General features: G+C 42.0%; 1 protein-coding gene across 1 annotated transcript; it reads right to left on the bottom strand.

Moving 5' to 3' along the window:
- Window positions 1-38,325: 38,325 nt before the first annotated feature.
- Cnrip1 (cannabinoid receptor interacting protein 1) lies at window positions 38,326-64,617 on the bottom strand. The gene is made up of 3 exons (XM_075944395.1): window positions 64,089-64,617; window positions 62,257-62,407; window positions 38,326-39,294 (listed from the first exon to the last, which is right to left on the bottom strand). The coding sequence occupies exons 1-3, from the start codon at window positions 64,265-64,267 to the stop codon at window positions 39,130-39,132; spliced, it is 495 nt and encodes a 164-aa protein (XP_075800510.1). The 5' UTR covers window positions 64,268-64,617; the 3' UTR covers window positions 38,326-39,129.
- Between the last annotated feature and the right edge of the window lie 7,472 nt (window positions 64,618-72,089).

Here is a 72,089-nt window from a genome sequence, read left to right as displayed (position 1 = left end):
AACCCTTCCCAGAACAGTTTGTTTTAAAAGAATAAAAGCCATTAGTAGATTAGATTCTGATTTTTGATGAGATTCTTTGGCACAGAAATAATGTCCTAGGCACAAACTGTTAGAGAAATAGGGATGTATGAGAACTTGAAATGTTTAAAATATTAATTTGGTGTGTTTTTGAATTTGATCCCCAGCACCGTGAAAGAAATAGAAAACATGCCAAAATGTCATGTAATCACTGGAGGCATTTAAAGGCTTTGTTGTCTTTATTTACTTAATGTACGCAGTCAAAAATAAATTTAAAAATCAAATATGCAGCCTAACTAACCAATCTGGAAACTAAGCTCTCTGTGATAGAATTAAATGTGTGTGTTTTTTAATTTTAGAATTATTCATTTCATCTTTATATGTATAATAATTTTGTCTGAATGTTTATATCCATGCTCTAAGAGGGTGCCTGGGGCCAGAGGAGTTCAGAAGACGTGTCTGACCTGCAGTTATGGGTGATTTTGAACCACCGTGTAGTTTCTGGGAACTGAACCTCGGGTCCTTTGCAAAAGCAACAAGTGCTCCTAACTGCCGAACGGTCTCTCCTGCCTTTAAATGCATTTTAATTGTGGGTAACTGATTAATCACTGTTAGAAATGAGTGTGGGGGTCTCAGGGAAATGGTCACACAATTCAAAGCAAAATTGCCTCTGCGGGAGGGTGCTGAGCCTCCTGCCTGGTTGTAAAGAGAGCCACACAAAGAAGCCCCAATGGGCGTTTATTCCTAAATGCACAGGGGATTCTGTTCCTTGTTCTGGGCTCTGAGGGCTCAGCCTTCCTTTCTCATGTTGTCTGCAAAAATGAACCTAAAACCCTTTCAAGTGGCGCGATTGTTAAGTAAGGGATCATTTCTGAGCACCAGATGAAGAGGTGAGCACAGTCTTGATTTTAGACGCATGTTAGTTTCTGAGCCTGTCCAGAGTTCACAGTCTCCTGAGGTGACAGTCACTTGCTAGACACTGTAAACTCGAGAAAGCAGAGGCAGACTGTGCCTGGCTCTTGAAACCCTAATTGCACATTTTTGAAAGCTTGAAGACAGAACGTCTTACACATGTTTCCCATAAACACCACTATAAAAAGTCTTCTGGTTCGCCAGCAGCCGAAGTAGTTGCTGCAGGACACCAGCAGAAGGTGGCATTGGCATCAACACATAGATGGGACTATTAACCTCACCCACGTTCTTTCTGCCTGCTACCCCGTTCTCCTCCCGAACTACACCCCCCTGTGTCCTGTGCATGCTGAGCTCTGTTGAAAACCAGGGCGGGTTCTGTGTGTGGGAAATCAGTTCCCTTGCATAGACAGCATATGGCTCGGAGTACAGAGGGTGCAGAGAAGTCATTACACGCCTGTATTCTCTTTATGGAGTGCTCAGCCAACAATAAGTCCTAGAACCTGCATCTGTGCTCACATATAGTTCCCTTCAATAGTTTTCAACCCACTCTTACCAATATATATATATTGAAGAAAAGAAAAGAAAAGAAAAGGAGGGATGACGAAGGAAGGAAGGAAGGCAGAGGGGCAGAGGGTTGGGGAAGAATAAACCACTATGAAAGCTTTTTTAGCCTCCACAGGGAAAAAACAGCACAAACCCACAGATCCAGAACTGTGGAGCAATAGACCTGTCTATTTATGAGTGACAGATCTAATTATGTAACCGGGTAAACTAAGGAAATCTAGTGATTTTATTCACAGTGGGAAAGCTATGCTTTTGAATTAGCCAAGAGGCTTCGACTCTGAAATAAGTTTATATAAATTGTTGGTTTATTTTCCGTTGTTATAAATTCAGTTCTTTATCTTAGCATGTCAAAAATAGTGTTTCAGGGTCTGTGACGAGACTTAGCAGGGAACGGCACTTGCTCCCAGGCCTGACAACCTGAACGATATCCCAGGCACTCGGATTCCCACAGGTTGTCCTTTGACCCTCACACATGTGGACCCGCCCACAAGTGCACACCCACATGAGGTTAAAGAAATTAAAAATAGTGTTTGCATGTAAATAATATTTCCTCTTTCTTTATTACTAACACTAGATAGCTTAAGATGCTATCTTATGACAGGCGCTATTCCATCAGCTTCCACTTAGATGGGGTACCTCTTTTGTCTGCCACCTGTAATTCCTCTGATTTAGCAGGGAAAGGTGTACTGTAAGCAATGGGTCAGTTCTAGCTCTCCTCCACATTTACCTTGCAAATCCTTATTTAATTGGTTTACTTAAAATTTTAAGCTCAGGGACTGCATTGTGTTTACAAAATAAAAAAATTAAAAGTATGTAAATTGAACATTTTGAAAGTTTTATTTTATTTCATGAAAGTGTGTGTGTGTGTGTGTGTGTGTGTGTGTGTGTGTGTGTGCGTGCGCGCTCCTGTACTTGTGCACCAAGGTGCTTGTGAGGAGGTCAGAGGACAACCTGATGAAGTCAATTTTCTCCATAAGGGTCCTGGGAATGGAACGCAGGTCATAGTTCTTTGAAGCAGAGGCCTGTCTTAGGGTTTCTGTGGCTGCAACAAAACACCATTATCGAAAGAAAGTTGGGGAGGAAAGAGTCTATTTCATGTTACAAATCTCAGCCCACAGTCCACCACTGAAGGAACTCAGGGCAGGAACTCAAGGCAGGAATTGAAGCAAGAGTTCCTAGAGGAGTGCTCCCTACTTACTGCCTTGTCTCTCATAGCTTGCTCAGCCCACTTTATTACACAGCCTAGGACCGCCTGCCAAGGGGTGGCCCCACCCACAGTGCTCTGGGCCCTCACACATCATCACTAGTTAAGTCACTGCCTTACAGACTTACCCACAGGCCAATCTGATGGGGGCATTTCGTCAACTTGGAGTCCCTCTTCCCAGATGTGCCGAGGTTTGTGTAAAGTTGACAGTAATCTCACTCCTGAGCCATCTCACTGGCCCATAGATTTTTTTTTTGATAGAATTAGTGTGAAACTTTCTACCCGAGGGGCTGGAAAGATGTCTCAGTGGTTAGGAACACTGGCTACTCTTAGGTAGGACCTGGGCTCAGTTCCCAGTAATCACATGGTGGCTCACAACTCTCTGTAACTGCAGTTCTAGGGGATCCTTTTCTGGCCTCTTCGGGCACCAGGCACAAATGTAGTATACAGACATGCATGCAACCAAAACCACCATACGCAATAAATAATTTTTAAAAATGTAAATGTTTACTCTAAAGGGAAAAGGCTGGAAAAATAAAATATTAATTCATAATTTGGATTCATAATTTAGCAAATTCCATAGATATTCAGCAAAACACTTAGCAGATGTTTTCTGATTTTTTACTACTTGCACTTATATTAATACTATCTAAATGCTTTTTCCTGAAATGTAAATTGTAATGAAGTCTGAAATAATAAGTAATCCATTTCTCTATTTTTTCATTACTTATTGCAGGTGGGGTGGGTCATATGTCACAGCACATGAGAATGGGGGAGGGTCACATGTCACAGCACATGAGAATGGGGGTGGGTCACATGTCACAGCACATGCGAATGGGGGTGGGGTGGGTCGCATGTCACAGCACATGAGAATGGGGGTAGGTCACATGTCACAGCACATGCGAATGGGGGTGGGGTGGGTCGCATGTCACAGCACATGAGAATGGGGGTAGGTCACATGTCACGGCACATGTGAACAGGGGTGGGGTGGGTCGCACATCACAGCATATGTGTATGCAGGCCAGGAGACAGGAGCCATTTCTTTTTTCCTACCCAGCAGGTCTCAGGGATCAAATTTAGGGCACTTGCCTCAATGGCAAGCATTCTTATTGGCCCAAATCCTTTTCTTTTTCCTTTTCCTTTTTTTACCTCCCTTGTCTCTTTTTCATTTGACTACTGAGTACTGAACTCAGTTTTCCACCCAGGGCCTTGTGCATGCTAAGGCAAACATTCTACCATTGGACCACATCCTATCCTGGGTTTTTACCTTTTTTTTTTTGACAGGACCTCATTAAGTTGACCTGGAGAACCATAAGCTTGAACTTTTCCTGCCACAGCTTCTCAAGCAGCAGGGAATAGTCACTTGCCTTAATCAATGTGCCAGGCCTGGGGCATTTAACTAACTTGATAACAAACTAAACCCGAACTGAAGTTGAAAAACCAGCAACTTCATGGGACTATCTTTTCCTTTGTCATCTGGTTACCTGTTATTCAATCGGGTTGGTTTGTGTTGTGTGTGATTCCCTAGGTGGTAATCCCAAGGGAACTGTGGGAGAATTATTATGTTTTTCAGCAGGCAGACAAAAGCTCTGAATTCAGTCCCCCGGGAAACTTCACAGGGTGTTTTCTGCTTATGGTGCAAGAGTCTCAAAAGCAGGAGCGAGCTTCCCAGCTGGGACAGACTCCCAGGGGCCTATTCGGTGCTTGTACCGGCCATGCCATAATTGACTCTGAGTACAGCGATTAAATTCCAAGTTACTCTTACAAGGCATGCAAAAAAATAAAAGCTTTTTGTTATTGCCATAAAGCAAGGATTTTGTGTTCTTTCTCCCTTCTACCAAGTTTAAGACAGGTTGAACTGATTCACTGTCTGGAGAAAAACGTGTTATAATCAAGTGCATTATAGCCCTGTACTTGGGGAGACAAAACTCAATTAATTGTGTATTTCCAGTCTAACAGCATCTTGTACCTCTATGTTGGAAGGTTTGATATTCACCAACATAGGTTAGTGTTATGAACTAGCTACATGGTCTTCACCACTGAGCAGTAAGTCAACGGTAAACAGAAGAAGATGAGTCGATATTAAGGACAAAGAGAGCTATCAGCTTGGGTTAGATTTGTTTGAATTTGCTATTCAAATCCTTGAGTCTCTTTATACTTTAAAGACAGACTGTTTCTAAAATAGGTAATTTATGTAAAGGTGACATGTGTGAACCAAATCTTATACATCTAGACTGTGAATTAAACCCATTATTAAAAAAGCAATAATTTCTAGGCATGGTAGTCCATGCCAGCCCCCGGAGGCAGAGAGAGGAGGCTTACCACAAGTTGGAGGCTACCCAGGTCTACATCATAAGTAATTGCAGGCTCGCTTTCCTTTATATTAAAAAAAAATAAAAAACATGGTTCGGGAATGTAGCTACATTAGAAATGTGCTTGCCAAGTATATGTGCATAAGGCCTAAGGTTCTATTGCTAACACTTGAAAAAAATGTAGTATAGTATAGAGCAATGCCTGGTTATAAAAATTTTAAATTGTCATTATGTTTCCTAACCAGTTGCCACAAGACGTAAGAAAGTATATCATCGTCATTTAAAGTGATAATCAGAATTGTAATAATCCTTTATCAATAATGTTTAACTTAAATATTAAGGTTACTAATTTGAGGTGTTCTTAAGTATATAACCTCGAACTCACTCTGTAAATCAGGCTGGCCTTGAACTCAGAGAGGAACTCAGACAGCCTATCGCCTCTGCCTACCTGTGCTGGGATTAGAAGCCTGGGTCACCACTGTCCCGTAGGAAAACATTCTTATATTCATAATACTTGAAATACAAAAACATTTGATATATATTTATTTCTTAAGTTGAAAAAAGCAAAAGGCTTCCATATATATTCCAAATTATATATCGCTTGAGGATCTTAATGGAACACACAATGCTAATTAATTTACCGACACCCCGTGGTAGAAGCCTTTTTATCCCTCCTCTCACTTTAATAGGCAAAGAGGCCAAGCAGAGCCCCCCTGGGGAAGCGTTAAAGAAATTGTGTAGCCTGAAACCTGGACCCAGGAGGTTGAAGCATGAAGTCTATATGATCTACAATCTGAAGAAGAGGCCATTCCTCAGGTGTGAACTTTCTGCTTTTCTTGACATGGTGGACTTGTGGAGGACATGAGCTGTCTGTATTTCTGAGACTCCTGCCAATGCCACCTGCCTCTCAGGCTGATGCCAGAGTCACAAACTTACTTTTAGAGGTAATACTTCAATCCCTCAGATCGGAACTCACTCAGTAAGCTTCAGATCGTTTCTAAAGGTGGATTAAAAATGGAACTCAATAACAATAAGGGCTGAAATCGACATGGAAAGATAAAACAGACTTGGCAGACAAGTCTTTACCTTTGACCTATTTATGATTTTACACACACGTTCACACTCACATACTACATGCAAACCTTTTCTAATGTTTTACTCTTTAGAAGTGTGTGTATGTGTGTGTGTGTGTGTGTGTGTGAGTGTGGTGTATGGTGTGTGTGTATGTGGTGTATGGTGTGTGTGATGTATGGTGTGTGTGTGTTGCCTGCAGAAGCTGTCTGGATCAGATCACCCTGAGGCTAGAGTTACAGTTGGTTGTGAGCAGATGGCCGTGGGTTCTGGGGACCAAACTTGGGTCCTCTACAAGCTAGATTCACACTCTTGCGTCATCTCTTTGCCACCCTCCCCTCTTTTTGTGGTGTCTTTTTGGTAACGGAATGCAGGGCCTCATGCAAACACTCTACTGCTGACATATAGTCCACATCCACACCATTATTTTGATTTATTTTTACTGTGTATATATGGTGTGGGTGTGTGGGCACCCACAAATCATGACATGTATATGGAGGTCAAAGGGCAGATTTGTGGAGCCGGCTCTCTTCTTCTATCATTATGTGGATTTTAAGGATTGGGTTTAGGTTGCCAGGTTTGCACAGCAAGCCACCGTATCTGCTAAGCAAGCTCCTGGTTCGACTTTTATTTTTCTGTCCTAACAGTTAGCTCTTATGGTAATCCAGAATCGCACTGTTTCAACCTTAGTATCTCTAGGCAGTACTCAGTACAGATGTGCTGCCTGAACATGGCACTCAGCCTGGTCACAGACTGACTGATGTCTCGTGCAGGAGAATGGAACATGGGTAGCATGATATAAAAAATCGTCACTCATTCAAGCCTTTGTTAACATTCATTTAAGCACACAAGTTGTGATTTGAAGAGTGGAGAAATGAACTAGAAGTAGCTGGGTTGATGTCAGTTCAGTTATTTTGGTAAATGAATACATAGTACTATTTTTTCTTCCAAAACTAAAGACTTACTGTTAGGTCTCAGGAAGTGCCTATGTCCAGAAATGACAGTCTTGACCCAGTCAAACTGTACTATAGAAGGATTTCTTGTGGTTAGATAAAAGCCAGTACCTCAGGAACTTGTGAAAGGGTTCCTAGCCACCAAAAGAAGTTATTTCCTTGCCTCTGGCAGAGGGGGCACACGGCTCTCCATTGACAAGCTCCTGTGTTTGTCTATGAAAGCCCATGCTGGCTTCCAGGCTCCAGTTCCCTCCCCTACTCATCCTCCTATAACCTGCATGGTTTTTCCTTGCCTGCTTCCCTTGCCCTGGCCATGGCCACTCTGCTTATTTTTCTCTCTGCTCTGGACTCTTCCAGATACATCTGGATATTTTCTCTCTCTTCTCCACAATAAAAACCTCCCCCCAAACCATGGAGTGGACATTTGTTGGTTTCTTTACAGTGTTCCTCACACACACACTTGCCAGGGCAGTGTAGCTTAGAGTTTAAAAGTCAGGTTATTTCAAGACCCAGCAAATCCACGTTTGTCTAAGTTTCATCAAAAAATAATTTGTTTTCTTAAAATTTACCCAAGGTTTCTAGCTTATTCTAGAGATGCTCCGAGGCTCCAGCTGCCTATCCCAGTACTCTTTCCCTCCACCCTCCCCCAACCTGATCTCACCTGTTCCCATACCCAACCTCTCATTCAGACACCACTTTGATGTCTGACAATGTTGGACATCCCGTCCAACAGCGATGTCTATTCTATTTCCCCTTCACAGTGAGATTCCTGCATCCCTGCCTCCTTGGGCTCTGCTTGTTACTTAGCCTCTCTGCGTCTGTGGATTGTAGCATGGTTATCCCTTACTTTACACTGGATATCCACTGTTAAGTGAGTACATACCGTATTTGTCTCTCTTGGTCTGGGTTACCTTACTCAGCATGATCTTTTCCAGTTCCATCCATTTCCCTGCAAATTCCATGATGTCATTGTTTTTGCATCTGAGTATTACTCCATTGTGTTAATGTACCACATTTTCTTTATCCGTTCTTCGCTTGATGGGCATCTAGGTTGTTTCCAGGTTCTAGTTATGACAAATAAAGTTGTCACAACAAAGTTCAGCAGATGCCCTTGCGGTGTGGTGGAGCATTCTTTGGGTATTATGTCCAGGAGTGGTATAGCTGGGTCTTGAGGTAGAGCTATTCACAGTTTTCTGAGAAACCGCCATACTGATTCCCAAAGCGGCTGTCCAAGTTTGCACTCCCACCGGCAATGGAGGAGTGTTCCCCTTGCTCCACACCTCCAGCATGAGCTGTCCCTTGTGTTTTTCATCTTAGCCATTCTGACAGGTGTAAGATGGACTTGGTGTTTTGATGTGCGTTTCCCTGATGGGCTAAGGATGTTGAAGATTTCTTTTAGTGATTCCCAATCATTTGAGATTCCTCTGTGGAGAATTCTTTGTTTAGATCTGTACACCATTTAAAATTGGATTGTTTGTTTGTTTATTGTGATGTTTAGTTTCTTGATTTCTGAATATATTTTGGAGATCAGTCCACTATCAGATGTGGGGTTGGTGACGATCTCTTCCTATCCTGTAGGCTGCTGTTTTGTCTTATTGACAGCGTCCTTTGCCTTACAAATGCTTTTCAGTTTCATGAGGTCCCATTTGTTAATTAGTGTCTGCTCAATTGGTGTTCTATTCAGGAAGTTGTCTCCTTTGCCAGTGCACTCAAGACTATTTCCCACTTCCTCTTCTATCAGGTTCAGAGTATCTGGTTTTATGTTGAGGTCTTTGGTCCACTTGTACTTGAGTTTTGTATAGGGTGATAGTTTTAGATATGGATCTATCTGCATTCTTCTACATGCAGACAACCAGTTAGACCAGCACCATTTGTTGAAGATGCTTTCTTTTTTTTCATTGTATAATTTTGGCTTCTTTGTCCTTAGGTGTATAGATTTACTTCTGGGTCTTCGATTTGATTCCAGTGATCAACCTGTTTTTATGCCAATACCATGTGGTTTTTATTACTATTGCTCTGTAGTAGAGCTTGAAATCAGGGATGATGATGCCTCTGAAAGTTCTTTTTTGTACTGGATTGCTGTAGCTGTTCTGGAATTTTTTTCCATATGAAGTTGAGTATTGTTCTTTCAAAGTCTTTAAAGAATTGTGTTGGAATTTTGATGGGGATTGTATTGCATCTGTAGATTGCTTTTGGTAAGAGGCCAAAATGTATTACTTTTTAAAACCAAGAATAAATGCTAGAAGCTGCTTGACTACTAGCATTAGGTAGGATGAAACAATACCATTGAGTAGTTTTTTTCCCATAAAAATTTCTGTATTGATTTAGTTGCACCCTTACAAGCTTCTACTATCACTTTTGGGTTATGATAAATAAAACAACATCCTGAAACTGTTGACTATGAGTCAGGAAAGCACGTTTGTGTTTGGTTTATGTCGTAAGTTTCACATTTGAGATTTTGCATCAGTACACCATTGAAAATAAGCTTTGCCAGGCCATTTCCAGCAGAATATTTATGGATAACTGAAGTGCCTCTCCCCAGAGCTGGGGATGCCATGCCAGCAGTAGAAAGATGAGGAGAAAATGGAAAGTTTGCAGCTTCCAGGAGAGAAACACACACACACACACACACACACACACACACACACACACACACACGCTATTTATTTATTTATTTATTAAAGATTTCTGTCTCTTCCCTGCCACCACCTCCCATTTCCCTCTCCCTCCCCCAATCAAGTCTCCCTCCCTCCTCAGCCCAAAGAGCAATCAGGGTTCCCTGCCCTGTGGGAAGTCCAAGGACCACCCACCTCCATCCAGGTCTAGTAAGGTGAGCATCCAAACTGCCTAGGCTCCCACAAAACCAGTATGTGCAGTGGGATCAAAAACCCACTGCCTGGGGGCTGGAGAGATAGCTCAGAGGTTAAGAGCATTGCCTGCTCTTCCAAAGGTCCTGAGTTCAATTCCCAGCAACCACATGGTGGCTCACAACCATCTGGCCTGCAGGCATACACACAGAATATTGTATACATAATAAATAAATAAATAAAACCCCACTGCCATTGTTCTTGAGTTCTCAGTAGTCCTCATTGTCCACTATGTTCAGCGAGTCCGGTTTTATCCCAGCTTTTTCAGACCCAGGCCAGCTGGCCTTGGTGAGTTCCTGATAGAACATCCCCATTGTCTCAGTGACACACACACTTTTTTAAAGAGCTGTCCACCCCCTTCTCTCTTTTCCAGCCCCACTGTAATGGGAGAGAACCACTTGTTAGAAACTGTCTTTGTGGCTCTTTCTGACAGACAGACTGTATATATTCTTTCCTCTTTCTGGGTTCAAGTTGAATAGCTCCTGAGATTTTAATTTTCCAAAGAAGAAGAAAACTGTTGAACTGCTTTGTGTTATTTCTAGATCCAGGAATTGAGGTAAAAACTATCAGAAAGGCAATCAATGCCAAGTTGACTTTTTGTTTTGTAGGTTAATACTGGTGAAGAAGGAACGCAGTAATAAAAGTGGCAGGACTGCGTCCCCAGCACCCCAGCTGCCTGCTAGCTTATGCCCCGAAATAACAACACATAAATTGTATTCATTTAAACACTGCTTGGCCCTTTAGCTCTAGCCCTTACTGGCTAATTCTGATATCCTGATCAACCCATCTCTAATAATCTGTGAGCACCAGTCTTAGTGAGCACCGGTCTTACCGGGAAGATTCTAGCCTACGTCCACCCTGGGTCGTATGTGTCTGCCCAGGAGAGGAGAGGATGGCGTCTCTTCTGAGGCATCTGCTCCCGAGAGGAGAGCTGTCGAGTCTGAGCTCACTTCCTCCTCCTCCCAGCATTCTGTTCTGTTTACTCCACCCACCTATGTTCTAAGCTATGAGCCCAAGCAGTTTGTTTATTACTTAGCCAATGAAATCAACAGATTGATATATGACACTCCCACATCAAAGGAATATGTAGCCTATGTTCACTCTCCTTCTCTCTCTCTCTCTCTCTCTCTCTCTCTCTCTCTCTCTCTCTCTTTCTTTCTTCCTCCTCCTCCTTCTTCTTGTTTTAAAATGACCAAGATGTACCCAGCTTATTCTGCGGCTGTGAGTTCTTGGGTATCAACCTCATTTCCTTCTGCTTATGTTCTTACAGAGATTTCAGAGCAAATGAAAGGAGAGTCATCTAACTATTAATCATACTCTTACTGGAGTTGTTTGGGTCAAAGCCTGGGCGCTGGCAACCATAACAAGCTAAGTTCAACCACTCACCTTCAATAGGCCAATTAAAGAAACAGAGTAGTACTAAAAAAGCAGATTTAGTCAAGGAGGCCACAGTAGGAAGAAGAACAAAGAGGTTCGGTGACACCTCCAAGTGCACTTTCAGGTTGCTACACCAGATTAGATTTAAATAGAAGTGGCAAGAGTCGTGTGTGTAGCTAAGTGGTCCTGATGAAGGCGTGGTCCTGTCCGTTGTCTCAGGTCCACTCTCTCTTACTAGGTGATCTGAGAGTTGTCAAAATGATGTGAATGTCTGTTAGAGTCAGCCCCCCTTCTGGATGGTTCTAGGCTCTTCTTTTTTCTTTCTCACCTGGAGACTCAGGGGGGAGATTCCAGTTTCTTGGGTTTATTGTTTTAATACTCCATAACCGACGGGAGAAGTACAAGTGTCTGTTAGAGCATCCTCATTGTTGCCATGGTACTTCAAGTCTTTCTTCCAACTTCTACTTCTTTGTGAGGAGTAACTTGTACATTTCAATAAGGCTATCCTCCTCCTCATTACTCTTATTATTGTTATTTACTTGGTGGTGCTGGAGATTTGATCCAAGGATTTCAGGCAGACTTAGCATACTCTTAGAAGTGTGCCACAGCTTCAACCCCAGTAATACCCTTCACACACAAAAGTTAGTGTTTAAAAACGCGTTAGATGCTGTTGCTGCTGCCAATAGATATCTGTGTAATGGGACTAAAGGCCATTAAAATACACTGTAAGAGTATTGTCTGGTTAGCATTCTTTTAATCATTGTTTTGCAGATCTTTCTAAACCAGGAGATGCAGGCAATTAAGAGCCTAATTTTAAGAATTGGGCAAGATATTGTTTCATTAAGCTGTCCTTTGCCCCTCTGGGCCTTATTAAGTCCTGTATAAACAAGAGTGTCTCTTACCTTGGCTGATTTGGCTTCTGTACACACCTCTCGGGCAACTGTAGCCAGCCTTCTAGAACTGGCTGGCGTGTCATGAACAGCTTATCATTCACAGTTCAGGGATTATTTTTTCACACTTTTTTGCAATTCCACTTTATGATCAGAGGATCTGATACTCATGAAATCAAATGAAGGCAGATTAGAAGATAAACGTTCAGACTCAGACAATAGTGTTGGGTCTGCATGCATGGTTTTTAAAGCAGCACAGGGGGATTGGGCACTAACACAATTTATATGAAATGTGCACAAGAGGAAAGAAGCAGAATTTAGAAATACCTCTTCACCTCCTTCCCAAGGCTGTAATGGATCCCAGGTCTAGCACTGAACACAGAAGAAAAGCTTCTCAAAGGTGTTTTAGATAACATGTGCACAAGCCATACACATTGGCATTTTCTATTTGTGCTAACAGGGAGGAGGGTGGTACCATGTGGTAAAAATATGTTTCATTTGGCCTCACTGGGACTAAAGTCATGGCACGTTTGTAAGTGTATGCTAAGTCTGCCTGACACCCTCGGATTCAATTTCCAGTTCAATTTATTCTTGGGCTAATCTTAGTGGTATAAAGTTTTCTGCATATTTATGGGTAATGTCCATTACTGTTAATAAGAGATAATCACATGTGTAGAAAAGAAAACATGCCCTTTAGAACTGAACTTGGACCTTGGGGATTAAAGTATGTCCCTTGCTAATAGATGATGAAAATTATAATCTTGTGTTTGGTCCCTGCTGACCTGACATCATTGAATTTGGAGTAGCAGAGCCAGGTTCATCTAGAGGTAGTAGAGGGAAAAATACGTTTTGAAAAAATAAAAGTGTGTGTGTGTGTATGTGTGTACATGTGTGTGTGTTAAGTCACCGTTCAAATTGTCACTGAACTCTGTGCCTAGTTAGATGAGGAAGTGAGTCTTGGTGCAATGTTTCTGGAAAAGAATATTTGTGATATGCTTATTCTTCTTTACTATTTTCAGCCAGTCAAGCTTTTCTTTATGTTTTAAAAGTATTTGTTTTATTTTTATGTGTACGTGTGCATGTGTGTACTTGAGTGTGTGGTGTGTCTGTGCACCACACGCATGCAGAAGCTCACAGAGGTCAGAAGAGGGTGTTGGATTGGAGTTTAACAGGCAGTTGTGAGCCAAGATCAGCCGGTGCTCCTAACTGCTAAGTTATCTCTCCAGCCCCTTTGCTTTTCTTGACACAATAAAATTTAACTCATCTAATAAAACTAGCCTTAGCTGATACATTAATATTTCAATTTGTTTCCATTTAATTTCCAGGGGGAAGTTAATGAGGAAAACATTAATTTAGAGGAAAATACTTAAAAAGTGAAGAAAACCATCCTGGCTTATACTCACTTCCTGTAGAAAACGTGAAGAGGGGCTGGAGCGATGGCCCGCTCCTTAAAGAGCACAGCTGCTCTTCCACAGGACCCTCGTTCAACAACTGCAAGACTGTTCACAGTTCTCTAACTCCATTTCCAATGGATCTGAAGCCTTCTTCTGTTCTCTGTAGGCACCTGACATGCATATAGCAAGACATCTGTTAAGGCAAAACACCCATACACGTAAATTTTTTTTTAGAGTTAAAAATAACTTTTAAAAACAAAATATGTGCATAGGTTAACCTCTCTCCTATTTTTTTTTTTTACCTTGACCTTGTCTTCTTCCTTTCGAAAGGATGAGTGTCAGAAGCCATTTCAGGCTTCTCCTTTCTCACGTCTCACAGGGCCTTGAGGTGGAAATCTTGAGACAAAAAAACCTTAAAGTTAACTAAGACACCATATTCTGACCTTGGATATTCAAGCTTCAGAGGGCACCTCAGAGTGTCTTCTTTGCTTGCTGCTTATCACTAACAGCAGGTGCTCTAGCCACTGACCTTGTGACTGCCCTCCTTAGCTGTCAAACTGCCCCACTTAGTTGCCTAGATACTGAGCTCCTCCTTTCCTTCCACCCTTTCCCCCTCCTCAGTTCGCCCCTGCCCAAGCTCCTCACTGAGGAGTATATAAGACACAAAACTTGCTTCAATAAACAGGATGCCTTGACAAGAAATACTGCTTGGTGTCCATTTCTCTCTCCCCCCATGTCTTTCAGATAGTGCCTCTTCAGACCCTGGAGTAACTTAGGACCTGCTGGGCGGGTCAAGTGAGGAGTAAAGAGGAGAAGAGGTGAAGGTCCCCAATAGGCCATTAAGTGACATATCAAAAGGTCTTTGAACACTCAGAACATTTAACTATCTTTAGACTAAGAAGACAAATTTTGAAGCAGATAGATCTGAGCTGGGCATCTTGATCTTTTTAACTCTGTGCTTTCACATCTGCAAAACAAGAGCAATAATTCTGCTTTACAGTATGATCGAAAGCATCAAAGAAACAAAGCACTTAGTGCAGGACACATCAATGACCAGGAATTTGAATAAACAGTAGCTTCATTGCTATCAATTATGGATAGTGGTTGTCCATTTAAAATTTAAAATCCATTGAACAGAATGCTCCTGATTTCCCTCTGGGATTATTGATGACTTAACTGGGCATGTGGATGGGCAATTGCTACTCTTTAAGAGACTAGTCGATCTCTTGGTTTAATCTAAGCAATTGACTCAACAAACTACCCTGATTGAGAGCTGTGTGTGCATGTGTGTGTGTGCAGAGTGAGAGGGGGAAGAACGGGTCACCAGACCAGCATGCCAGTGCAGGCATCACACTTGGCTTTGTGTTCCCTGCAGAGGAGCAGCTCTATGTGTGCTAGGCAGTTCTCAATGGTGTTCAAAGAGAACACAGGAAAGCCTTCATGGCATCCTTCCTATGGTAAACTAACTCGAAGACTGGGATACTAAGGCTCTTGGTTTTACTATGAAGTGTCTTTTTGGAGCAAGGGACAACATACTAGCTAGTTCACACCATTCAAATGAAATGAGAAAATAGATCCTGCTTAGAGAAAAAAATGCTCTCCAAAATGAAATCATACATGCAGTCTCATAATAGGTACATGCAGAAGGCAAGAGATGGAACACTTTTCCTGTGCCCATGTCAGCTGAGGTGATGGAAGACACACCAGCCTGGAATAATGAAGGTAAGTGGTCAGGAGAGGCCTAGTCCTGTAGTTGGAAAGTCAAGCGAAGGGTGCTATCAGCTGTCCTTGTGTGTTTATTTAGATTGTCTTGGGAATTCATATAGGCAGAAAACTTCGTCATGACATATGCAACTGAGCTGTGTCGATTAGATTAATGCAGGAAGTATATTAAAATCCTGCCACTCATAGCTACAAGAGAAGAAAGGGGAGTCCCGGGGCTCTCCACTGGGAGCTCTGCAGGCACAGACCAGTAGTAACAGGCAGAGGCATTTGTTTCCGTCTGCAGTGTTAGAAACCTGGACCCATATGTAAGCATTTGAAATTAGACCCAGGCACCCAGGTGTTATGGACGAACAAGGGACGGTGAGGAGCCATCAATTCTGTTCTATCACTAGTACCACCTAGTGGTGGCCAAGATGTGCGAGCATCTTTTTGAAAGACTGCTTTAAAAATATTTTTTAAAAATTACAAATTGCATGAAAATTTACTGCTAAATGTATATAAGAGATTAGAGCCCAATGTAAAATGTCCCTCAGTTCTCTTTCCCTCTCAGCCCCGCGGCTCTTACTTATGACCAGTTACTCTGCTTTTCCGCTTCTGTCTCTCAATCCTCAATCTCTCGCTCCTCTACTTAGCTGGTAAAAACACAGATGGAAATATACTACATACTGTTGGGTCTTTAACATATTTTCTGCAAGACTAGAAAGATCGCTTAGTGGTTTAGAACACTTGTTGCTCTTAAAGAGGACCTGGGTTCCCAGCATCCACATGGTGGCTAACAACCATTTGTAGCTCTAGTTCTAGGAGATCAGACACCTTCTTCTGGCCTCCACGGGCATGTATTCAAAACACTTGGACTCGGACTGAAAAATCTAGAATCAAAGACAAGAGACTGGCATCTCACAAGTAAAAGGCCAGCTGGCATTATAGTACCTATGAAAAGGTCATTAGAGGTCTTTTTATTCAAGACTATGAACTTGGAGGACAAAAGGCTGTGAGAGCTTCTTGTCTAGTCTCAGCTCTAGAGAAAGCAGAGGAGACAGGAAGGGCTGGGGAGGAGCAGGGAGCACCTATAAGATTTTAGGGCAGAAGCAGCCATTGCTAAAGTGTTTTGGATCCAGAATGCGCTATTTCTAAGTGAGTAGCTTTCCCACTGTGTCTTTGGGTTTGTCTCACACATTTTATGAGAAACTTGAGGGGGCATCAAATACTGGGTGGCCAACCTTCAGGGGTCTTCTCAGAGGGCCAATAAAGTTCCATCTGACCTAGAAAGCCTTTATGACAGAATATAGAAGATTATTTTTCTCTTCAGTGTTAGTGGCATGTATTAAAAACACTGGGTCTCTGGAGAGGACAGATATAAAGGAGTCCAAGGCAGCAGGCAAAGTATGCTTAGCGGGACGGATTGACCAAATGACAGGCAAGCTCACAGCTGATGCTTTAAGATGGTTTTTAGCCCTACCCCACCGGCCCACACTGTTAGTGGTGAGGGGATGGAAACATGGCTCCATACTTCAATATTTAGTAGCCTGAGGAATCTCGCTACACTTCCAGGGACTTCAACTCAGGTTAACATGAATTTGTGGCTTTGGTGCTGAACATGACTTTAGGACTCACCAGCATAATATGATCTTTCAGAGTGATAAAGAATTTGGAGGAGACTCTTAATGTTTCTAAAAGAACATATTCTAAATGATCACATCAAACTTGATTCCCAATTAATAAAGCCATAACTTCGTTGCATGTTGAATTTTCAGAGTACAAACTCGTCAACAGCAGACATGATGAAGTTGAGAGTAAAAGGAGTTTGTGTTAAGGGACAAAGTAATACGGGATGAGAACACAACATGAATTCCTTCGAACTGGATGTTGTGGGCCATGTTCTTTGTCTTCAAAATATTTCAAAAGTTGTTGCTTTTGGTTGACAACTGTGCCTTCTGATGAAATCGTGGCACAACGGTGACTCATCTCACATTGTGTTCACACAGTCTGCCTGACTGCAAACTAAAGGCCAGATTATCAAGAGGGAGTAGCCTTAGCGATTGTAAGGGAGGGCACAGCGAGCCCACGGAGTTAAAAGCCAGGACCCCTCCACGTGTAAGAAAGACAAATGTGTTGGGGGAGCCAGTTACAGGTTTGTCTCCAAGAATAGAGGACAGCCCTTGGTGGGAAACAGGAAGTGGATCTGATGTGACAGTCAGGAGGGTGGGAGTCTTTGAGTTGATGTGGGATGTTCGGATGAATCAGGATCTAGATGCCCTTGCTTGAGGTAACTGACAAGGGGGGTGGATGACAGAGGGAAACAGAAATTCGCCTGAGGGATGCTGGCTCTACCCTTCTGTGTGTCAGTAACCACCCTTCTGCTCAGCCAGCCAGAGTCCTTCTGTTCAGGGAATTGTTACCGGCACTGGCATTTGGGGGAGGGGGCTGCTTTGGACCAAACCATGATCGCTGACAGTGTTACAACGGTGTGGGAGGACCCCTAAGACTTCTTCAGCAAATAGCCAGGAAAACACATGTCGAGCACTGCGGGGCCCTCTAGATGGCTAATTAGAAGTCTGTGCTCTTTGCAAGAAGGGACCAGTTTAAACTCAGTTGCCATCTTATTTCCAGGACTTATATATCCATATTTTACGGCGGCAAGTGACTTATAAACATAGCTATGTCATAATTGCCTAGTGAGATGAGGAATCTGTCAGGGGAATGCATTTAATGCGGTTCTTGTGGGAAGTCAACTATTTTGATCACTGGATGTATAATGAGAGAGTATATTTAGAAGCCTAGAAAACTCATGGCCCAAGATATATAAGTTTCTTCTACAAGAGAGTGGCATTGTCAAAATCCTTGTAGGAAATGGCAATGCCTAACGCATCATAAACACGACCGGCAAACATATTTCAAGAACAGGGACTTCACACCAACAAGGTGTGTATTCATAGTTTCTAAAATCACGAGGTCATTTTGGAATAAGAATCTCTCTCTCTCTGCCCTCTCTTTCCTCTTTTAATTCCTCAGTGCTGAATTTCACATATTCTTAAGATACACAGTAATATCAAGAAATAGGAGTATGGTTTTCAGTAAAGTACTTAAATCAGATAAAATGGTTTGGGAGGTAACGGTGCTATCCTAAAGTCTACCCGAAGTTTGAACTTCATTTCCCATCTTCCCCACATCACAGTCTCGCTTTCCATTCCACAGCGACTTTGATGGTTTCCATTTGAAACACCAGCTAATTTCTTATTTGAGCATGAAGCCTACTTCTTTCAAAATCAAGATATTTTTTCTAGTTTATAAAGCAACAGATACTCAATTTTTAAGATGTTGAAGGAGGGATACACAACCCCACGCTGGAAACTTTGCTTAGGTTTCTTCTTTCTTTGAATCAGTTGGTTCCTGAAGTCTAAAAAGGCAAGCAGTGCATACTTCATCAGGCCTCAAACAAAGCATCAAGGACTGGCTTTTGTGGAAATTCTAACAGGGCAGGGGGTACTCTGTCGCCAGAAGACTGTTTTCGGGTGCATTTTCTGTCACCCATGTCTGGTTTTCTCTTTGTTAGCGACTTCAAATTTCATTTTATTGACTTCTCAGAAACCAAGTATATCTTGCTGTTTCTTCTTAATTGCCTTAGAGCCCTAAGAAGATGCAGTATATACACAGATCACCAGTCTGGGAACAATGGTTTTGTCGCAGTGCTGAAAAGGTCTGCCAGGCAGCTGCAGCAATAGCTGGAGGATGGCAATGAGAGAAACAGAGTTAAAAGGTGGGATGGGGTGGGACAGGGGAGTGCAGGTGGAAGAGGAACTGTCCAAAGTCTGCCTCCACTCTTAGGGGCTTTCAATGGTGGGGTCTTAAAATAATAATATTTTTATTAATTCTTTGAGTGATGTGGGAGTGTTATATATCAATCTGTTGATTTCATTGGCTAAGCAATAAAGAAACTGCTAGGCCCATTGGATAGGCCCACCCTTAGGTGGGTGGAGTAAACAGAACAGAATGCCGGGAGGAAGAGGAAGTGAGCTCAGACTCGACAGCTCTCCTCTAGGGAGCAGACGCCATCCTCCCCGCTCCAGGGAAGATGCACGCTATGAAGCTCCGACCCAGGATGGACTTAGGCTAGAATCTTCCCGGTAAGACCGGTGCTCACAGATTATTAGAGATGGGTTGATTGGGATATCAGAATTAGCCAGTAAGGACTAGAGCTAAGGGCCAAGCAGTGTTTAAAAGAATACAGTTTCCGTGTAATTATTTTGGGTAAAGCTAGCCGGGCAGGCGGCTGGGGTTTTGGGGACGCAGCCCCGCCGCTCTCATATTACTACATTTGAGCCCTTCTCAACTCCTCCCACATTCACCCCATCTCCCTACCCATCCAATTTTGTGTATTTTAAGTTTTTTTTTACAATAAACTTATTATTAAAAAACCCTTGCAAATAAAGCCATCCTCACCAAAAGTAAATGAACTCAAATCCTATACAATTCCATGAACTTATGTACAGATAGACCAACGCCATTTGTTGAAGATGCTATCTTTTCTTTATTGTGTCTTTTGGGTCCCTTTGTCAATAAGTAGGTGTCCATAAGAGCATAGGCTTATATATGGGCCCTCAAATCAACGTCAATGATCTTTGTGTGTTTACGCTAGTACCATGCTGTTTTTGCCACTATGGCTTTGTAGTATAACTTGAAATCAGGGATGGTAATAACTTCCACAGTGTTTTTACTGTTGCGATTTATTTTGTCTATCCTGGGTCATTTGTGTTTTCTTTTCTTTCTTTTTTTTTTAAAGATTTATTTATTATGTATACAACATTCTGCCTCGATGTATGCCCGCACGCCAGAAGAGGGCGCCAGATCTCAGTTTAGATGGTTGTGAGCCACCATGTGGTTGCTGGGAATTGAACTCAGAACCTCTGGAAGAGCAGCCAGTGCTCTTAACCTCTGAGCCATCTCTCCAGCCCCATTTGTGTTTTCTTATGAATTTTAGTATTTTTTTCTGCTGATGCTGCTATAAGATGTGGAACAACCCAAGCACCAATAGGACTTATGGTAGGCATGTCAGAGCTGAACCATATCCAGGGTCCACAGCTTCTTCTGAGGTCACTGGGAGAGACAGAGTTGCCACAGAGTCAGTGTGTCCAATGCAGAGCCAAATCAAGCCTACACCCTGGATCTTCAGCTTGCATTGAAGCCCCTGCAAGGTATGGAACTTCCCTGGGAGTTATTGATATTTTAATTATTTTTACATATCCTTTTACTATAAATATAGTTCTTCAAATTCTTACTAATTTGCAAATTATAATTTATATTGTATTTAAATGTTTTTGAATTGCAATGAAAGCCTGTTGGTCACTTATGACTTTACCTTTATTGCTTAGAACTTCTAGTTAAACCAATTGATAGTTAATACATGTTCTGCCTTCAAGGAAATGTAAAGCTAATTTGTCTTTGTTTAGATTTCCCCCACTTTTTAAACACCCATAACTGAAGTACAAGCTCATTAAGGATAAAGCCAGCCAAAGTCCCAAACAATTTGTTTTTCTCTGAAAAGGGAAACTCTTTCTGTGAATCATGTGTGGGAGAAGTCACCAGAGGGAAAACAGAGTGCTAACAAATTAATGAACCAAATGGCCAGGAAGCAAAATAACCTCAAAGCAAGCAAGCAAACAGAAGGCTACCAAATATCAAATGCCTGAAAGTAAACCAAATAGAGGTAACCAACAAAGAGAATCTTTAAACATATATATGTTTAAACATACATATATGCATATATACATACATACATATATGTCTGCCTATATGTCTGTGTCCCATATGACACAGTATCCACAGAAGCCAGATGAGAATGCTTGATCTTTGGAACTGGAATTAGAGATGTTTGTGCATTGCCACATGCATGCTAGGCCTTCTGGAAGAGCAGGAAGTACTCTGAACCACCCCGCAGCAAATAGGATCTCAATCAACCAGCTGAGAATAAATAAATGCACCATCAATCAAACCAAAGGAGGGCTAGCATTAAGCAAGAACTCCCAAACATCTACGTGAGGAGATAAATGTTTTAGACACGATGGGTCCATGTTAGTATCTGTCTCCATCCCAGGTAATAAGTGAATTAATTCTTTTCTTTTTGGCTTTTTCGAGACAGGGTTTCTCTGTAGCTTTGGAGCCTGTCCTGGAACTAGCTCTTGTAGACCAGGCTGGCCTCGAACTCACAGAGATCTGCCTGCCTCTGCCTCCCAAGTGTTGGGGATTAAAGGCATGTGCCACACCTTGCTTAAATGAATCATTCTTGAGGTTTCAGTTTGGGGCACCATAGCTGATGATGCAAGAAACATCTCTCAAATCCAAAGGACAAGACATAGTTTATTCTGGAGGCAAGTATGAGTGATCACGGCCCAGGAACCGTTTCAGGCTGCCCCAATTCCATGTTCGAACATGTTAGCAGTTTCATGGCGTTTTATAGTGAACGAACAAAGAAAATCAAAACTTATGATGTCTTTCAAATATAGTGGTGCAAACAACAAATTGGCACATTATACAAAGGCAGGGAAACCTCTGTTGTAAGCCTTGATGCTCTCCTGGGACATCCTTAGCGTTTGAGTTGGTGCTAGACAGTCATCTATTAATGTATCCCAAATAGTTTCATGTGATAGTCGTGAGGACATCAAGAAGTCACACACAGCTGGGCAGTGGTGGCACATGTCTGTAATCCCAGCACTCAGGAGGCAGAAGCAGGTGAATCTCTGTGAGTTTGAGGCCAGCCTGTTCTACAGGGTGAACTCCAGGAAGGACAGCCAAAGTTACACAGAGAAACTCTGTCTCCAAAAACCAAAAGAAGTCACACACAGAGGAGAACAATGAATATTCATGGGGCTAAGGTGGCCCAAAGGTAATTTGCATTTAGGCCCTAAGCTTATAACATTCAAATCTCTCCTCAGTTACCGGGCTTCTCATCAGCCTGTTGTAAGGTAGGTGTGTCTCCTCTCGGGGAATTTTCAACTATAAACACTTGAAGCACATCATTATTGCATGTTGTATCGTTATTGATTTTCTGTTGTTTATCATTATATTCCAATGGTCATTTTTTTAACCTCAGAATACCAGCACATTTTACATGTGCTGCTTGAATGAATGAATGAATGAATGCACATATGAATGGACTGTAGCGAATACCCCCAGGGTAATGCTTCCTAAGCTACAAAGTGGTAAGAATCACCTAATGTGCTTATTAAAGGGCAGATGCTTCAACCTTATTCTCTGAAAGTCAGCAAAGTGAAGCTCATGGATCTACATTTTCAGAAGCATCCAGATAATTCTGATGACTTGGGGAAAGCTTCCTTTAGAATACAAAGTAAGTAATTTGAGAAAAAAAAAAAGCAAAGAACATTTGTTCCTGAGTGGTGCACATTGAAGAAAGTGCTTGTTCCCTCAAGGGATCCCTGGAAGCGGTTGTTCTCTGCAGTCTAGAGAATAAATAGATACTAGCCTCATTGGAGGAAACCCCAGTGAAATGAAGCTTCGTGCTCTCGTTCAAGGGCTTCATCGTTTCTTTCTCAGGTCGATTGCATCATTGTTTTGCCAAAATAGTCACTGTTTGGCCAAGCCTGTTACCCCTGCCTCCGTTAAAATGATGCATTTGTCAAATTTCTCTTTGGATGTTCCGTGAGTATTTTTAGCAGATTTAAGCCTGTCTTCCCCTGTTCCCTGAAGGAGGAACAAGTACAAGTTCCCGCCAACTCATCGGAGAGGCATTGCTCAAGAGCAGCTCCTGGGGAACCAGATACAAGGAGTGAGAACGTGGGATAATTTCCAGCCCCGCTCCGCCCCTCTGCTCTGTCTCATTTTCACCACCCACCTTGCCAAATGCGCGTGTTATCTTTAGCAGGTGCTTTCCAGGCTGTTTAGAGAATTTCCCTTACAAGAGCAATAAATCCCAAAGAATTCCTGGCTTCTACTCAGAGCAAAGGAACCACACTGGACAAAGAAGAGCCTTTGACAGTTATAGTCTAAAAAGGTTTTCAGAGGGGCTGGAGAGATGGCTCAGTGGTTAAGAGCGCTGGCTGCGCTTCCAGAGGTCCTGAGTTCAATTCCCAGCAACCACATGGTGGCTCACAACCACCTGTAATGAGATCTGGTTCCCTTTTCTGGCATGAAGGTGACCATTCAGGCAAAACACTGTATATATAATAAATAAATCTTTAAAAAAAAAAGGTTTTCAGAAAGCAGTAAAAAGAGGTCATGCTGTGGTTCTGAAGGTGGAAACGTCAGGTACCACGTTTGTCTTAGTGAGGGTTTCTATTGCTGTACCACCACCACAGCAATTCCTAATAGGGAAATTATTTAATTGGGACTGGCTTACAGTTTCAGACATTTAGTCCATTGTCATCATGGCAGGAAGCATGGCGCATAAGTAGACATGGTGCTGGAGAAGGAGCCAAGAGTTCTTCATCTAAAATGGCAGGCAACAGGAAGAGAGAATGACACTGGGCCTGGCTTGAGCTTCTGAAACCTCAAAGTCACCTATTCCAACAAACTCACACCTCCTAATAGTGCCATTTTCTATGGGCCTTTTGGGGACATTTTTATTCAAACTACCATGACATCTCTACCAGGGGCAGAGACCCAGTCCCTGCCCTTCCTCACCCTAGAGACCCAGGAACTCTGACTGTAGCTACTGGGATATGCTTGGACTTATCTTGGGTCCTCATTCCGGTGAGTTAATGTTTCCGCCACCTCACTTAATTCTGAATGTTGCATTTTCCTCACTCATCTTTTGACCTTAAAAAAACCTTTCTAAGCTTTTCATACACATAGTCGGTCATATCCACCTTCTACTCCTCTTTCAATCCCTCCTGGGTCCACCCCACTTCCTTACCTATAACTTTATGTCCTTCATTTTGTGTGTGTGTGTGTTTGTGTGTGTATGTTCATATAACCCATATAAGTCTAATTTGTGCTGTCTGGTGTGAAGTTATGAACTGGAGCATAGCCAACCTCCCAGGGGCCACACCCTGAAAGAAAATTAACTCTTCTTCCTCCCCCAGAAGTCATATACTGTCCAGAGCACTTCAGTTAGGGATGAGGCTTCATGAGTCCCCTTCCCCACCTCCTTCCTAGAATGGGGACTGCCTTGATTTTGTGCAGGCGACCACAGTTGCTACAAATCTATGAGTGTAGTGGTCTTGTCAGGTTGAGGACACTGCTCCACTTTTGTCCTTGACCGCTGGACCTCAGAGTCTTCCTACCTGCTGGAGGAAGACTCCCCCACCCCTGGAGGAGGGCTGATCAACTGTGGCTGAGCTCTCTCTTTACCTTTCTCTCTTCGCTCTTTGACCAACTGTGAATTTCTACCACTGCCTACTGTATCACAAACATATTTGTCCTCAGCTCCAACGAGGTTAGCCAAGTTGGGTTAACCTCGTTTCGGGTTAGTGTTTCTCTTTCCCACTTAGTTGTGATCTCCACGGCACCCTCATTCTTCAGTTTCTTAAGTCTAGATTGAAGATGACAGAGGACCAAGGCAATCCACATGTTCTTACTGCGTTTGCTTTGATACAGAATCTGCTGGGTGACTAAGAAGGGAGAGGCAAAGTCATGGGAGGATAGATGAGAATGGGGGGGGGGTGAGAATTGTTAGATTCTCAGACTTTTTCTTTGGAAAAGAAACCCTAAACTTTTATTTTCTTCTTTATTTTAAACATGTCCTTTTTAACTTACATGTAGTGAGCTCAGCTAGGATCTTTGTCTTTAATGGCTTATTTAGTTAAGCTTCTGCTTTAATGTAGGAGGTGTGTGTGTGTGTGTGTGTATGAGAGTGAGAGAGAGAGATAATATATACACACACGTAAAGGGTAATCAGTTCTTAAAATTTAATTACTGTGACTACAATTGAGTGTTGACTTTCAGAAATGTCTTGATTTATGATGTTTTATTTCCATATTAAATACATCTATGAACTAATGATCCTGGGAAGAAGCTGCCCCTGCATAGAACATTCATTGGCTGATTATAACTTCAGGTATTGAAGAGAGGGTGGAATGATGCAGCTTCAGAGTCAGGAGTTTTTTGTTTGTTTGTTTTTATGGTTTTGGGGTCCCTTAATGGTCAGTCATTACTCATGTCTCTGTTGGACCTAACATCCTTGTGACTACCGAGAGAAACCTTTTGGAACATATTAACAGATCATTGATCATTGGCTTCTACTAACCCAAAAGCTAACAATGTCATCAGATAGCATGGAATTTGGTATAACCCAACTCTGTGTTCCCAGCCCTAATCACTTATTCTTGGTTCCAAAGTTAACTAACTATATCAGGTCCCCTTTGGGGTGGGAGCTTCATTTTTCACATGGTTAGGTGTGCACTTTTAATGCGATGTCTTGGAGGCAATCTACTTTCTACTGGAGGAGTCAGCAGGATCAGAAGCAGATAGCAGCTTGTGCCCAGCCACCTGGCATTGACTCCTGGAGTAGATGTTGGCCTGGGACCTCCTTCTGTGGACAGTTAGTTAGTTCATTGGTTTATTTTTGAGCTGGTTGCTGGTTGTTTATGATCCTGTTTATGTGCTATCTTTCTTTTTTTAATTTCCTTTTAGAGAATTTGGCTTACTTATTTGGTTTGAAAGTATTTTGGTCCCTAGAAATTCATGGGTTTTTTTTTATTTTTTGTTTACCCCCTGACAGCTGACAGTATTTTGGTTCCTGACCATTCAGCTTGTTGATTTGCTAACATTTTGTCTCTTTCTCTGGCCACTTCTACAATATCTAGTTCCAAAAGTGAGGAAACAAATGTTTGTTACTCCAGTGGGTTTTTTTTTGTTTTTGTTTTTCGAGACAGGGTTTCTTTGTGGCTTTGGAGCCTGTCCTGGAACTAGCTCTGTAGACCAGGCTGGTCTCGAACTCACAGAGATCCTCCTGCCTCTTCGGGGTGCTGGGATTAAAGGCGTGTGCCACCATCGCCCAGCCACTCCAGTGGGTTTTATGTTTGATAAATCTCTTAATTTGTCTTCCAAGTATTTGAAAAAAAAATGGGGGTAAAATTTCAATTGAAAATAATTTGGCTTTACCATTTCCTCATTGGGGGGATATGTACTGTCTCTAAATTGTTAGTTTTATTTTCTTGATGGTTAATTAGAAATCCTAGGCAATAGAATTAAATATTTATGTGTGGGATCTTTTCATTAAATTTAAAAACATCTAAAAGTGCAAATGGTTTAATCAGTACTTTAAACCAGATTTAATTAGTACTTTAAGCCAGATTTACTGGTAGCTCTTGGAAGTGGAGTCAGAAGGATTGTGGATTTGAGGTCAGTCTAGGCTACGTGGTGAGTTTCAAGCCAGCATGGGCCATGCAGGGATATTTTGTCTCAATGGAAACATTGGATGCTGGTAGAAAGGCCTGCTGGTAAACTGGCCACACAGCCCTGAGGACTGGAGCTTGATCCCTAGCACATGCACATGAAAAAGCCAGGTGCAGCGGTGTGCACGGGAAAGGCCGAGAAAGGTACATCCTTGGAGCTTGGTAACTGAAAGGTTCAATGGGAGACCTTGTCTCAAAAATAATAAGGTGGAACTTTGGGAATGGAGATGCATGCCTTTCATATTTGCACTTAGGAGTTGGAGGCAGGAGGATCTATGTGAGTCTGAGGCCAACGTGGACTGCATAGTGTATTCCAAGACAACCAGGACTGACTATGTAGTTGGACCCTGTCTCCAAACAACAGCAACAGGTTGAGAGTGACAGAGAAGGATGCCAGATCATAGCCTCTGGTCTCCACACATGACCATGCTTGTATAGACATGAACACATATGCACCCATAAGTTAGTATTTTAAAATGTATGCTTCTGTTGAGAGATAGTGATCATGACTAAGGCCTTGGAGAATGCACATGCTTCTATATTTAGTCTGCTGTGGCACTTTCCCAAGCAGACGGAGAATCTTCTTGTTCAGTAATTTTGACATTTTAAATTTGGCTTCAAGCAGGAGAGAGGTTGCTTCTAAGACCCCCGGTACCTCTCAGGCCGTGACTTTATGGGAATGGCCATCTTAGGGTAAAGAATAATCAGCTGTTAGGTTTCCCAGAGACCCGGGGTTAGCGAGTTCTAGAGAAAGAAGGGCGCGTGTCTTGACTCACATGGATTTGAGTCCTCCCTCTGCCTCCTCCATTCACATCAGCTTTGTCGGCAGGCACCTTCACCACGCTAAGTTTAATGGCTGCCTTGTTCCAGAGATTTGTCTTATTAGATTTACTTGTGTGTATGTGTCTGTGTCTACGGATGTGCACAATGAGCACAGACACCCACAGAGGCTGGAGGCATCAGATGCCCTGGAGCTGGAGTTACAGATGGTTCTGAGTCACCCAAAAGGGTTCTGGGAAATGAACTGGGGTCCTTTGGGAGAGCAATAGGAGCTCTTAATCATTGAGTCATCTCTCCAACCCAGTATCTCCATCTTTGAAATGCAAATCACGTACACATTATACATAGAGCGGTTTACAGGTTCTAAAGAGACTGACTTTACAAAATTTTAGCCACCCAATGCATGTTAATTTTCCCTTTTCTTTCGCAGTTTAATCCGTCCTCCTAGCATCAAATAGAACATCACCCAAACTAGTTAGAGTTTATTTTATTCTATAAGACTGTGAAAGAAAAAAGTGAGTAATCACTTTCTTAGCCCACCCTAGGACTTGCTTTCGGAGACAGGGTTTGGCTATACAGCCCAGGCGGTCCTCTACACTGAGATTCTCCTGCCTCTGGTTCCTAAGGGTCGGGATTAGAGCCACAGTCACTGTATTCAGTTTATCCCCTGACTTAACTATGGCAGGAAATGATTTAGAACTGACTTTAAAATTATTTTCCCCATTCATTTCTTTTATGAGTTATTCCACTTTTTGCAGAAAAGAAGAGCAGCCAGACTAAATTTATCCAATTCAGATATTCTATGTGAGAAAAGCAAGGCTATCCTGTGGTAATGATATAAAATGACATAAATATATAAATTATGGAGAAAGGAAGAATGAAGGACAGAGAAAAAATAAAGAAGGTTACCTATAATTGTTCAGGGCTCACGTTGGGTGACCCTATGTAGCTGGGGAAGTTGGGTTTCCCTCTTTTAATTATTAATCTTTTTTTTTTTTTGAGACAGGGTTTTTCCGTGTAGCCCTGGCTGTCCTAGAACTCACTCTGTAGACCAGGCTGGCCTTGAACTCAGAGATCCATCTGCCTCTGCCTTCCAAGTGTGTATCATCTTGGCCAAGGAAATTCTCAGTGTTGTTAATAAAACAATTTAAAAATAGTCAGCATTTTCTAAATATAACTCCAGTAGCACAAACACTGAGAGAAACATTTAATAAATGGAACCTCCTGAAACTGAGAAGCTTCTGTAAAGCAAAGGACATGGTCAACAAGACAAAACGGCAGCCTACAGAATGGGAAAAGATCTTCACCAACCCCACATTGGACAGAGCTCTGACCTCCAGAATATACAAAGAACTCAAGAAACTGATCTTCAAAAGAACAAATAATCCAATAAAAAATGGGGTACAGACCTAAACAAAGAACTCTCAACTGAGGAATCTAAAATGCCTGAAAGACACTTAAGGAAATGCTCAACATCCTTAGTCATCAGAGAAATGCAAATCAAAATAACTCTGAGATTCCATCTTACACTTGTAAGAATGGCCAAGATTAAAAACACTGATGACAACTTATGTTGGAAAGGATGTGGGCTGAGGGTACCCACATTGCTGGTGGGGGTACAAGCTGGTCCAGCCCCTTGGGATATCAGTATAGCGATTTCTCAGAAAATTAGGAAACAACCTTCCTCAAGATCCAGCAATACCACTTTTGGGTATATATCCAAAGGATGTTCAATCGTACCACAAGGACATGTGCTCAATTATGTTTATAGCAGCATTGTTTGTCATAGCCACAACTTGGAAACAACCTAAATGCCCCTCAACTGAAGAACAGATAAGGAAAATGTGGTACATTTACACAATGGAGCACTACACAGCAGAAAAAAATAATGACATCTTAAAATTTACAGGCAAATGTATGAATTTAGAAACATCATATTGAGTGAGGTAACCCAGACCCAGAAAGACAAATATATGTACTCACTCATAAGTGGCTTTTAGACATAAAGCAAAGAAAACCAGCCAACAATTCACAATCCCAAGAACCTAGACAACAATGATGATTTTAAGAGAGACATACATGGAACTAATCTACATAAGAAATAGAAAAGGACAAGATCTCCTGACTAAATTGGGAGCATGGGGACCACGGGAGAGGGTAGAGGGGAAGGGGAAAGGAAGGGAGGGGAGCAGAGAAAAATGGATAGCTCAATAAAAACAATTTTTAAAAAATGAAGTCAGTAGGACAATTTTATTAGAATTGATGAAAAAACATAGGGCAAGCATGCTGTAAATTTCAGCTAGCAGGAGGTGGGATATGGAGAAAAGGAAGAAAGAAAGCAGTGTCTCTGGAGTTAGGAAGGAACAGTCAATGGAAGTATGCCAGCAGCAAGCAGCTGTAGGCTGCATGGTAGAAGGGGGCTGCTCCAGAGAAAGAGAAGGCCCAAGGTGACAGAGAAAACATGCTTAAGCTGCAGCTGAGAGATAGAAAAGACTAGAATAAATAGAAAAGGAGGAAAAGGAGAGGTCACACTTTCTAGGTTAGGATTCAGATTTATCAGATGTACATGGCTGCAACTCCTCAAGCAACTGGACTGTGGGTCTGGAGAACAAAAGTTTGAAGTCTCGTTAAGAGGATAACTACTCCTTTAGCCTCTTTTGCATGGCTTCAGGTGAGGCAGCTTTACTAAGGGGTGGTCTCTTAGCTAGGCCCAGTGGATTAATTCTTTTTTTTTTGTTTCTTTATTAGTTTTAAAGATCTATTTATTTTAACATGCTTTTAAAAATTCATTCTTCACATTACACACCCCAGTCACACTCATTTTCTAGTCCTTCTAACGTTCACCCTTGTAACATTCCCCCTCAAAGAAAAGAAGTAAATAAATAAATAAATATTGTGCCAGGCAGTGGTTCCAGTACTGGGGAGGCAAAGACAGGAGGATCTCTGTGAGTTCAAGGCCAGCCTGGTCTACAGAGTGAGTTCCAGGACAGGCTCCAAAGCTACAGAGAAACCTTGGCTTGAAAACACAAAATAAAATAAAACAAAATAATTTAAAACAGAAACAAGAATTACACAAAAACTTCACATCTCGCCAACCCTAGGGGGCAACGACCTGCTCCTCTATAGATCGCAGTCTTCTCTCGGACCGGTCACGGTCCTTGTACCATGCTGCTTCTCCATCTTTCCTGCCTCTCCATCACACACGCGTTTGTTGTAGTGGCACTGGGTACTATGGCGTGCCACACAATGTATGCTTTTTCTCAAAAAGTTTTCATTGCAATGAGTCTGGTTCAGGGTCCCTGACTTGTGCTCCATTATTGATACTGGATCCTCATTGAGAATTCTCTTGGATATTCTGTTGTTGCCCAGAGTTATGGAGATTCTTTGGCTATCATTCCATCCTACCAACTTCTTCATGTGTGCCAGCAGCTCATACTGAAGAAGATGTTGGGGTGAGCCAAGTCAGGGCCTGGACGATAGTTGATTTTGTAAGCCCAGGTCTCTGCCGAGCCTCCCCTCCTCCCGTGCTGTGGCCATTGACATCAACATGGCTTCAGGCGGCAGTCCAGAGCATGGATATCCACATAGCTTTTGGTGGAATCATGGGCCTCGGACATCAACACAGACCCCAGCTGCGATAGGACCATGGACCCAGACATGGCCCTTGACAGCAGCCCAGCCATGATATCACCATGGAATCAGATGTCAGCACCTGTCATATGACCCCCCTCTCCCCCATGGCAGCAGGCCCTTCAGACATCCACATGGTCTCAGGTGGCAGCTCAGACCACGGACATTAACATGGCCTTTGGTGTTAACTCAGGCCATTGGCAAAAGCTCAGACTCTGGCTACAGCAGGACCCCGGACCCAGACATGGCCCTGGGCAGCACTGCCTGGGACAGCTCCATGACCTCAGATGGCTAAGCAGGCTCCTCATACCTGCCTGTTCCTCCCTGCCATCATGTCTGGTTCTAACTCTCTCCATAGTGCAGGAGCTGCTCTATTCTGCTTTCTTTCCATCTCTCCACTGAGCATGCCATCTTTCCCGTCTGTCTCTCCATCACATGGTCTCTCAAGGCCAGCACTTGGGTGTCTTCCAACTGCATCCCTGGGCTGCTGGGCCCTTTAAGTGAGAAGAAAATGGTATATAATGTTCGAATCTTTGCAGCAGATCAGAAGGTCACATCTTCACCCAGGAGCAGAGATATTCCATTAGAGATGTGGGGTGAATTCACTCAAAGGCTTCTAAAGCTCCTGTAACAGAAGGAAGGAAAAACTTCACAGAGGGGCAGGCATGTGATGAAGTCAAGATGGCAACGTGTTGCTTGGGGAATCCATGGGATGTTTGTGCAAGTCTTGGAATTTTTCTTCACAATTTAACATTTATCACATTAAACATGTTGAGAGAGAAGTTTTTTTAATAAGCTGTCATTTTTATTTTTTTAATTTAATGTAATTTAATTTTTTATATAACGTAATTCTTTATAGATCTTTGGGAATTTCACGTCATTCATTTCCCCCGAATCCTGCACACCTCTCTGTTCTTCCATATCTACCCCTCACCCTGCAGCATCCCCCGCCCTAGAAGAACCTGTTGTAATTATAATTCTGCAGGCTGCCCTGTCACCTGGGTACCCTGTCCCTTTAAGAGACAAGCCCCGCCCACTCCCTCCCACTCCCCACTCCCTCCACCCCCCACTCCCTCCCACCCCCTCCACTCGCTCCCACCCCCACTCCCTCCCACCCCTCCACTCCCTCCCACCCCTCCACTCCCTCCCACCCCCTCCACTCCCTCTCACCCCCGCACTTCCTGCCTAGGTAAGCTGATCTCTCTCCTCTCTTTCTCTTCCTCTCTTTGCCTGTCCTTGTTTTGAATATTTTGAACAGGCAGCTTCTGCCTATCCCTTTCCCCTTACTCTTTCCTCTCTTTCTCTGTCTCTCTTCCCTCCCCGCCTCTCTCTTCTACTCCATAACCCCTTACCCTTATACCTTTCCCAGTACCCACTAAATAAACTCTATACCCAAGCTCCTTCTCTGCATGGTATATCTCTCTGTCTCTCTCCCACCACTGCGGCCTTGGGTCGCTGCTGTGGCCCCCTTGTGGGACCGGCCTCAGGTCACCTGAGTCATAAATCATAATAGAACACCCCTCCCCAAATTAATTAAGAACAAAACAAACAAACAAACAAACCATATAACTTTGTCCATTCAGCCCCATCCACAAATGCCACGAATGTTCATTGCAATGAGTCATTGGTTTGGCTTATGGCCTCCGGCATGCCGTCATCACTGGCCACGCACGGAAACTCCTCTCAGATCCAAGGCCTGGGATGTGGGTCTGGTGGAGCTGATCAGTCCGTGGGTCCACCCCGTCAGGTTCTCCTAGGCTGGTGCCATCCTGGCCAGCTCTCCCACACTCCTGGGGCCATAGTGAGAGAAGTTTATTCTTCTTTTATGCTATAGGTCCAAGAAAGGTTGGCTGGGGAGCCACTTCTTCCATTCCAGGACCCAGGATGACAGGTATCCATGGTTGTCACGAAGAGGCCATCTGGATCTCCCCTGGGCTCTGAAGTCATTGGCCTGAAATTCTGGCCCATATTCCCTCACAAATCCTGTCTGGTGCTTAGCAGGGGAGAGCTGGAAGCATTTGTTCAGCGACTTTATCCTGACAAGAGTAAACACACGAATTTCTTCAAAGAAGTAATTATCATGGAAAAGCAGACTCTCCGGAAGTGATTTCAGTAAAAGAATTCAGACCCCTCCTCCATCCCCAGCCACTTCCTTTCTTTCAAAAGTCTCTTTCAAGTGGACCAGTTCTAGCCGGCTAAGGGCGAATCTCTTCTAAACACTAGCGGGTGCTTTAGCCAGTGAGGCTGCCAGCTGGCCAGCCAGCCGGCTTTTCCTAGACTCTCAACACCTTTTTATTGAGTCAGCTAGTTTTCAGTGAGTTGGGAAGGAGATGTGGGAGTTGTCGTGAGAGCAGGAAAAGCAAGTTAGGTGGAGGGAGGCTGACCAAACGTTTAAGAAATGAAACGATAAAAGCAAACATCTGAATAAACTAAAATTTGAACATTCCTTGACTTGACCATTTACAGTAGTTAGAAAGGACTTCATAGCTGAAGTGACATTTAAACTGTCAGCTAAAGGTATCTGCTGGGTGGGGTATTCCAAGTAGCTGGCAGGCAGAATGATGCCCAGCAACCACTGGGCTTACAGAATCTAAAGGAGCTGGGGGTTCTGTGCCCATCCCTAATACACTGAAATTCTAGCGTAGGACCAAAAATCCTAGTGTAGTGCCAAACATTTTCATTCGTTAGGAGACGGGCTAAAGAGCCTTATTTGCTATATAAAATGTTTAATTCATCATTGCCATCACTAATAAAGACTGTTGCCGTGTAATTTACTGTAGGAAGTGTAATGGTATTGTTCATTCTAACTTTTGCTCTCCACAGTGTTGGTTACCCATGGCCAATGGCAGTCCAAAAAGATCAAATAGGTGATTCCAGAAACAAACAGCTCATGCATTTTAAATTGCATGCATTTCTGAGCATGATGTGATTGGGACGTTTGGTCGTGCTTTCACTATTATGTTATTTTACTATTGATGTTGTTAATCTCTTATTGCGCCTAATTAAACTTTTCCACGTGAATAGGTGTAGCATGCAAATAGAATATATAGGTTTTGCTGATATCCAAGTTTTTTTGGTATCTTAAAAATATCCCATGTAGATAAGAGGGGACAGTTGTATTATAGTAAATGACCTCTCAGGAAAAGAACGCTCTGTTTGGGGCAAAATTTGTCAGGTTATAGGTGTTGTAACACACACACACACACACAAGTTTCTCTGGGAATGGCAGGAGACCTACTAGGTTAAACCAAACCAAAGCAAACCCAACAGGTTTTTAAAAAACAGTGCAGGGATGCAGGTATAGAAGAAAATATTTTAAACAGAATGTCTTTGTCAAAGGGGAGAGTGATGGGGAGAAGAAAGGCTTTCTCAGAACCAGTTTGAGAGGTAGGTTTTTTTTTTTTGGTTTTTTTTTTTTTTTTTTTTTCGAGACAGGGTTTCTCTATGGTTTTGGAGCCTGTCCTGGAACTAGCTCTTGTAGACCAGGCTGGTCTCGAACTCACAGAGATCCGCCTGCCTCTGCCTCTCAAGTGCTGGGATTAAAGGCGTGCGCTGGTATTATTTTACTAAGTCAAATTAAGGGGTTTCTTGTAACAAAACAAAATTGAGTCTTATTTTTCAACCTCTGAGACTGTATTTCTCTGAGAAATAGAAACAGGATGTACATTGCCTCCCCCCCCCAAGAGCAAGATGATTGAGAGAAATAGTAAATAGAAATTGTGAATAACTCTTGACCTCTAGCATGATACGCTTAATAGACATAGTGGACCAGGTTCCTTATATGGATCCAAGTCATGATTATGTAAATCAGTTTTCATTTGGTATCTGCAACCACTCCTTGATTTAGGATGGGTTATACCTCTTTTATAGATGGAGGTTACTAGGATACAATTTGACTTATGATATTTGCCTTTTTTGCTGTGAAAAGTCATTCTCCATATAACGGAGCTCTATAAATTGTTCTCTTTCCTCTAATTGCCCTGTTTTTAATTTCCTAAGAGCCAGAGACTGCATCACCACACACGGTAGAACTGTGTCTAACCTGGGTCCAGAGACTGCATCACCGCACACGGTAGAACTGTGTCTAACCTGGACCAGAGACTACATCACTGCACACGGTAGAACTGTGTCTAACCTGGACCAGAGACTACATCACCACACACGGTAGAACTGTTTCTAACCTGGAGCCAGAGACTACATCACTGCACACGGTAGAACTGTGTCTAACCTGGACCAGAGACTGCATCACTGCACATGGTAGAACTGTGTCTAACCTGGAGCCAGAGACTGCATCACTGCACAGGGTAGAACTGTGTCTAACCTGGAGCCAGAGACTGCATCACCACACACGGTAGAACTGTGTCTAACCTGGAGCCAGAGATTACATCACCGCACATGGTAGAACTGTGTCTAACCTGGGTCCAGAGACTGCATCACCGCACACGGTAGAACTGTGTCTAACCTGGACCAGAGACTACATCACCACACATGGTAGAACTGTGTCTAACCTGGACCAGAGACTACATCACCACACACGGTAGAACTGTTTCTAACCTGGAGCCAGAGACTACATCACTGCACATGGTAGAACTGTGTCTAACCTGGGTCCAGAGACTGCATCACCGCACACGGTAGAACTGTGTCTAACCTGGACCAGAGACTACATCACCACACATGGTAGAACTGTGTCTAACCTGGACCAGAGACTACATCACCACACACGGTAGAACTGTTTCTAACCTGGAGCCAGAGACTACATCACTGCACACGGTAGAACTGTGTCTAACCTGGACCAGAGACTACATCACCACACATGGTAGAACTGTGTCTAACCTGGACCAGAGACTACATCACCACACACGGTAGAACTGTTTCTAACCTGGAGCCAGAGACTACATCACTGCACAGGGTAGAACTGTGTCTAACCTGGACCAGAGACTGCATCACTGCACATGGTAGAACTGTGTCTAACCTGGAGCCAGAGACTACATCACCACACACGGTAGAACTGTGTCTAACCTGGAGCCAGAGATTACATCACCGCACATGGTAGAACTGTGTCTAACCTGGGTCCAGAGACTGCATCACCGCACACGGTAGAACTGTTTCTAACCTGGACCAGAGACTACATCACCACACATGGTAGAACTGTTTCTAACCTGGAGCCAGAGACTACATCACTGCACAGGGTAGAACTGTGTCTAACCTGGAGCCAGAGATTGCATTACTGCACACGGTAGAACTGTGTCTAACCTGGGACTCGCAGTCCGTTTCGGAAAATGCACTCTGCAGTGAACAGATTTTGCGACATCTGTGGCAGGCTCTTTATTTTCGTCATGTTGTATGTTCTCATCTGAGGTCTGTATGCTTTACATGACTAGAGAGATGGCTTCTCGAGGAACAAAGTGCCACACAGCACAAACCCAAGGCGTTTCTACCCTTCTGCTTGCTGCAAAGTATTTTCATCATCACCCCAATTAAAAGGATGGCCTCATTCCTCAGGCTTCCAGGGAGCCATCTGATGCTGGAAGCAAAGAGAGAGGCTACAACCTGTATAAAAATAGCTCTCCAAGGTGGTTGAGTGACAGAGTTACAACTCAGCAGCTTGATAGAGCTGAGCACTCACATTTTGGAGCAGGAGGAGAACCAGAGAAAAGGAGCCAGAGAGACTGGGCTGGAGTCCACTCCCAGATAGAACCGAAGATGCCAGGAGCCATCATTTGACAAGCAGATTAGCTGTTAGGATTTCCTGTTGCTTCATTCCCACCACTGGTCCATTTCTTTGAGTGTGCCTTGCCTCTGCACTTGCAGGAATATCACACACACACACACACACACACACACACACACACACACACACACACACTTTTTAAAAAAGTATTGAATAGACTTGCAAGCCAGAGACTTTAAAGCATTTTGGAAAAACTAGAAGAGAATGAGCTGAGGTGACCATGGGCTCAGAAAGAGCCTTAGCGGGACTCACACCCCGGCTCTTCATCCAGGCTCGGATTTCAACACCTCTGTGCGACGTTTATGCAGTTAGACCAGCCACATTTCCTTCAGTCTTGTGTTGACTGGATTCAAACTCGCAATGAAGCCTCTTGCTTCAAAAACCACAGATTCTTTGCAAATATCATAACCCATTTACAATCTCCAAACAAATGCTGAAACTCTGAGGTCGCTTACTAATTTGAAACTTGCATTTCACAAACACAAAACTTACGAATCAAGTATTTATAAAGACAGAACTGTGGAGTGTCCCCCCCCCCCCAACTTTTGTTGCTCTCAAATTGCCCCACATTCTGGAGGAAAACCGAGGCCCCTACAATAAAACCACTTTTAAAATTAGTTCAATGTGTAGCCAATAATTCAAGGTAGACTTTTAAAATATGGTAATTTGAAACAGGCTCATTCTTTTTCCTTGGCAAATGTAATAGATGCTATTGTTTTTGAGCAAGCTTGCTGAGAAACACATCGAGCTCTTTAAAACATTTATTAGCCGAAAGCCAAGGAATTGCTGTTCCCTGGCGGCAGCAAGTACTCATTGCAGCCCAGCTACTTACCGTTGGAAAAAAGACTTCCAAACTTAGCTCTATAATAAATCAACTCTTTAAAATGCTTCCATTAACATGGCATGCTACTGATGGAATGAGACAGGGTCTGGCTATACAGTACAGGCTTCCTTGAACTTACATCCTCTTGCCTTATCCTCCCACAGGCTGGGATTGCAGGTGTGGACCATTATATTCTCATGTGAGAGGTTTATAGGTAGAAAAAAAAAAACGAAAACAGAAAACCAGAATCTTTAGCTGACTTCCTCCAGCATGACAGGATTCTTGCTGGGCAAGTGAGTGATAACATGGAAGGCAGGATATTGTATTTTAAGAGGAGATCCCCTCCCATGGAACCGTGAGGTGCACAGACTTTGTGCTATGCATCTTGAAACGACCTGTGAGCAGGCAATGACGTCTCAATGCTGCTGTAATGCTTTGTTGTAGCACGAAGCCCTCTTGCTATCGAGTTAAGCAGCTAACTACCGGAGTAGTTGCTACTGAGGAAGGAACAGAGACAATAGTGATCCTATTCTGATGGTTTAGTAGCTGCTTAAACTCCTGTTGCCATGTTAGACCTTGCTGGAGGCCACCACTTAGACAGGTATAGAAGGTTGACTCTCAGTACACTCTCCTTACCCTTCAGCAGAGAGATTTGAGTGCACTGTCCTAGAAAAGAGATTGGCCTGCTAGGAAACTGTTGCACAATTCAGAGTTCAAGCTGGGCCGTGATTTTCAATGTCTTTATTAGGAAATAGCAAAAGTTGATTACCATTCCATACACGCTGTACAGAGCTCAAGTGAAATGGTATGGAGGGTGGCATCTCTATGTGTGCTTGGTCTGTAGTAGCTTGCCCAAAGGGTAACCCAAACTTCCAAAGCCACAATAATGTCTTTTCCTGATCTCAGCTAGGCCACAGCATAATGCCTTGCTACTGGAAAGACTACTAAAACATTATAAATGTTTCTTTATAGATTCATCAATTTATTCTGTAATTTTCTTCCTCTGAGGAAGCGGAGGGGTTGACAGGAAGCATGGCATTCGAGTCCCATTCACTGCTGACTGTGTTACATTTTCACAAAGTCTGCTTTGGAGGTTCACAAATACTGCATGCTACATGTTACAATATACACACATGGGGGACTCGAGCACATTGTTACTTTATTTGACAATGAACACAAAAGGGAGGAATTGGTTGTCTTGGAAATAAAACACCATGGTCCTTCTGTGGAACCTTCATGGATAGGACAAAGCTGCTAGTCCCTCTGAGCTCCAGTCACACCGGTAGGCAGTATGATGGAACACGGCTGGATGCAAGAACACCAGCATCGAAGAATGGAAGGAGAACTTTCAGGGATGTGACATCATCGTTTATGTCACTATATCAAAGAGGAATCACACTTTCAAAGTAACTGGGGCTAGGACATCATTGGGAAACAACCATGGTGTGGTGTGCCTTGGTTAAGGCTTGTGCTGGTTTGTCTAAACGTAGATTTCTGGAGATTGTCTAGCCACATTGTAAGGAGCCGTATTCAGAGGAAGGACTCCTTGTTCACCCACATGAGGCTGCGTGTCTCATTGGGCTTGCATTCATACTCAATGACAGAGAACGGGCTTCCCCACTGGCAGTGGTCTCGCTTGTGGTAATTGTAGAACTTGACTTGCCACACTGTCTCGAAGGTCCCAATGTCTGTGAACTGAGGGAGAGAGAAACCCATCAAAATCTCATCTTGCCACAAGCAGTGGATGCCCGCTAAAGTCAGTGACTCACACAGCAGTGGATGCCTGCTAAAGTCAGTGACTCACACAGCAGTGGATGCCTGCTAAAGTCAGTGACTCACACAGCAGTGGATGCCTGCTAAAGTCAGTGACTCACACAGCAGTGGATGGATGCTCGCTAAAGTCAGTGACTCACACAGCAGTGGATGCCCGCTAAAGTCAGTGACACACACAGCAGTGGATAGATGCTAAAGTCAGTGACTCACACAGCAGTGCATGCCCGCTAAAGTCAGTGACTCACACAGCAGTGGATGCCCGCTAAAGTCAGTGACTCACACAGCAGTGGATGCCCGCTAAAGTCAGTGACACACACAGCAGTGGATGCCTGCTGAAGTTAGTGCACACACACAGCAGTGGATGCCTGCTAAAGTCAGTGACTCACACAGCAGTGGATGCCCGCTAAAGTCAGTGACTCACACAGCAGTGGATGCCTGCTAAAGTCAGTGAGTCACACAGCAGTGGGTGCCTGCTAAAGTCAGTGACTCACACAGCAGTGGATGCCTGCTAAAGTCAGTGACTCACACAGCAGTGGGTGCCTGCTAAAGTCAGTGACTCACACAGCAGTGGATGCCCGCTAAAGTCAGTGACTCACACAGCAGTGGATGCCTGCTGAAGTTAGTGCACACACACAGCAGTGGATGCCCGCTAAAGTCAGTGACATAGCTCCCAATAATCAGGTTTCAGTAGCCACATCTCTCTCAGTCTGCAAAATTCACACATTTTCTTTTTGGAACTACATTCCTAAGATATTGGAGATCTTTTCCCCAAATCTCCTGGGCACTGGACTATTTCATGAATTTATCTTGTTTTCCAAAAAGCGAATCTTAGACTCTCACAATTTCTGTTCTTTTAAAAAAAAGTCCCCCCTTTCACAGAAGGGAACTGGAAAGAAAAGAAAGGGAATAGTGTTGACCAGTCATCTTTTGCACTCTGTTCTGAGACAGTAGTACAAGAAAACATCTATATTATTCATCTAAACGTAAGGTATACATAAGTGCTCCTTTCTTATTAGTTTCAATTCAGGGAGGATATTTGACTGAAGGTAACAACCACAAATGCTTTGCTCTGAAGCACTGGATTCAAATAGATTTACTTTAATGGTCAAATATCGAGAGTATATGCCCAGCTCTCAAGTTTAGGTACTGTACCATTCAAATTACGAGTGCCTACTATGTACCATGTACACATGAAAGTCGTATAAGATAGATTATTGCTCATGTTCTGTTACAGCCAGCTATGTTGGTTTAAACTGAAATCCAAGCTTATGGAAGGCTAAGAGAAGACTGCCATGAGTTCAAGGCCAGCTCGAACCTCTATGAAAATAAAAGTTGTTCTACCAGAAGGTTGGAAGGTAGGCTCAATATAAAAAAATCACTGTACAGAATTTTGAGACATTAGGATGAGTGTTTTGTAGCCACAAAGAGGACACAGAATGCTCTAGAGGCCACCAGGCAGATGCTCAAGTGTCCCGGGGTTTGCCTGACTGCTGCCTTCAGCAGCTATTTAGAGGACCTGGCAGTAAACAGCATTATGTCTGTAGTTATTTTCTCCACCGATCCTCTCTTGATGAGAAGGGTCAGGACTGACTTGGCAGGAATCTTAGACTCTCTTGGAGCCAGGAGACATAGAGAGAAGGGCAGTGAGCAAGGCGAGCTTTTACGCTGTGCAGCTGATACCAGAGGAGGGTGATCAGGTGCTTCTCAGAGAGCTTGCCAAGGTGCTCAGGACTTAGTCCCTGCATCATCGCCTCACCCACTGACTTGGTCCCGCATCAAGATCTGGGCTTTCCTTTGGGAAGTGTGCCTGACGTGAAACACAGGGATGAAACCATTAGAGTCTACACACTTCCTAGGTATGAAGAGGAAGTATCTCTTTTTGGAGAGCCACGGCCTAAAGGTTTATGAGCGCACAGCAGCTTGTTTATAATAATTCCAGCCTGGAATAAACTCAAAACACCTCACTATTCACCAGATGGGAGTCAAGTTTTGGTATATGTGTAAAGTGACATGTGACTGATCTATCAATAGGACATGTAGCTTAAGGTAAGAACAGGGATGGATCTTAAGACACTGTAAGCAAAAGAATCTAGATTCCAGAGAATATATACCATATGCTTCCAATTACTTTAAAGTTATATGATAAATATAAACTATACTAGTAGAACATATCCATGGTTTTTTAGGGCCTGAGAGAGGGAGATTGCTGAAAATGTATAAGACAGAATTTTTGGAGGACAATGATAAAAGTGTTTTATATCTTGGTTGATGTGGGCCAAACTACACTGAACTATATACTGGGTAATTTATTATTTGAAAATCATGTCACATAGTTGGTTGCTTTTTAAATCAGTATCCATTTTCAGTAAGCTACAGGAAGGTCGGCTACTGAGTCCTTCACAAAGGAGTCCTTTGACAGACAGGTTAAAGGTGTGGATAGATGTGGATCCAGAAATCATACTTCCTATAAGAACATCGTAAATTTCAGAGCAGTGAAGACTGAGCATGAAAACTCTTACTTAATAGAACAGATTTTTATAAAGAAATTTAAATGTAAAATATTTTTCTATTATTTTTTATTCCTATATAAATCAAGTACAGTACAATATTGAACGCATGGTCTTGTGACAGGGATATAGTCACGTGGAGTGCCTGCTTAGAAAATATGAAAGACTTTGGGCCAATCCCCAGTAAAAGATAAAATCTAGGACAGTAATATTCTTATGTCCAATTTAATCCTACTTACTTAATTCCAACTTAACGTTGGAAACTGATGGATTACATTTATTTTTCTATGTGCTTATTTGTATTTTTAAATTTAAATTAGAGAAATAAAAAGCCCAAACCATGCTAAGTATTGACATTTTTGGCCAAAGAGTAATGTAAAATATTTAATAAGGAAATAAAATATTACATGAAATGTATGAGTTACTAAGACTGTTAGGATAAAAGACTGAACCATAGTTCATTAAAAGAAAACTATATGGGCAGGAAAGATGGCCCAGTGGTTAAAGGCACTGTTGCTCTTGCAGAGGACCTGGGTCCAGTTCCCAGCACCCATATGTTGGCTCACATCTGTAAACTCCAGTTCCAGGGGATTGGAGGCCTCTTCTGACCTCTTTGAGCTCCTACATTAAGGCACACACACATACAATTAACATAAAATTAGTAAATATTAAAAAAAACCCAGAAAACTATGGTTAACACTTGAAAAACTTCAAACACAATATTAGCAGTTAAACAAACACAAACTTTTACAGAGATACCGGTTATCTGTTCAATTACTTTAAATTTCTAAGTCCCAGAAGCACTGTTGTAAGTATCTGTTATTAAGAAAATACTGTGAAAATAGTGGGGTATTGGGATGGGGATTTGCAGAGCCATTAAGGTAGGAATATGATGTGAGAACAGGCACGGAACAATCTTAGCCAGAAAGAGATCAGAACAGTTCATACACACAAGCTCAAGTATGTAAAATCTAAAGTGTATAAAAGCAGGGTTTTAACCTCTAAGTAATCAAATTTTTCTATTTCTTCATTCAGATTTTTTTCTGTAAAAAAGAGCTATTTTCAAAATGAAATGGCTTATCCTTCCTCTCACGTTAAGACTGGTATGTTATAAATTATATTACGAATATGTACATTCTAATAAAAATATCACAGCTTTGTTCAAAATAAGATAGTAGTGGGTTTCTGTTATTCATGTTACAGTAGTGGTATGTACAAATTGCAACCTCATTTAATAACTCACTTTGAAAGGAGTAGTTTTCTTAGTTTTAATCAACAGAAGCATTTCCAGTGTCATGAACAAACGAATTATAAAATTTAACTGGAATTTGAATTCTAAATTATAATGGCTAACTTATTTTGAGGTAAGGTCTCACTATGTGACTCTGTCTATCTGATGCTTGCTATGTGAATCCGGCTAGTCTTGAAATCACAATGATCCTCCTGCCTCTGCCGTCTGAGGGCTGACCTGCATCTCTGGCTAATAAAGGTATTTTATAAAGTACATATTTTAGTAGTAAAACATTTTATTATGAAAACAGTTTTCTTTTTGTTTTTTTAAGAAGATTTTATTGTGTATTATGTACACAGTATTCTGCCTGCATGTATTCTTGTATGCCACATCCCTCTATAGGTTGTTGTGTGCCACCTTGTTGTTGCTGGGAATTGAACTCAGGTCCTCAGGAAGAGCAGTCAATGCTCTTAACCTCTGAGCCATCTCTCCAGCCCCCAAATAGTTTCAAATAAAGCTAACCACTCAAGAGAAGCAGCAGCCTAAAGCCATATGCTTCCCAAATGAGAGAAAACACTGAGAATTTTTCTTTCAATAAGAAAGAACTGGATATAAAATAACAAAACAAAAACATTAAAAATGAAAAATATAACCACCCATAAGAGGCAACTTCAGTATTATTAACTTAACTGAAAAAATTAAACTAGGAAAGTTATTCTTAAATATTTATTTTTAGTTTGTGTGTCAGGGTGTTTTGCCTGCATGTATGTTTGTGTAACACGTGTGGTCCATGCTCACAGTGGCCAGAAGGCTGCTTTGAATGCCCTGGAACTGTAGTTAGAGGTGGTTGTGAACTTCCACGTAGCTGTTGGGGCTAGAACCTGGGGTCTTCTGGAGGAGCAGCGAGTGTTCTTAACCACTGAGACATCTCTCCGGCCCCTGGAAGCCTTAATCTAAGAATATTCAGTAGTATTCAGTAACACAAGAGACCCAAACAGAAATATGTGGACAGCAATGGTCATAGCAAATATGTTAGATGTTAGTTTCCAGTCCTCATTTGGTTGGGCTTCTTCTGACTCCAGAGTCATGCTGAAGTATATATCTCTGTTAAGTCTGCACAGCTTCCTCTCCCCCAGGCCTTAGATTTTTATATTTTTCACCAGTTTTCTGGAGTTCACTTCCTGGTCCTTTTACTATCTAGTTCAGACATTTTTTCTCATCTATCTGAGAGCATAAGCAACCATACAGGCTTGCTTCTTCCTCCTGGCCCATCCCAGCAACCCAGGGATGACACCACCCACCACTAAATGAGAAAATGCCTTGTATCTGGATCTTACTGAGGCGTTTTCTCAACTGAGGCTCTTTCCTCCGATGACTCTAGCTTGTGTCAAGTTGTCACACAAAACCAGCCAGTACATTACTCTAACAACACAAACTGATAAATAAATTTTAAATAAAGGATATTTGTACAGAAAATGTCATGGCCTTATAAGTAAATTTGTGTATTTTTTCTATTCCTTAAAATATTAAAGACAGAAATATATGAGAAGGATGTTAAAACCAAGAAAGTTTTTTTTAAAAAAATAGAATAAAGAGTGAAAAGTTTACATAGTTGTGTGTTAGATAGTCATTTTAGGCCATAATGGACCTAAGATACATTGCATTGTGATATCACAGTCTTCGGAACAAGTGTGAACACATACTGTCTTAGTTACTTTTCTATGACATACTTCCTTCAATAAGGCCACACCTCCTAATTCTTCCCAAAAATGTTCTATCAACTGGGGACAGATTTTTTTTTTGATGTAGGCATTGAGTACTATAATGTTTACTTTAGGAATGCCTTCCATAGATTTTGGCTTCCTGTGTTTTTATTTTCATTTATTCCTAGGGATTGTAAAAGTTCTTCCTTGTCTCAATTATCATCAAATAGCATGGAGTTGCATTTCTATGAGTTTATGCACTTTCTGTAATTTTTATTACTTCTGATATATAGCTTTATTCCATTGTGGTCAAATAGGACAGAGAATGTCATTTTAATTGTCCTAACATGTGTTCAGTCAACTTAGAAGAAAACTCCATAGGAGGCTTCTGAAATGTATGTGCAGTCTTCTTTGTTTAGGTGGAATGTTCTGTTAGGCACCTTTGATTTGTGATGTCATTTAACTGCAATGTGCCCCCCACGCCCACATCCAGATAATATGTCTAATGGTGAGAGTGAGGTATTGAAGTCACTCACCGTCACTGTGTTGAGGTCAGTCTGTGATTTTACATCTACTTGTATTTGTTTTATTAAATTGGGTGTGCCTGTATTTGGCAAATATATGTTCAGAACTGTAAAACTTTTTTTTAGCATATTGTCCTTTTAATGAGTATAAAGTGACCTCTGTTATCTTTTGTGAATTGCTGTGGTGCAGTCTATTTTGACAGATATTAAAATAGGTATGACTATTTGCGTCTCTGGTTCTACTTGTCTGGAATACCTTCTATATTTTACCTTAAGGTGCTATTTATCATTGTCGGTGAGGTGTATTGTTTTTGGAGGCAGCAAAATGATGACTTCTCGCCTCTGATTCAATTTGCTGATGTGTATCTTTTTATTGGGAAGTTGAAACTGATAATATTCAGTCATTGCTAAAAGATATGTAGTAATTCCTTTCTTTGCATTGTAGTGCTTTCCAAGATTTCTTTGGCCAACTGTCCTGGTATTATTTATTCATTCCCTCTGTCGTCTTTAGTGTGTTTACCCATCTTCTGAGTGTTTCTCTCAGTGTCCTTTGCAGGGCTATTTTAGCAATCATGAATTCCTTTAATCATTTTTTATTATAAAATGTTTTCTTTTTATTTCTCCTTCAACCTTGATAGGTATAAGAGCCTGAGTTGACAGTTGTCATCCTTCAGAACTGGGAAGAGATCTTTGTAGATACTTAGCGTGTTATAACATTCCTTGAGTAATCCATCATCTGTTATTTTGATGAGCTTGCCTTCATAAGTAACTTTACCATTCTCTCTTGCAGCTTTCCATACTTTCTTTATTCAATGTTTTTAATGTCTTAACTATTATGCTATGGGGGATTTCATTTCTGATTCTATCTAATTGGTGTTCTGCTGGCCTCTTCTACCTGGATGGGAATTTCTTTCTCTAAGTTTGGGAATTTTTCTTTTATGCTTTTATTGAAAATATTCTCTATACCTTTGGTATCCTATTCTTTTTATTCTTCTATGCACATAAACACAAGGCTAGATCTTTTAGTGGTATTCTAAATCTATCCTATGTTTCATAATTATGTTTTTAACAATTTGTTCTTGACTTCAATGCATGATACAGTCCCTCTACCTTGTCTTAAAGTCCTAATACTTTGTTCTTTGCATGATTTATTATGTTGGTGGGGCTTTTTAAAAAATGGGTTTATTGAGGTTTTTTCATTTCCAGCATCATTTCAGCTTGCTTTTGTTTAGTAATTCTCCTTTCTATTTTTTTTTGTGTGTGTCTTGAATTGGTTCCCTTATTTCATTCAGCTTGTTTTCATTCTCTTGCAGTATATCCGTGCTTCCTTTGAGTTGTTTGAATACAGTTACAACTACCATTTAAAATTCTTTTTCTGGAAGTTCTTTATGTTGTTCTCATTGGGGTTCACTATTATGGGATTAATAAGTTTTGGAGTAGACATGCTTTCTTGGTCTTTAATTTTGTTTTTGTGTTGGGATATATGCACTGAAGTTAACTGCCTGTGTCATTCATTCCTTTAAAATAGATTTATCTTTATTTTAATTGATGTGCATATGTGTCTATTTGTGAGCATGGATGTGTGGAAGCTGGAAGAAAACATTTAATCCCCTTGAGCTGGAGATACAGGCAGTGGCCAGCTTCTCCAGATAGGTGCTAGGAATCAAACTCGGGTCCTCTGGAAGGGTAGCAAGAGCTACCTTAATCACTGAGCTATCCCTCCAAACTTTTTTTTTTGTTCAAATCACCTTTCTTCTTTCAGTGGAAGTATGTACAATATTCAAAAGTTGGTTAAGTCTTAGTATGTTTGAGGTAATTTTCCATTGTGTGGCTGGTACTGAGAGCTCTAGGCTCTATCTCCCTTTTTCTTCCGAGAGAAGTGATTTTCAACCTGTGGGCTGCAGCCACTTAGTTGGTCTAACAACCCTTTCACAGGGATTGCGTAAGACCACTGGAAAACACAGATTTTACCTTATGGTTCATACTAGTGGTAAAATTATCATTATAAAGTGGCAAATAAAATAATTTTACGGTCAGGGTGGTCATCACAACATGAGGAAGCAGCATGAGGAAGGTCGAGAACCATTGTTTAGAGTAAAGACTTGGTGAGTAGGTCCTTGGAGGGAAAGCCGTGGTCCTTGGTGAGTAGATGGTCCTAAGGATAGAAATCATGGTCCCTCAATTGGCACAGGAAGCTGTGTGGGTTGGGCTCCTGGAGAAAATTCCTGAGTAGTATAGATGGGGTTGGTGCAGGAGTTTCAGCACATAGAGGGGGGTTTCCATTTGGCGTAGGAAGACCTAATCAGGGGAAGCTGGAGGTCTCTCATTTGGTGTAGGAGGTTTTCAGGTATTGTAGGTGGACATATGCAGGGGATTGTGGGCTCTTTCACTTAAAGCAGATTATTTCACAAAATAAATATCAATGGACTTAAAAGATCTACTTCTCTTAAAAAACAATGGTGAATGACTTTGATATATCAGCCTCTAAACTAGAAATCAATGAAGAAACTTCAGAGTTAAAGTATACTGCTGAGCAAACTGACTTAGCAGGTATCTACAGAATAGTCTATTTATCAGAAACAGAGTTTTCTCACAGCCCATGAAACCTTCCTTAAAACAGATAACATTCTAGGTCACAATTCAAGATTTACCAAACAAAAAAGAATCAAAATAATCCCTTGCCTCATACTAGGTTGTAGCACAATAAACTAGAAACCAACAGAAAAAAATTACAGAAAGTACATAAATTCATTGAGACTGAGCCATATTTGAAGTACTAGTAAGTTGTTGAATAAATTAGGGATGAAATTTAAAAATTCCTTAAATCACTTGACTCAGAATGCTCAGGGGCTAAAGGCGCTTGACCTCAACCTTGACGCCCTGAGTTCAATTCCTAGGACCCACAAGGTATAATGAGAGAAGCAACTTCCACAGATCTGTCCTCTGATCTCCACATGTATGCTATGGCATGCCCTGGTATACAAATACATGAATAAATAAAATTTCAGTAAAATTACCTATGGGTGGAGAGATGGCCCCGTGAGGAAAATGCCCACTGGACAAACACGAGGGCATGAGCTTGCAAGCACCCTCTGCAAAAGCTGGACATGATCACACACATCTGCAACCCCAGTGCTTGGGAGTCGGGGTGAGAGAGACAGGTAGATCCTTGAGGCTTTCAGGCCAGCTGGCCCAGTCAGGAAAATTGTACTTAATTCAGTGAGAGACTTTGCTTAAAATTAAGATGGAAAATGATAGCGGAAGGCACCTGACCTTAACTTCTGGCCTCCATATGCAAACACACAGGTGCCTTCACACACATATGTAAACATGTGTGCACATACATTACACATACATATAGATAGGCAGACAGACAGGCAGACAGACACACACACACACACACATCTAGAAATAAACCTAACTAAGAATATTAAAGACTTCTAAAATAAAAACTTTAAGGCACTAAAGTAAGAACTTGTAGATACTAGAAGATAGAAAATCCTTTTATACCAATGGATAGGTTGAATTAATATTATAAAATGGCAACATTGCCAAAAGTAAGACAAGCCCTATAAAAAATTCTTATGACATTCTTTCTACTGAAGAAAACAAATCCAACATCCACAAGGAAAGACATAAGATCAGGAATAGCCAAAGCAATCCTGAACAGAAAGGACAATGTTGGATACATAGCAATACCTGACCATGTATAACACTATAGAGCAGTGTTTTTCAACCTCTGCGTTGTGACCCTTTTGGGCTTGCATATCAAATATCTTATGTATCAGATATGTACATCACGATTCATAACAATAGCAAAATTACAGTTATAAAGTAGCAATGAAATGATTTTATGGTTGGGGGTCTCCACAACATGCGGAACTGTAGTAAAGGACCATAGCATTAGGAAGGCTGAGTCACTGCCATAGAGGCACAGTGATGTAGATAGTGTATGGTACTGGCAGAAAAGTAGACACACAGAAAAATGGAATGTATTAGAAGATCCAAAAATATATTCTCATGTTACAGTCTCCTAAATTGTGATAAAAGTGCTTGGGATGATTAACTTTTTTTTAACTGGAAACAGATGTCTGGACTGTGAGATTGAAAGCCTCACCTTAAATGTGGGTGGCACCATTATATGAACTGAATTGGGGGTCCTAGACCAAGTAGAAATGAGAAAACGAGCAGAGCACCAGCGTCCATCTTTTTCTGTTTCTTAACTTAGGATGCTTTACGACCCGCTGGCTCATGCTCCTGCCGTGCTTTCCCTGCCAGGAGGAGCTGTGTCCTCCATCTCTAAGCCAAAACAAATCCTTGCTTCCTTGATTTGCTTTAATCAGGAATTTTGTCATAGTAACAAAAAAAGTTAACTAGGGCTGGAGAGATGGCTCAGTGGTTAAGAGCATTGCCTGCTCTTCCAAAAGTCCTGAGTTCAATTCCCGGCAACCACATGGTGGCTCACAACCCTTTGTAATGAGGTCTGGTGCCCTTTTCTGGCCTGCAGACATACACACAGACAGAATATTATATACATAATAAATAAATATATATATATATATATATATATTTTAAAAAAAGTTAACTAATCCAGGTTCAAAAACATTCTTTGTGGAAAGCCTCTTCAAAATGATGTTGGGAAGACTGAATTTATACAGATAGACAGCCTCTTCAGCAAATTGTGCTGGTTGGTTTTTGTCAACCTGACATAAACTCAGACATGTATGGGAAGAGAGAACCCGTCTGAGGAATGTCCTTGGGCTTACAGACAAGCACCAGGGGAACTGGGAGTGTTAAACACACTGGGTTGTCTCTTCAAAGGGAGCGATGTCTAACCCGCTTTCTGCCCACAAGGCTGGGGATGAATGTGGTTCATAGGCTGGCGGCCTCTGTGCTCTCCGTAGGGCCAGACCACATCTGGGCTTCCCCAGACCCTTGTCAGGAGCCTGTTTTCTCAGTTCATCTATAGAACCCATCTTTATGGACGATGTCACTTGTACTGTATAGGAGTTTCGATGTAGCCATGTCTTAAGATTTGCTGTGTATGTGGAGGTTAATTCTCACCAGGAACCTTCCCCCCCAAATTGTGCTGCGCTTAAATATGTGTGAAATCAACTACCTGGTGTCACACTCTTGGCGTTTGAACCAACAGCGACTACTGAATCATGCTCCCTTCTTGCCTCTCATGGATTAACATTCTGCTGGCCGAGGTGTTTGCAGGATCCCCCTCCCCGTCCCCGCAATATCTCAACTGAGGAATTGCCTCCATCAGACTGTCCTGTAGGTAAGTCTGTGGAGGGAATTCCTTGATTATTTGTGTGCAAGGTTCCAGCCCATTTAAGTGTACCCACTCTTGCACCAGGTGGTCCTGGACTGTACAAGAAAGCAGTGTCAGCAAGTCATGAAGAACAAGCTTACTGGTTTGTTCTTCCATTTCAGTTCTACCTTCGACTCCTACCTTGAGTTCCCTCCCTGACTTCCTTTCACAAGGGACTACAATCGTAAGATGAAATAAACTTTTTTTCTTCTTCTTGGTAATAGTGTTTATCCTAGCAGCAGAAACCTAACCTAAAAATGATGCTAGGAAGAATAAATGATATTTTACAGTGCAAGGATTAAACTGGAAACAGATCTCTCACTGTGTATAAAAATAAATCCAAAATGGATAAAACAAAACAATAGCAAAACAAAACAAACAAACCCGGAAGCTTTGTGCCCTAGGTTTCTATCACTGTGAGGAGTTACCGTGACCATGGCAACTCTTATAAAAGAAAACCTTTAACTGGGGCTGGCTTATAGTTCAGACGTTTAGTCCATTAACATCAGGGTGGGAAACATGGCAGCAAGCAGGTAGATCTGGTAACTGAAGAGGTGGCTGAGAGTTCTACGTTGGGATCAGCAGGCAGCAGGAAGAAAGAGTGACACCGGGCCTGGTTTGAGTATCCAAAACCCCAAATTCTATCTCAGGGACATGCCTCTTCTAATAACATCACACCTACTCCTAAGAGTGACACTTCCTAAGGGGCATTTGTCATTCAAACCACCACACTTTGTAAGACCAGAGACTTTGACACGGATAGAGGAAAACACAGGTAAAACACTTGAAGGTGTAGACACAGGCAGAGGTCTCTCAACAGGGTTATATACAGCACACTGAGTGAGCCAGTTGACAGATGTATAGTTAGTCTATGAGACTATGGTGTTTCTGCACAGCATAGGGTATTAAAACCCAGAATACACAAAGCTGCAAAGATGAAACACTCCAAACCCAAACTCTCCCACCAAAAAAAATGCACCAACGAACGGAATAGGCTTTCTTCAAAAGAAGACATTCAGATGGCAAATAATTGCTTGACCAGTTGTTCAATATTCTTAGTTACCAGTTAAAACTTCATTGAGATGCTGTCTCACCACAATCAGAATAGCTATCATTCAGAAGCGAATGACTGGCCAGGATGTAGGAAAAGAGGAACCCTTAGCCACTGTTGATGGAAGTGTAAACTTCCATAGCCACTGAGGAATAGTAAGAAGATTTTTCTAAACACTGCAAACAGAACAATTATATGACCCAGGTATAGCATTTTTTGGGCATATTGTAGTAATACTTGCATATGCTTGTTTATAGCTACAGAGGCAGGCAAAAGAACACACTTTGATGTCCATTAGCAGATGAATGGATTAATGAAATATAGTATACAAACATAATGAAATTTTATGCAGTCATAAAGAAAAATTAAATGTCATTTGCAGAAAGATGAGTACAATTGCATATCATCATATTAAGTAAATGAAGACAAACTCAGAAAAATGTTGCATCCTTTCTCAGAAACAAGAGCTAAATTTAAAAGTATATGAAAATAAATAAACTGCAGCCCAAACTTGAGAAGTCAAAGTTTTACTGATTTTTCAGTACAAAGCTAAGAATTTAGAAATGAGAGTGAAGCTGGTATTTTGGGGCAACTCAGGGCAGACTGTCTAAAATCTCATAAAAATCTTATTCGGGACTAGGGAGATGGCTCAGGGAGGAAAAGTACCCACTTCCAAGCCTGGGAACTTGAGTTTGATTCCTGGGGCCTCATGTGGTGGAAGTTGAGAATCAAATCCCATTATTGCTCTCTGCCGCCCCCCTGTGCACACACAAAATAAATAAATAAAATGCAGAGATACTAATCTCTATTATTGTCTGACTGTTGCATCTCATGGGCACAATGGAATGTCAAGGTAGAAAGTCAACAACCAGAAGGCTGGGAAGACTGAGGGAGCCGTCGGCTGCGACTCACAGAGCTTGACGTTTGAGTCAAGATGCTCAGTGTTTGCTAGGACAGGAAAACACAGTAATACATGTTGAGCATCTCTAACGTGAAGATACAAAATCTGAAATTATGTCCCAGCATAACCCCTAGAAAGTTTGGAGTTTTAGCTGGATGTGGTGATGCTTGCCTGTAACATTGGCACTCAAGAATCTGAAGACAGAGAACCCTGACTTCAAGGCCACCTTATCTCAAGAGGCAAAGCAATTATTTCTGGTCTGAAAGCTTTTGGATTAAGTTCATCAAGTTAAATTCATGAAGATAATTTCCAATTCTCAAAGCCTACTAAAGTAGGCACTAGGAAAAGGGCCTACTTTTGGATAAGGGACACAGTTTATACACAGGAGGATAAAGGAGAAACCACAACAATCAATGTTACCCACAGTGTCTGATTTCTAGCCAGTATTACCAAGCATGTAATGACACAGAGACGTGCACACCTAGGGGAAAAATCAGCCTAGAGAAGCTTATAAATGGAGGTGGATGTTGGACTTATCAAAGATTTCAGGCCACTGATTACAGTCAGGTGGTGCTTTGCTGCAAGCCTATCTACTTGGAAAGCTGAGGGAGGAATCACACACAGGTTCAAGGCCTCTTTGTGGGTCCAGAGTATGAAAATGTTTCAGGGCAGTCTAGGCAACTTAATATGACCCCATCGCAAAATGAAAATTGGAAAGAGGGCTGGGCATACAGATCAGTGGTACAGAATTTGTCTAGTATTTGAAGGGCTCTGAGTTTAATCTCCAGTATCAAAAAGGACAACAAATCAATAAAACAAGCAAACACCTCCCCAGAAATTATAAATGTTCAAAAATAAAGAAAAACATAATTTGAGCAAGCAGGCAATTAAAACTCTAGAGTTGAAAACATGATAGCAAAGGTTCAGAATAGAATATACATCTGAAAATTTCAGGAAAATCAGTGCACATAAAGACACTGCATTCAAAATTCTCTGAGGATCCACAGAAACACAGGAGACTAAGTATATAGAGCTGAGAGGAGGAGAATTAACCTCTTCCAGGGAAGGACCTACTAACTGGTTGTCTAATACAGGGTTGTCAGCTCTGATATCGTATACACATCACCAACAAAAACAAACTCAAGAAGTTGTATATATATATATTTGTAAATATATATACTTACACACACATATATAAAAAGAATAACAAAAGAAAAGGAGGATACCAAGTTGAGAGGGGGGGCAAATGAGGATTATGAGAGAAGGTAATTTGGGGGGACACAGGCAGGAAAATAGGGGAGAAAGGGATGCAATTCTATTTCAATTAAAACTTTTGTTTTACTTAAAGAAAGTTGAACATAATCTCAAAGGTTTAGGAGATGACACCAAGCTTCCTTACATATGTGTATTTGGAATCCTATAAGAAAAGGAAGGACAAAGGTTTTCTATAAAAAAATTTTGCCAATAAAGTTGTCAGTAAAGCTGACATCTTATCGGAAATGAATTACCTCAAATGTAAAACACAAAAAGCAAAGTAGCCCTAAGAAATAAAATTAGATAACCCAACACCATGGTATTTCAATTTGTAATTAAAAGCCTTCAATAAAAATAAAATATATGGCTCTAGGATAAGAAGTATTTAGCAAAATAAAGGTTCACAACACTCCAAATTTTGCTAGAAAGCTTATAGATTCAATAAATTCAATGATTCACAATAAAAACCAATACAAAGAAAAAAACACTTAGGTGTACTACAGCCAAACTACTTAAAACCATACTGTACAATATACACCTCAACTGATATTTCAAAGCAAACAGAGGAATAAAATTCAGGTCTAGAATTACATAAAAGCAAAGGTGGGATTTTGGAAATAAGTGCCTAGCTACACTGACCAGAAAAACCAGACATTTGAATATCAAGAACTAAAGAGTGGATCTTGTTGGAAATCCTGCGGATGAGTAAGAATTAGCATGAGGGGTTGGGAAGATCCTGAGCAGTTATGAGAAATACTGCTTTCCTGGAGGACCCGAGGTTGGTTCTCAGCACCCACGTCAGCTAGCGTCCTTTGGCTCCCTTGGGCACCTGAGCACACACACACATAAAGATACACACAGACACGCGCGTGCGCACCCCCCCACACGTGCGCATATACACAGACACACAGACACACAGACACACATACAGACGCACAAATAGACACACACATACAGATGCGCAAATACACACACACACTTAAATTGAAATAAAATATTAAAAGAATTACCATAAACAGTTTTATTGAAGCAAATAAAACAACAATAAAATTAATTACTTTAAAGGCAAAGTCTTAAATGTGACTAGCCTGATAAAACTGAATTTTAATGGAAGGCTTTTGGTGAATTCTGTTCAATATATTTTGAGATCTCTAAGGTGTGGAGATTTCTAAACCATGTCATGCAGCTAGTCCAAGCCTGATATGGAGATCAGATACATACATAACAAGAGAAGTCCAGACCAATCACTTGCAGAAACATAGACAGAAAAATCATCAATATGGTATTAATAAGAAAAGTCCAGCTACTCATCCAGAAAACATACCATAATTAATTAATACTTATCTTGGAATTCAAGTTTACTTCAGCATTAAAAAAAGTTATTATGTTATAAACAAAACAAAGAAGAAGATACCTAATTATAAATTCTGGCAATACATAAAAATCTTGAAAACATTCTGTAGCATCAGAACGAAAATGCTTAGGAAAGCAGAAGGGAATCTCTTTAATACCAGAGTTTATATTAAAAACTACATAGCTAACATCATACTGTTAAAAACAAGTCTTCTGAAGATGGAAAGACAAGGATAACTCACCATTTCCACTTAGCATCATACTGAAGTTCTTAGCTATTATAACCAAGTCATAAATAAAAGGAATAGAGATGGGAAGGAAAGAAGAAAAATATCTTTCAATGACAACATATGTAGAAATTAATAAGGATTCTACAAGAAGAGCTACAGGACAAATCAACAAGATTTCCCAGACTTTAGGACTGAAGATTAATGTAGAAACTAAGTTTACATCCATACCAGCAATGAAAAGAATTCCATTGTGGTAGCATAGAAAATTATGAAACAATAGTAATTTTTTTAAAAATTCATGAAACTGCATAGGGAATATTGTAACCTATTATATAGAAGATGAGAGAAAATTGAGAATTTTAAATAGACATATTAATGGATTAAAAGACTCAATACAAAGATATTAAATTTTTTAAAATTGATTTGTAGATACTCATTGCTTTTTTCCTCCTCACACTGCCTTTGAATGTTGTCTAGTACTGTTCCTTCTCCCTGGGCTTTCCAATTGCTGTGATTATATGTACAGACTACCCTTTTCTTCCTCTCCTCCTCTTCCTCCTCCTCCTCCTCCTCCTCCTCCTCCTCCTCCTCCTCTTCCTCCTCCTCGACACAATGTCTCATGTCTCACAGCTCCACTGTGAACTCTTGGGCACAAGCCATCCTCTTGCCCAGTCTCCTGAGTGAGTAGCTGTGACTAGCAGGAGTATGTTATCACACCTGGTTGGCTTGTAGATTTGATGCAAATACAACAGCCCAATTATTGAATAAATATACAAGCTAATTTTAAAATCTCTATAGAAGCCGGGCGGTGGTGGCGCACTCCTGTAATCCCAGCACTCGGGAGGCAGAGGCAGGCGGATCTCTGTGAGTTTGAGGCCAGCCTGGTCTACCAAGGGAGTTCCAGGACAGGCTCCAAAGCTACAGAGAAACCCTGTCTCGAAAAACCAAAAAAAAAAAAAAATCTCTATAGAAATATAATGGCCTGAAAGGAAAACCGAAAGTTTTAAATATAAACTTGTAGTTCTAAAGTAAGAAATCAATCTAGATTGCAAATCAATATTTTGTTGGATATTCTAGGTCTCGTTCTTTTCCAAATTTAAAGATTGGCATCCATTAAGGATTTAAAGCAACTAGGAGTCACACAACGTTTCTGGTAGAAAGAAAAAGTTGCCACAGTCTGGATATTTAAAATAAGAATTATTTTATTTTTAGATGTGTGTGTGTGTGGTTGTGATATGAGTGTAGGTACCTTCAGGGGCACGGAAGCATCAGACTAGAGCTGGAGTTACAGGCAGGTGTGAGTCACCTGATATTGCTGTTGGAAACTGAACTCAGGTTCTCTGGAAGAGCAGCAGGTGCCAGGCCATCTCTCCAACATGGATATCTCTTTTTTTTTTCTTTTTTTTTGGATATCTCTTATATAGTTAAATGTACACTGATCCTGTGACTTAGAAATTCTCTTCTTGGTTATCAACTCAAAGGAAATAAAAATGTTTTCTAGTTGAGAACTATACTTTGATGCTCATTGTAGACTTATATATAATGCCAAAAGCTGAAAAAAATCAAGCTATGCTGGTGTGGGACAATGGTCTATATTCTGTCAATTATATTTTAAATAAACACTGATTGGTCAGTAGCCAGGGAGGAAGTATAGGCAGGACAACCAGACAGGAAGTAGAGGTGGGTCAATGAGAACAGGAGAATTCTGGGAAGAAGGAAATCTTAGTCTGCAGTCCTGATCCAGACCAGAGCAAGCAAGATGTGACTGCCTCGTGGAAAAAGGTACCAAGCCACGTGGCTAACATAGACAAGAATAATGGGCTAATTAATATAAGATATAAGAGTTAATAAGAAGCCTGAGCTAATGGGTCAATCAGTGATGGAGGAAGGTCATTGGCTAATAAAGGTACTGCCTTGGCCCATGTTATTGGTTAGGACATAGGTAGGTGGAGTAAACAGAACAGAATGCCGGGAGGAAGAGGAACTGAGCTCAGACTCGACAGCTCTCCTCTCCGGAGCAGACGCCTCAGCAGAGACGCCATGCTCCCAGCTCCCGGGAAGATGCATGCGATGAAGCTCCGACCCAGGATGGACATAGGCTAGAATCTTCCCGGTAAGCGCACCTAGGGGCGCTACACAGATGATTAGAAATGGGCCAAAGCAGTGTTTAAATGAATACAGTTTGTGTGTAATTATTTCGGGGCAAAAGCTAGCCGAGCAGGCGGCTGGGGTGTTGGGGACGCAGCCCCGCCGCTCCATATTACTACAAATCAGTTTATAACTAATGGAGAACTGTGTAATTTCTTTGGGACTTAAGAATTGCGGGAACCAGGCAGGACAGAAACCCCAACAACACTATGCACCTGCATATAAGGAGCAAAAGGAAGTTTGAAATAAAATGTAGCTATCCACTGATAACCTGAGCCAACACACAACAGTAGAGTTGACACATGTAGCATGACTGAGTCTCAAGAATATTGTATTCAATAGAGACTCCTTCTTTCCTCTCAAGACTCATTGATGTTTATTTATGTCCATGTCTGATGTGGGAGTGTCATATATCAATCTGTTGATTTCATTGGTTAAGCAATAAAGAAACTGTTTGGCCCTGTGGGTGGAGTAAACAGAACAGAATGCCGGGAGGAAGAGGAAGTGAGGTCAGACTCGACAGCTCTCCTCTCCGGAGCAGACGCCTCAGAGAGACGCCATGCCCCGCTCCCGGGCAGACACACGCGATGAAGCTCCAACCTAGAATCTTCCCGGTAAGACTGGTGCGCACAGATTATTAGAGATGGGTTGATCGGTATATCAGAATTAGCCAGTAAGGGCAAAAGCTATAGGGCCAGGCAGTGATTAAATGAATACAGTTTGTGTGTTGTTATTTCGGGGCATAAGCTAGCAGAGCAGGCGGCTGGGGTGTTGGGGACGCAGCCCTGCCGCCTCCGCTCTTATTACTACACATGTCTATATGCCTGCCTGAGTTTATGTGCAGGTGTCTGTAGAGGCTGGCAGAGGGCATCAGATCCCCGAAATTTGAGCTACAAGTGGTTGAGCTAGTTGAAGTGGGTGCTAGGAAGCAAACTTCTTCAGGAGTAGCAATTGCTCTTCACTGTCAATTTGCCCTCCAGCCTCTCTCATCCTTTATTTCTTTCCTAATCTTGAACTAACATAACACTCCTGGCATACCCTCCCAAGGTCTTATTCGGATTCATTATCGCTTTATAATAGCAGCTGTTTTTTGTCTTGGAGTCAGGGTCTGATTATGCAGCACAGGTTGGCTTTGAACTCACAATGCTGCCTCGACCTTATCAGTGCACGTAGGCATGCACCATAATGCTTGGCTTATACTCGCTACTGTTTATGCCATTATTGACAACCATATACAAAGTACGTTTCTGCCTCTTAAGGTTAGAAGCTCAGTGAAGTAAGGATTATTTATTTTTTTCTCACGGTTCTGTCCGTAGGGCCCCCAATATAGGAAATTCCCAAGTACTTGCTGATAAACAAAATAAATAAAAATTAATAATATGAAATTCTAAATGTAATCTTATCCCATTGAATCTACCAATATGTTAAATAAAATAATTAAGTTCATTTTATTTTAAGAGTTAATTCCTACATTATCTTCCAATAGAATGATATGAACTGAAATAATATTTAACTCCAGTTCATCCAAAATTTAACAAATGAAACCATGAAAATATAAATGAAAACATACAAATGTAGTTGTGTTTATATGTATGCATAATCAGTCTCAGAATTGGAAAAGATTTTTTATTCTGGGTTGGTGCTAACTGCAAAAGTCATAAAAGAAAAGATGATATGGGAGTGTCATATCAATCTGTTGATTTCTTTGGCTAAGCAATAAAGAAACTGCTAGGCCCATTTGATAGGCCCACCCTTAGGTGGGTGGAGTAAACAGAACAGAACGCTGGGAGGAAGAGGAAGTGAGGTCAGACTCCGCAGCTCTGCTCTCCGGAGCAGACGCTACAGAGAGACGCCATGCTACCTGCTCCAGGGAAGACGCACGCTATGAAGCTCCAACCCAGGATGGACTTAGGCTAGAATCCTCCCGGTAAGCGCACCTAGGGGCGCTACACAGATGATTAGAAATGGGCTAAATTAATATGTGACAATTAGCCAGTAAGGGCTAGAGCTAAGGGCCAAGCAGTGTTTAAAAGAATACAGTGTCCGTGTAATTATTTGGGGCTTAAGCTAGCCGAGCCGGGCAGGCGGCTGGGGTGTTTGGGGACGCAACCCTGCCGCCGTCCCTATTACTACAAAAAGACTAATATTTTGGGCTACATTAATCTTACATTATGATCAAAGTTAATAGATGGTAAATAATAAGGACCTTTAAATACAGTAAGAGATCACTTTAAGATTTATTGAAGTCAGTAATATGCACAGGTTGAGCTAGGAATAAAAGTTATGAAATATTATTTAGGCAGAGAGTACAAATGGCAAGTATCTCAAGCCAACAGTAATTAGAAACATAAACGTTAAAATATTCTATCAAAGTTAAAACATTTAAAAGTGTTTTTAAATCACATTTATTTATTATTATTAACTATTCTGTCATTTCTTGTGTGGGTATATGTGCCAAGTGCAGCCTAAATGGGGTTCTTTCTTTCCACCAGGAGGACTCTGGGGACTGAACTGGGTCTGTCAGGCTAGTGGCAGGCTACTCAGCCATCGATCCAGACTCTGCTTGCTTTCCTAGAGGTCAATGTTTATAAAAAAAAAAACCCTAGCATTTCTTCTGCAAATCTACCCCAAGTAAACAATAACATTGCATAAGTGAGTAAAACTTAAAGTGGTGTTCTTTATAGTAGTGAGAAATGGAAACCACCGGTAGGCATTGGAGATTTTGACACATTCACATAACAGACTGCAAATTCATGCTTCATACTGATGGAAGAAGGTCATTGGTTAAAATAAAAGAAGCTGCTTGGCTCTCATTGGTTAGGAGATAGGTGGGAGGAGTAAACAGAATAGAATGCCGGGAGGAAGAGGAAGTGAGGTCAGACTCCGCAGCTCTCCTCTCCGGAGCAGACACCTCAGAGAGAGACGCCATGCTACCTGCTCCGGGGAAGACGCACGCTATGAAGCTCCGACCCAGGATGGACTTAGGCTAGAATCTTCCCGGTAAGACCGGTGCTATATAGATGATAAGAAATGGGCTAGTCCAGGTGCGAGAGTTAGCCTAGAAGAGGCTGGGTAGAAATGAGCCAAGCGGTGTTTAAAAGAATACAGTGTCTGTGTAATTATTTCGGGTAAAGCTAGCCGGGCAGGTGGCTGGGGTGTTGGGGACGCAGCCCCGCCGCCGCGCTCATATTACTACATCATACTTCTGTCTTCTGATGTGTATGTACTTAAGAAAACCCTATGCATGTATGTAAAGACATAGCAGAAGCAGCTTTCCAAGAACAGAGACTAAAATATTGTCTCTAAGAAAAATTAGTATTTTCCACAGTTATATATTTTCCTCTGTTGAATCTCTGGTGGAAAATATAATTCCTTACAAGAGGAGTTCAAATATATCCCTCAAAAGAATGGGCTCCTAGATTCTTTCCTTAGGCAAGCACTGCAGTTGTTTTAAGGATGTTGGACACTGTGAGAGCTTGAGGTTTTATCAGATGGGATGGATAAGATCTTAGATCAATGTCTCTTGAAGGGGATTCCACAGATCATCCTCATCAGGGTTGGTTCTCTGTAGGTGTGTCCGTTTGTTTGATCCTAACTTATCCACCATTAAATTAAAAACAAAAACACTGGTTCTGGAACTAGGACTGAACTTTTGAGTAACCTTCAGAGGAAATTTTTTCTCGTATGGGTACTGAAGAAACGCCGTGATCTCCTCTATAGAAGCAGAGGGCACACAATGCAAAGCTGCTCTTTCCGAGGGAAAAAGACTGACCAGTTTTTACAGTCGCCTGCTACTGTGTTTTAGCAAGATTCCTGCGTCATCTACTGTGTGTGCACATACAATTAACTAGCTTTACTTGTCAACTCTAGCCTTTCATCTATTTGATATCAATATTCCTTGGTGATAAATATTTTCTTGTAATATACACATGCTTTTTATGTTAATAGACTCCATGTCCATGGATTAATCAACCTGGACCAGAAGGCACCCAGAAGAAAACTGTGTGCGTATTGAACATGCATCATCATTCCCTAAAGAAGTATTTACATAACAGTTACACTCTAAAGATAATTTAAAGTGTATGCAATGGCATGTATAGGATGTATGCAAATACTGAACCATTCTGTGTAAGGGATGATCATCTGTGGCTCTGGCATCTTTGAATGGTCTTGGAGTGAATCTCCCACGGGTACAGAGGGATGACTGCACAGGACATAAAATGACTAGGATCTTATTGCTTAGCCTAGCAGTCACCTTTTTAGGGTTCTTCAGCTAGAGTGCATTTAAGGAGCAATGTGTCATTTATTTAGAGATTTCTTTTTTTCACACCCAAGGGACTGTGAAGTATGTAGAACTGCAATCTTTTCAGAATGGATTATTTAAACTAGTCCTTGTGTAGAGCACAACAGAGAAACCTGCAATATGGTCATTAGCCCTCCTGGAACCAATTACCTGGCACCTTTAATGTCTGAAACTTCAGTCTGTCATGCAAAACAGCATCGGTTACATTACTCTCTCATAGATCCATTAGGGAAACAGAAGCCAATTGCCATAGTAACTGGCTCCAAAGCATCTTTTCTTATTCTTAAAGAGGTAGTGATTTTTCCCCCTGCAGTTTCTATTTGATCTGAAACCACACCCCCACACCTCCACCTTGGACTTACCGGCATGGTGATCTGGATAGGCTGCCGCTCTCCACTTTTGGTAGGAGCTACTCCTTCTGTATCATATATGCCCGTGTAGACAACTCTGTCACCCTCAGGCTCTTTACACTTCAGCTCCAGTGGGACAAGCACGCCACCAATGGAAATGTTCCTGCAATGGACTTGAGTTGAGCATAGATGGTCGGAATTAGCTTAGGTATCCTGTTCTAGTCTGAACCAAAATCGTAGAGAGGAAACCCATAGGGTTTGGCTAAGGAAGACATGGTAGCAACCTCTGAAATCTCAGGAGGTTAGAGTTGTCCAACTAAGCAGTATTATGATCACAGATCAACTACTTCCGCTCTCTGGACTGACTTAAGGGAAAATAACGCTTATACATGAGGGCAAATGCCAGGGCAGGGGAGAAAGGAGAAGGCTGGCTACAAGTGAAGAGACAACTGGGCAATGTGAGGACAACGGGTGTGGGGACCTGTGAGGTGGAGATTTGGGGGATGCTGGTGGACTAAATGCATCGGGCATACCAGAAACCATCCAAGTTTGGCTACATATCTGTGTGTCATGAAACCTAAATAAAATAGGTTTACTGAGTTCAAACTAACTACAAGTAAATGATAGATTCACAGGCCCCTCCTCCCTCAGCATATGTGAGTTTTGTTTTGTTCTTGCTCACAAACTAGAACTCACTCAGTGTTTAGGTGAAAGGTACAGGACCCTGTGATGGCTAGTCTCAGTTGTCACCTTGACAACACAATCTAGAACCACCTGGGAAGAGTCTCAATGAGGGAGTGTCTTGATGGCTTGGCCTCGGGTTATGTCTGTGTGGGATTTTCTTATTTAGTTTAATCCTGGTGGGAAGAGCCACCCTAAAAGTGGAGGGGTCCATCTCATGGGCTGGGCTCTGGACTAAGGAAAAAGAGGAAGCTGCTGGGCACGGGCACTACTCCCTGTTCTTGACTCTGGATGTCATTATGACTGACTTCTTCAAGTTCCAGCTGCCTTGACTTTTCCACATGATGGACTGCAACCTCGAATTTTTAGCCACACAAAACCTTTCTTCCTGAAGTTGATCTTGCCAGGGAATTTTAGCCCAGCAACAGGAAAGGAATCCAAAACCCACGTGTGAATTATTCCCCATACGTCACCCCCCTGTTTTACACCCATCTTGTGAAGGCGTTTTTAGACCACAGGTAACAGCACCGGGCTGAACCCAAAATTCAGCCAGGAAGCAAAGAAAAGGTAGAGCGCATGTAAAACCATAAAGGTAGGCCCCAGCACTGGCGGTACCGTCAAATTTGTGCCACTAACTCTGAAGAGGAGTAGTGGGGAGCGCCCCTCAGGGAACCCAGTGACCATCTGTCCACTGAGGTTCTCATTCCTCAGCCCTCCCCCACCGCTTCAGTCTCCTCAGCAAAAGCAGAGGAAGAGCCTAGGATCCAGGAGAGAAGGGATGGGATTGCAGTTGCTGAACCCCTCCATATCTATCATCTGCCCCACCCTGTCTACCTGTGGTTCCCCGTTGTAACTGGATGGAAGAGAAATTTACAAGAAAACGAAACAAAGCAAACCCCAAAATAAAACAAAAGCCCCAAATCCTGGCTTCTTGTTGCAGATTTAAAGGCACTCGCAGAGAAGGATGGAAGGAAGCTGGGGTGCAGGACTACAAGCTCAGGGCAGGAGAGTAGCTTGGGGACAGGGCGTTCACACCCCAGATCCCGCTGAGCACGGAAGAGACTAAGGGGGACCAAGGGGAGGCTAGAGATGTCCTGGGGCCTCTGTGCTCCTCCCATACCCGGGGTATTAACGCCCTGCCGCCCAGCGCGCCCCACACTCACTCGACCTGCAGTGTTGTGGGCTTAATCTTCACCTCCACCTTGTAGGAGGAGCCGGTGAGCAGCTTGATTGTGCGGTTCTGGCCGAAGCGCTGGCCGTCTACCTTGAAGAAAACAGGGCCGTCATTGGGCTGGATGCGCAGCGCGATGGAAAGGCGCACGAGTCCGGGTAGGTCCCCCATAGCTGGCAGAGGGGCTGGCAGTCGTGGCCGTGGTGAAGGATAGTGCGGGCTGGAGGGAGCTGTTGCCGTGCGATGGGCGGAGGGGACACGCAGGGAGGAAGAAGGAGCTGATGGATGCAGGCCACAACTAGGAGCGGTCGCCTCCGTCCACCCCAGATTTTGAGCAGCTGTTGGTGAGGCTGTGGCTCTCCACCGCACTCAGCCACAGAGCCAGCCCCAGAAACAGCAGGGAGGCAGCTGGCTGCCCCATCCCCCTGCTCCACGAGCTGGGCCCTGCACGCACGCGAGGGCTCGCGGGGACTGGACTGGCAGGCTGCCCCGCAAATCAGCACAGCTGGGGGCTAGAGAGTTAATCCTGTTTACGCACCACAATCCCCTTCAGCAGGGCGGACGTTTAGGCTCCTCCTAGAACAGCACCGGATGCTAGGAGGATGGGGCGGGCAGGCACTGGGAGAAGATTAACTGTTACACCAAGGAGTGGAGACCCCAGAGTCTAGGCACCAAGGGAGTGGATTCCCTATCTAGAGAGTCTGAGCTGCGGTTTGGTGACAAGACGCTGAGAGGGGAAATGGAGGCAAGTGTCGGGAAACGGAGTCGAAAACTGCTAGCTAGTGATTTAAATGTCAGGAAACGAGTGTATCCTGTCGAGACCTTAGGGCGAATGACCCCGGGAAGGCAGAGTTCCTTATCATGTGGCGTGGAAGCTACACTTGATTCAGTGCGGGTAGAAAGACAGATGCGGGTTAGGGAGAAAAGGGTGGGGGAGAGGCTGAATGAATATGTTTATTTCCATTATACGTATCTTGTCTCAAAAAAGATACCGTAATCAGTTAACATGTATTTATATCTGTAGGGGCGAGCTACTCAGTTCTGTAAAAGGTAAGGTAGTAGGGCATTTAAGGTGTAGGTCGCGACCCTGTCCAAGAGGAAGAATGAGCCACAAGACTACCGCAGAGCACGCCATACGACAGACACTGAAGAGTTTGCACTTGCAAGTTAGATGTTATTCTGAACTGCTTTCTCATAGACGTTGGTTGGACCGCTGAAGATTCCGAGCAGCAAAAGGAGACCAGGTGTATGGAATCTGAAAAGGAGTTCCTTCTTCAGCACCACCCAGGTGGATAGTACCATAGCCGCCTACCTGGGAAATGCAAGATCCAATCAGGGCATCCAATTGGGAAAGATGGGCATGTTTGTAACTTTGTACTCCACCTAGGTTTGACTTTTTACTTATAAATAACAAGCTATATATGTGTATAAAAGTGAAAGATTCATGATTTTGATGTATTTATGTTTATTGTAGCTATGATTGCAAAAATGAAAACAAAACCTAAATGGATGTCAGTCCATAAAGGATGATTGAAAAAAGACCCAACAACATTAACGAATGGTTGAATAAGTTTTCACATATATATGTATATAGACTGCATTTTTCTATAATCTGTTTAAAATATGTGTCATAGGTTACATTGGTTAACACTTGCTAAAACTTAATTACAAGAATGGATGGGTGACAAGCAGTGGAAGCATGAGGGTGGGATTTGAAACACAAGGATGGAATTTGTCTCTGTTTTACTTGTTACTGGATACTCAACATGCACAACACAGTACCGGGCACATTTTACATGTCCCCCCAAATGTTGTGTGACTTGAATTTTTGTTGTGTTGTAACCATGGCCATATGTAAATTCTTCCACGCCTAAAAGTACTTAGATTCATAATGACTCGCCTAGGATGAGGGCAAAGACATACAAATCCAGTTGTAAACATTATATATATATATATATATATATATATATATATATAACATATATATATATAATTTTATTATTTATCTTTAAGTTCAGGAACCACTTTATTTGTTCAAAAGAAACACCCCAGTGCAGACTAACTATAGTCCTAGCAGTTGTCTGGATGAGGAAGGTGGGAAAGAGAAAGAAAAGCTATGTTGTTCCAGTTAAGTTGCTGTGGAGGCTGGCCACATGGTGGACAAGCAGCTACATAGATGGGAAATCTCACCAATGAAAGACTCAAAAGGTTTCTTCATCAGCTTTCCCAACCTTTCTTTGCACGTGGGTGCTTTACTCTAGCAGTCTCTGCCCACTGGAATTCTGGGAGGTGTAGTCTAGAGTCCATTCTTTACAGCCCCCTTTTCCCTGTGAAGCAGTAACTCTAAACTCAGGCAATATACTGGAATTGGGGACTCAATACAACCCATCTTCACCAAAAAAAGTAGAGATTCTGTCCCAAAACTGTTCGCCAGAAGGGATCTAGGTTTGGATGGCAATTTTTGTCCTCACCGCTGAATTAGCCTATAGCTGGGGGCTGCTCATTTAGGAAAAGATAAGAAACCCGAGATCTAATGTTCCTGGCCAAAGAAACAAGGACACTTCTGGAACTACTGATTTTGGAACGTTTTTTTCCAAGTAAGGTTAAATATTTTGTACCTTCCATTGTCATACCCAGCTCCCCCCCCCCCCCAAGAGGTAACCCTAACTGCTATCAAGGGAATTGAGGCATCAATCTTTCTTTGGCTTCTTTAGAGCTGAGTGGGGTCATTGAGTGTGGCAGTTGAGATAGTCCTTCCATGTGATTTTCTAGGGGACAAGGAAAGTATTTAGATAGTTCCCCTTGTATAGCAGCCAAGTGTTGTGAGGAAGACAAGTCCTTGATTAGTGTCTAGAAAGAGCCATGAGAGGGAGAATAAAGCCAAGAGTTACTAGCATTGCAAGCCAGAGGCAGAGAACCAGGAGAAGCCAGAGTAAAGGACAATTGAAGCTATTTCCTGCCCTTTGAGGTTTAAATGAGTTATCTCAAGAGCTCTTTCATGTCAAACTACTCCACCATAAACACTTTTTGACTCATCTTGACATTGTCATAATACTGAGTATTCTTCTTTTTAAGTGTTAAAATTAGTATGGGGTAAAATATGATCTTTTTTACATTTTGAATTATTCAGTGAGCATGAATTTATAAAGAATCATCTAATGCTTACCATGCAATGTAGCTGAAGGGGCAGAATGATCTGGGCTGGGCAAGAAAGAGGAAGGAAATGACTTGAGGAGGTTAAAAACTTGTGTATGGTGTTAACAGTTTATATGCAATGTCTGCATTATTTCTGAGAAAGTGTTGGATACTAGCCAATAAAAATGTGCACATGAACTTCTAATAACCTTGATTCTTAGTTCTATGTCAACCCGTTAGTTAAAAGTCGCATTTAATGATGCTAATTTCTGAATGTTAAGTTTCTCTAAAATATGAAAGTACTATTTCATGTATTTAAGTAGGATACAAATTCCACAAAAATGATTGGCTATTGGGTGAAAAATTTTCTTGATCGACTAAGGACAAATTGTAATTAAAAAAAATCCTGGGATATATTTTTGTGCATATACATACACGGTATTCACAAAACCATTGAGTGTTTCAGAGCTGTTAGTCTGATACCATGACTTTCCCATTACCAAAACCAAATGCAGCATGTGGTATTTTTCATGTTTTTCAGCTGCCCAAACCACTTTCTTTCTTTTGGTGTCCAATTACAATATTTAGTAAATGTATTACAGTCAGGCAGTAGTGGCACATGCTGTTAATGCCAGCACTCAGGAGGCAGAGGCAGGTGGATCTCTGAGTCTGAGGCCAGCCTGGTCTACAACGTGAGTTCCAGGACAGCCAGGGCTGTTATGCACAGAAACCCTATCTTGAAACAACAACAACAACAACAACAAGAAATGTATTACAGTGTGATGTAAAATTTAGAACAGAGATTAGAAGAATTTTCCAAGTCTTAAACTGACATTTGAAAAGTAGTTCAGACATGAATAGAACCAATACCACAGTAAGAATAACGTGAAGGCAAAGAATGAGCCAATTGTTCAAGCACTGAGTCTAAGAAGGCAAAAAAGGCCGAGTGTACAGGCGCTGCAATTCACTATGTTAATACTTGTGTATTCATTTTTCTCTTCACAAGGATGCTTACTTAAGAATTCAGAGTTAAGTAAAAATACATTCTTTGTATGAATCCATTCCATTGTCTACCACATCACTATTTAAAATACTTTTTACCTTTCTCTTTATTTATTCTATGCACCTTTTACATCATGTATCTTGATCCCGTTCATTTTCCCACTCCTTCACATCTGCCCTCCACCCTTCGCATGCCCCCCACAAATAAAGCAAAATTTAAGAGAAAAAAAGGGGGGATTTAAAATCACACAGTGAACCTTTTTGTCCAATATCTTTACTTACAAGTGTGCGTTGCAAAAAGCCTTTAGTTTGGTTCAAGGCCTCTGGTTTCTACTACACTCTTGATGCTGGGCCCTCACTGGGACTCTTTTTGATATCCTGTTGTTGCCTTGTGTTGTAGAGATCCTGCAGCTTTGGATTTGTGCGTCAGGTCCCTTTACAAACTCCAGCAGGTGTATGTTGGGGCAGTCCAAGTCTTAACCCTAGTTTGGGGCCTGGCAGCTGCAGGGTTGGTCTGCCAGCCAGTTCTCTCCTGTCCTCACCACCAGGGTGCGCTTCCAGCGTTGCCCGGGCTAATTTATCTCTTGCAGCCATGAGCGAGGGGTGGAATCGGTTTCACGGCTTTCATGTTCACAGGGGCAGCTCTCTCACACTTACATCATCAGGGCCAGCTCTAACGTGTTGTCCAGATGAGGCACAGGGGCCACTCTCCTGAGTGCTGCAGCAGCCGGTGAGGGGTAAGGACAGCACTCCCGCTCTTATGACCACAGGGCCAGCTCCTCTGCCTGTCTCGGGCATTGGCAGGCAGGAGGTGGGAGGGCATCTCTCCTCTGCCCACGCTACCGCATGTCTGATGAGCAATGGGGACACTTGCCCTCTGCTCACCTCTGACCACTGGGCAGCTCTGCTGTGCTTCCTAGGTGAGGGCCAGGACTCGTTTCTCGAGTGCTGCAGCTGGTAAGGAGGAGAGTCAGTCTCTGGTCTGTTGCAGGCAGAAAGAGGCAAAGAGTAAGGAAGGACATCTCTCATCCTCCCACACCACCACATTAGAGACGAGTAGTAGGGACGGTTCTCTCATGCTTTCAACTTCGGGGCTGGTTCACTCACACCTCTACCAGCAAGGTTGGCACTGTCGTGTTCCCCAGGCGAGGTGCAAGGCCTGCTCTCCCAAGTGTTGTAGCTGGTGGGGGACAGGGACAGCTCTCTTGCTCTTGTGACCTCAGTGCCAGTTCTCACACCTGCCTCATGCACTGATAGGTGTGGGTGGCGGGTGGTGGGTACAACTCTTCTCTGCCCATGCCATTAAAAGACAGATGGGTGATGGGGACAACTCTCCCTTGTTTACTACTTCAGGATTGGCTCACCCCTACCTGAACCAATGGAGCTGGCTCCCTTGTGCTGTCCAGGCAAGCTGCAGGGATTTCTCTGTCAACTGTTGTAGTAGGTGAGGGTCAGAGGTAGATCTCCTGTTCTTATGACCACAGGGCCAGCTCTCCCAGCTGCTTCTGGTGCTGATGGGTGGTTGGGGAGAGGGGGGCATCTCTCTCCTGCCCATGCCACCACAAGACAGATGAGTGATGAAGACAGGTCTTTCATGCTCAGAACTTCGGGGCTGGCTCATCCACACTTGCGCTAACAGCCTTGGAACTATTGTGCTGCTCTGGCAAGAGACGGTGTTTCCCACAGTGGGCTGGGTCCTTCCACACCAATCATACATCAATTGAGAGTTCCTCTTCTCAGAAGACCTAGTCTATGCGAAGTTGAAAAAATATAAAAATTAAAAAAAAATTAACTAGCACAAGGAGGTACTTGAATAAAGTACCCTGAATAATTCAATAGATATCTTGAAATATAATTTTGTAGATGAATATTCTTCAAAAGCATTTAAATGTTATTTATTTCTTTATGTTATGTGTATGGGTGTTTTGCCCATATGTATACATGTGTGTGCAATGTCTGCAAAGTCAGAAGAGGGTGTCAGATCCTCTGGAAGTGGAGTTAGAGATGATTGTGAGCTGCCATAAGGATGATGGGAATGGAACATGGGTCCTCTGGAGGAGCATCCAGTGTTATTAACCACTAAACCATTTCTACAGCCTTTCAACATTCATTGTTAGTATTAATGTATATAAAACTAAGAGACCAACATTAAGTCTTAATATAGTAAAGATATTATGAGAGATCAGAATGAGATCAAGGTAAGTTTCATTCCTTAAGCACCAAGCAAATATAAGTCAATTCTCCCCATCCTCCCACTCACCTTAAAGTATTATTTCTTAAAAAGGAAATTCATTTGACAAAATCCAACATTCCTTCATGATAAAGGTCTGGGAGAGATCAGGGATACAAGAAAAATATCTAAGCATAACAAAAGCAATTGACATCGAGCTTAAAGCCAACATCAAATCAAACAGAGCGAAACTCAAAGCGATTCCACTAAAATCAGAAACAAGACAAGGCTTTCTCCATATCTATTCAATATAGTCTCCATATCTATTCAATATAGTCCTCAATATAATACCTGGAGCAATAAGACAACAAAAACAGATCAAGGGGATACAAATTGGAAAGAAAGAAGTCAAACTTTTACTATTTGCAGATAATATGATAGTATACACAAGTGACTCAAAAAATTCTACCAGAGGACTCCTACAGCTGATAAACACCTCTTCAGTAATGTGGCAGGATACAAGATTAACTAAAAAAAAAATCAGTAGCCCTCCTATATACAAATGATAAAAGGGCTGAGAAAGAAATCAGAGAAATATCACCCTTTACAATAACCGCAAATATAATGTATTTTAGGGTAACTCTAAGCAAACAAGTGAAAGACTTGTTTGACAAAGAACTTTAAGTTTCTAAAGAATGAAATTGAATAAGATATTAGAAAACAAAAAGGTCTCCCATGCTCTCGGATAGGTAGGATCAACGTAATAAAAATGGCAATCCTACCAAAAGCAATCTACAGACTCATTGCAATCCCCATCAAAATACCAACACAAATATTCACAGACCTTGAAAGAATAATACTCAACTTCAAAAAACCCAGAATTGCTAAAAACAATCCTGTAAAATCCTGTACAAGCATCACCTCCCTGACTTTAAACTCTATTACAAATCTATAGTAATAAAAAACATCTTGGTATTGGTATAAAAACAGACATCAGGACCAATGAATAGATGACCTATGAACACCTGATTTTTGAAAAAGAATCCAAAGTGTACGATGGAAAAGGAAAGCATCTTTAAACAAATGGTGCTGGCATAACTGGATGCCAACATGTAGAAGATTGCAAATAGATCCATATTTATCTTCATGCACAAAATGCAAGCCCAAATGCATCAAGGACCTCAACATAAATCCAGTTACATTGAACCTGATAGAAGAGAAAGTGGAAAGTAACCTTGAATGCATTGGCACAGGAGACCACTTCCTAAATATAACACCAGTAACACAGAAACTAAAAGCAACAATCAATAAATGGGGCCTCCCAAAACTGAGAAGCTTCTTTAAGGCAAAGGACACAGTAAATAAGACAGCCTACAGAGTGTGAAAAGATCTTCACCAACCCCACATCTGACAAAGGACTGATATCAAAAATATAGAAAAAACTCCAGAAACTAGACATCAAAATACAAAAGAATCCAATCAAAAAATGGAGTACAGAGCTAAACAGAGAATTCTCAACAGAAGAATCTCAAATGGCCAAAAGACATTTAATAAATTGCTCACATCCTTAATCATCAGGGAACTGCAAATCAAAATGACTCTGAGATACCATCTTACACCTGTTACAATAGCTACAATTGAAAGTACTAAGGACAGCTTATGTTGGAGAGAATGTGGAATCAGGGG

The sequence above is a fragment of the Microtus pennsylvanicus genome, chromosome 12 (assembly GCF_037038515.1).
Source record: "Microtus pennsylvanicus isolate mMicPen1 chromosome 12, mMicPen1.hap1, whole genome shotgun sequence".
NCBI classification, from domain to species: Eukaryota; Metazoa; Chordata; class Mammalia; order Rodentia; family Cricetidae; genus Microtus; species Microtus pennsylvanicus.
Note: the sequence above shows the minus strand (reverse complement) of the source record. Positions and strands in the feature narration are given on the sequence as shown.

Excerpts from the sequence above, each read along its gene's own strand:
- Cnrip1 (XM_075944395.1), bottom strand. The coding sequence starts at position 64,267 with ATGGGGGACCTACCCGGACTCGTGCGCCTTTCCATCGCGCTGCGCATC. Across the intron at positions 62,408-64,088 it reads CCCACAACACTGCAGGTCGA|GAACATTTCCATTGGTGGCG; the intron begins GTGAGTGTGGGG and ends AGTCCATTGCAG. Across the intron at positions 39,295-62,256 it reads CTATCCAGATCACCATGCCG|TTCACAGACATTGGGACCTT; the intron begins GTAAGTCCAAGG and ends TCTCTCCCTCAG.